Below are 58,073 nucleotides of genomic sequence, written 5' to 3'. Positions count from 1 at the left end.
CTCACTAGGGTCACGGGGGTATGCTGGAACCTATCCCAGCTGACTACGGGCGGCCAGCGAGTTAAGCAGAGAAACTGTATTCATGAGGGGAACAAAACAGCACAGAATGGATACTGTGTTTAATACTTCCACATCCAGACCTCAGCCACCACAACAGCACAAGTTAACGTTAGCATGTGTACTTATGTTTGTCATTTCTACCATTTGCATTCCCAAAAGCTGAAAATCGGTTGTGCTAACTCGGGGACAAAAAAACACCACATGCAAACATCAGGATGAAACCATCTTTAAATCATACACAACTACCGCTGGGATTGAAAAATATAGAGGTTAGAGCAATGTAACAACATAGGTTCCGTTGAAAGAGAAATATTCAAAACATTCTCCCGCTGAGGCGGTCATCTCATATCCTGAAAGGCAGGAGACCAGGGTCAAAGTTCAAATTAGAAATGGAGGAGTGGGGGGTTGAAGGCCCTCCCTGGGGGACGGGATAAACCATTGGAAACCAGACAGGGGTGGAAAAACCAGACAGATTTTCCAAGCTGGTCAGAGATATAATGTGATGGCTCAATGGTCAGTGGGCTAGGGAGGGACAGGTGGACAAAAAAAGACATTTGGCTTTACGTAGAAATAAGGCAGTTTTCTTTTAGTGGAAAAGTCAATTCACTGCATATGAAAAAAAACAAAACATCTACAGCACAGGCGTCACTAGGATTTAAGGACAGCAGAAGCTTAACCTCGAGGAGATGCACAGGATGTGAGCAAACGTGGCGCACAAGCACAAAATTTCACAAACAACTAACTAAGAATGAGAAATTATTATGGGCCTGCCTGCAATGCAGTGAAAAGCACCCGCTCCATTCAGTCTACCACACCACACACATTTGCACAGAAACAGTATGCTTACAACATTAACAACAGGGAAAGCATATTGTTACAGTGCCTTATTTTACAAATAATTCTCACTCCTTAAGGTTGTTTTATGAAAAAGAGCATTGGGATTATCGCAATTAATGTGATATTTTGGCCAGTTAAATCCCCACTGAAGGCCGAGGTACCAAATGCACCACCTGCCACTGGGGGATCTACTGTATATATATACAAAATGTAACAAAATCTGTCACACACCTGTGCTTTCTTAACCAAAATCCATCATGCTGACAGGCAAAACACAGGCAGTTATTTGCGTTGTTATTCTCCACAGAGTGCTTTCCTCTCCATTAATTGAATTTTGCCTCAAGCCATTACAGAAAAACCGTCAACAGGTTATCTAGGCAATAGCTTTATACGGTGTGCTTTAATGAGAAGCATGGCTACATGAGAGGCATGGCTACACAGTAAACACATGACATTCAAGACAGAATACTTCATGTGAGATTCCTCAATTGTTCATGCAATACACACAATGTTCCAGTATTAAGCAGAATGTGGTAAATATGAAAACATTTCAGACAAGCAAACATTTTTTTCAGTTTGCCAATTCCGACTCAAGGTCATTTTGTGGTTATTAAAAACTATGCCTGCAACAACTCCAACATTAGCTCAAATAAAGATATAAAGACGATTTTGCCTGCTCTGGACAATAGTTGATAACAGTGGCACCTGCTTAAATTCATCATAAAACTCAGCAAGTCTTCTTATTATGGCGACCGATTTTGTCAACATAAAATTTGAGAGCCTAAGGGGTTTTCTATGAAAAATGGGTCTGTTTATGCCAGCGTGTGTTGTAGGGTTGTTAGCTTCCTCATTAGCAGCGTGAAACCACAACAGCAACATGACTGTCTTGGAACAAAGCATTAAAACTTGCACGCAGTGACTTCCTGTTCAGCGCAACATAAGCGTCAAAATAAAAACATGGCAGTATTAACTCATTCAATCCCAGCCATTTTTCAAAAGACAACCCCTTCAGTGGCGGCCATTTTAGACGATTTTGACTGATCTTTCAAGGCACACAGAATGTTGTGTTCTATGGCTATGTAAACATGGACCCTACCAAAAGAAAGATTGGACTCCCATCTTTCATCAGAAAAAAAAGTTTGTTTCTGCCTTTTTCCGGTCTTTAGTAATCAGCAGTAGAACATAGGTAAGTTTCAGGAAAATATCAGTTCTTGGCTAAAAAAGTGAGAAAAAAAAGATACACTTTAATTAAGTATAACTTTCACTTTGACATTAATAGTTTTTGCTTTTGTGACAGCTCAAATATCTAAACAACTATAACAACATAAACAATGCAAAAAAGGGGTTGTTTTACATCAAAATAACAATTTATTTAAAATATAACACCATGAACTATTTACAGTTTTCACATTTGGAACTGAACTATGTGTGTGCACGCGTGCACGTGTGGGCGTGCATGCGCACGCGCGTGTGTGTCCCTATAATGCGTAACCTTCTGCATGCTACACTCCTCCACGCTCTCTCACTTCCTCCTTTTTCCGTTCACGTGATCCCTGCCGAGTTCGTATGAAATGCACTTCTGCCACCTTGCGGATGTTTTTATGGCTTAAAATTGCTCTAAACTTAAATGCATTAGTGAGAGTTGCATCATCACCTCTGCATTTTACCACTGCAAGTAAGAAAATGCACCCATTGAATTTATTTTTAGATTGTTAGCCACCGGGTGAAAGATTTGCTCGTGTACGATAGCTTTATTGGCACTGAGTCAACACAGACAACGAAATAACCACAGCAGCTCTGTTAAATAACAATACAAAATATATAAAAGCAGAAGAATCCAAATCAAAATATGCAGAAATGGAGGAAAACCATTTCAACAAACTGCCGTATGGTTCATATATCCTTTACTATCTTTTTATGTCTCTGGCAAAAATGGCAAGTAAACCTGTAAGCAATGGCTAATTTCGGTTTTGGTTATGTCGACAACTGCTTATGTTTAATCAGCATATGACGCAAAACCGCCAAGGTAAAAAAATGTAACGTAAAGACAAGCAGTTTGTCTTCAGGGTCCAGCTTTGGTTGTAAAAAAACAATATATATGTTTTGTTTTGAAGTCATGACGTTATTACCAACAATATTGTGAATATCCTGATTACCACCATGCTGCTTGTGCATGCAAACACGCAAACACGTCTTGCCTTAGACATATTGGTGCTGCCTAGAATTTCACTATAATAAAATATTCTGTGACCGCCAAGCAAGGGTTTAATGCTGCTGCCACCAATGCTTTCTTATGCGATGACTTTGCCTGACCCAGCTGTCTGTCCATCCTACTGCCTAGCACCAGACTAAACGCTGCCGTTTTCACCAGCGTGATTGGCTCCAGCCGACTAATCGGCAGCCAATCAGCACGCAGAGAGGGAGGGATGGACGGCGGGGAGAGAGTCGGACGATGAGCGGTAAGAGGCTGAGCAGAAACAACAGGCAAACGTGAGCGATTCTTTGCAAATAATATATCCTCATCATTTTCTGCTGCTTCTTTAGAGTGAATACATTGAAATGCTTAAGCAATCACTAGCCTAGAGACATGTACGTAATCCTAGCAAAGCAATAACAAACCAACCATGTTTCTGAATGGCACGGAATTGATTAGACTTCAAGCACTGCTCTCAGACTGTACTTTTGACGATGCCAAAGCGATCGATACCTAATGAATTCCAAGCAGCTGAATTACAAAAACATAAAAGTATCCCACACATGAGTGCATAAAGTAACTTCTGCAGATCAATGAAAACGACATTACAAAGCCAGACGAATGTATCTACTTAATTGACCTAAGCATTTCTAATTCATTCAAACAGCTATTAAAATGAGTGACGTCTCATCAGGCTGTCCAATGAAAACCTGAAGAAAGAGTCAAAATAACAGCATGGAATCATTTAGATTTCTTTTTTTTTTGGTTTTGTCTTTTTTATTTCTTTACTCCTGATCTAGCCATACTTTATATGTACAGTATACTCTGTATACTATATGTATGTACTTTATACCTGTATACATGGGGCGTCACAAGATCTTGCAAGATTAAAATGTAACAAGATTTCTCATTCAAAAAAAAAAAGTCTAGTAGGCACCAGGCCGGGATGATAATAAATAAATAAATGAATCAGGCCTTAATACGTTGCCATGTGGACACGCGTCTGTTGTCCTCGTCCCCGGCCTCCAAACAAGCAGGAAGAGAGTTCATGGTGCATTGGTTCAGCATTTTGGCGCATTTGTTCCAAAGAATAACGGCATGAATGGAGTGAGTCCTTCTGTCAGTCATACAGTCTCTTTATCTCGGTGGGTGGAGGCGGTTATTGCCATTCACCATACAGTTTGGTGGTGGTGAGTCTGACCACCTTATCCAGTCTTATTAACTCACTATGATGACACAAAAGGAAAAGACATGGAGGCACTGTTAAATTTGCCACCTCAGAAAAGGCCACATCGTCAAGGCAGCAAACTTCATCAACATCATCTCTTCTGGACCATCTGTCCAAGCCAAGGTTCAACAGCAGAGAAACTCACAAAGACATCAAGTGGCTCTTCTGGATCATCTGTCCTAACATAAGGTTCATCAGCAGTGAAAAGCACAAAGACATCAAGTGGATCTTGTCCTCTGCACCCGCAAAAAAACATGGTTCACCTGTGCAGGAATCCTTGAAGCGGAAGTCTATTGGCCTTCAGAATACATTACCAGCGAAGCATCCTTTTCTGAAAGCTGGGACCCAAGGTACCCAAGGCCCTTCATGAGTCCCATCTGGCTAGAATTCATTGAGTGATGATGTCTCCCCAGACCAAACTACTGCTATGTTCTGAGTTAATTTGATAGCATCAATCTGCTCTTACAGACAGAAGAGCCATTTTTGCATATGCTGCATAAGCAGGTGAATGCAGCCTTAAGGGATATGCTAGGAAATGGAATTTGCCCAGTATCAAGTAGAGCAAATGGTGGGTCGTGACCCAAATTTGGGTCATAGAGTCGTTTTAAAATAAAAGCAATTGACCAGATGTGCCTGTGCATGCACTTCAAGTTCTTGTCTGTACTGTTCACTTGTTACACTGCCACGAGGTGCATGCCATGTTTATGGGTGACTTTGTCAAGCTTGAGTGGGAGGGGAAGGACATCGAGTGGGGACTTATGGTGCCGTCCATCCGACACACAGCTGCAGATATCTGCTGATCATGTTGTGTCCTTTTAAATGTAAGATATTTGAGAATTGTGAGTTGAAAAATCTCAGCTGTTTGGGTCAACAGCTTGTCATTGAGGGGCCAAACCAGTCGAGAACCACTGAAGTAGAGGATTTCGAGGACGATGTACTTGTTCCAAGTGCAAGAATCAACAAGAAGTGGTGTATCACTTTAAACCTCAAGGATGCTATTGGATGCAAAAAGTTCCCTCTTCTGAACAGAGTCATGAAAGCACTTCTTGTCATGCCGCACTAAAAACGTCGCCTGTGAGAGCGTTTTTAGCATTGTGAGAAAGCACAAAACAGACTTCCAAGGCTCAATTGGACTTCAAACTCTACAATCACTGCTACCTTGTCATCAAATGCAGTACTCCAAGGACCTTCTGAGGAAACTGAAGCAGGCTGCAAAGCATTTCCCACAAGCAAAGTGTTCATATAGTAGTAGTGCATCTATTATTTTATTCAGCTAATGCATTGAAACATATTACCGTTTGAAATTCTATCACAAGTTATATCATAAAGAAAAAAAACAAGACGTCCAGGATAGGATGTGAAAACAGGACATGTTCTGGGTAACTAGGACATTTGGTCACCCTATATACAGTAGCTACAGTATATACTGTAGATGATATATGATACATAAATAGTTGCATACATACTGTACATCCATGCATTTCACTGCTAGTATTGTTCTGTTAAAAAGTGACAATAATGATCTCTCATGTCTTCTGTCTAATTCTGCTCTTAAGTGACATTTAGGCTTGATAGTCTTGCTAAGTAAAGCAACGTAGATAGCTGTAAAATAGAAGTCATATAATTAGATGCCTGTGATATTGAGGCGCTTTAAACATATTCTTCACAATTAAAATATGATGAAATGCACTGTAAAATACTTACGCTCATTGTTAATTCATTTTAGCCAAATTAGCATTCACACAACTTTGACATGCTTTCATGTGGTCTGTAATGATACCGGATTGGTTGGCGAACTGTTTGTTTTGATCACTGGTGGTGCAGATCTGCATATTAAAAAATCAAATGCCTTTCACCAACAGTTGGACACCAGAGAGAGAAACGTCTGGGCAACTCTCATGGTGGCTAATAACGCAGGTGACTTGCAGGTAAATCAGCATGGCCTGGCCATTAGTGTCGAAATGGCTTTCTAAGCACCGTCTGAATCTTACACAGAGCATGCTCTGAATAACTAAATCATTCACCGTGCAGCATGCAAATGTCAAACCATTTTTTTCATGCTGGTGGAGTGCTCAAATGCATCCATTTGTTTTTGTTTTTTTCCATAAACAAGCTTCATACATATGCAAACTGAGCGAACACTTAAGCCTCTGTGTTTCTAGTACCTGGTTTAATGGGTTTTTTATTGTATTTGCAGGAACTAAGGCCACGTTCACACGAATGCGGATATTTTCAAAAACGCACATCTGCCCCTCTCCGGTGTCAAAAAAACCCACAACTGTTTTCGTCCACACAAATACACATGCACAGGCTGTCACGCGCATGCCAAAGTAATGGCGGCACTGCACCCACCGACTGTTAAGGAAATTTTAACCAGTCAGAAGCGTCAATGATGTCATTTCCGTAGAAAGCACCATAACAAACATGGCGATTTGCAGGAGAAGACACGTGTGGACTGCTGGCGAAGTAGCGTTACTCTTCAGTAGTTTATGTGTTATGTTTGTCAGCAAAATGTATTGAACATAAAACTGAAAATGGATGAAATGTTCTTCATTCAAATGTAGCAGATGTTGATGATCACTACAGTGCTGTGAAGTGTAGTTCATTTTATCGGTCAAGACAGACTCCATCGGCTGTGACGCTACCATTGCTGAATTCATTGTATGTCTGTCAAATTGTCCTTGTTGAACTGCCTCCGTGACAGCAGTTATGCAGCACAAGACAGGCATATTGAGCAGGGAAGCTTTCAATGTGCGAAGCAGCTCAGTCAAAACGCAATCACAATGTCCTTGCCATGCAAACATTCCCACACCATTCTTCCAAAATAACGACATGCCTGTGAAAGTTGTCCCACCAGCTAGCGGGACCCAAATCCCCATCGCTGGCAGGAGCGTCGTAGCCGTTTTAGAGAGCAAAGCAGCAGCAGTAGCCCATAATGGCGCCTTTGTTCGTCAATGTAAAGCGAAAGTAAGCATGCGATTACTCTTAACTCATTCAATACCAAAGACGTGTTTACTTATTTAAGGTTTTATAAACCCGAACGCCTGATCCCAAAGATGTATTTTTGCATCTTATTTGGTGGGTTTGGGTTTGTGCTTTTTTGCGCAAGAGGCAAAAAGCACCTGCACACTAAAAGATGTCACTCTTAGAGCGGTTTTAAGCCATAAAAACGGCCACAAGGTTGCAAAAGTGCATTTGATAAGAGCTCGGCATGGATCTTTTGCATGTAAAAACACACTCGACAGCAAGGAGGAAGTGGAAGAGCATGGAGGAGTGTAGCGTGCAGAAGGTTACGCATTGTAGGGAAATTTTAACGCATGCACATGGGGTAAGTCACTGTTGATGTAGTACTCTGCTAATGGGGATGTCATACAACTTCATGTCAAACTGAGCGATCCCTTTAATATTTTTGGGTGTCTGGAATGGATAACAGTAATTGGATTATTAAAAATTGCTTCGGTTTACGTCGATCCTTTTGGAACGACGATAAACCGACCTACCACTGTATTTCGAATAAGCAAAATCATAACGACATAGTAATACACTGAATCCGCAACTCACATTTTCATGACATGAACACAATTAAAACTTCTTATTTGCAATCCACGCAGCACACCAGCTAATATGAATAAAGTAGAGTGTCTGCTGTGTGTATTTGATCTCAGATACGATATAAAACACAAGTTGAAATGAAGAAAGTACAACTGCAGATGGGCTATTGTGTTGTTACGTTACAGTAAAGTAATGCAGAATCAGCAGAACTGAGCAACAGAATTGTCTAATCACCATATTTACAGTATATGTTATTACATCTCTACACGCACAGCATACAAAAGATGCATTTTACAGAGTCAGCCAGTCAGCAATGATCGCAGACGGTGCAAACAAGATGGGACAGAGCAGGGATTATATGTTTCCACCGCGGTCTACATGGTCCCAGCACCCTCCCCAGGGATTATATGGCATCCTGGTGGTTCCACCCTGCTGGGCTACATGGTCTTTTTGTCTGTTGTTAAATCTTGAGGAAGAACCCATTCAGGAATGGTCACACACCCCAGGGGGTGCTTTTTGCGTGGAATAATGATCTTAAAGGGCTTACAGAGTATTGTCACACACATTTCACCCCCACCACAATCACACACATACATGAACACCAGCCAACTTCAAAACAACTCATTGGTTTGTCCAAGGCAGGGGTGTCCAAAGTGCGGCCAGCAGCTCATTTTTTTCGACCAGTAGGTACTGTACGTGCAGTACACTGTACGTATATGTGTATGTATTAGGGCTGCTCCGGTCGATCGGCCACCGATCAGTATCGTCCGATTTCCGTGAAAAAAGCACGGTATCTGCATGTGCCGACACTTGCTTTTTCACGGCCATTGCAGCATCCAGCCCATAGCGACCGTGTCCCGCCCACTTTCCCTTCACAAAGCCAAAAGCAGCTTTCATTCAGGTTTTCAGTTAATAATGTGATGGAATAACGTGAGAACACGAGAAGGAAATGCATTCTGAAATGCAAAATACAAGTGGTGGACACCAGCATTTTGTTAACGTTCTGCTAAAACAAGCATATTCGCTTTGTTTGGGTTGAAATAAGCTATGAAAAAAACAAAAATTATTGGTCTTTTTGTGCATTTTCATTTTGCAAAAGTAGCTCTCACAAGAAAAAACGCTGCTGACCCCTGACCTTCTTTCTTCTTTATTCCCATAACATTATAACTTTTTCCACAACGTAATTTTCCAAAAAATCACAACTTCATTTTGTTTTATTTGTTTCTCATAATATTACTTTCAAAAATGAACTGTACTCTAATATTTTAATTGCTTTTAATATTTCAAGTCTCTGCTACTAAAACACCATTGTTTTTCCTCATAATATTGCAAGTTTATTCTCTGGAAAATGCAACTTTTTTCTGGTTACAATATGACTTTTGTGTTAATATTCTGACTTCATTCTTGTAAAATTACAGCTGTTTTTTTTCCCCAATTTTTGCTGTTGTTTTTCCAAACTATTCCACCTTTCTTCTTGGAAATGTTCTTTTTGGAATATTATGACTTTGTTTCCAGAATATTTGGACTTTATTCTCATAACATTTTAACTTTTTCCGCAACAAAATTTTCCAAAAATGACAATTTTATTTGTTGTTTTGTTTGTTTCTCATAATATTACGAAGTTTTCTTGTTAAATTATATTTTTAGAACGTGCCACCGGTCACTAAAAAAACAAACTTTGTTATCAAGTGAAATGCTACTAAAAGTCTGTTCTCGTAAAATTGAGACTATTCTTCCTCATTTGATTACCACTTCTTATTCTTAATATTTTAACTTTATTCTTGTAAAAATGATAACTGTTCTTTGGTAAAGGCTGTTCTCTTATTCCCATTCAATTTTGACTTTATTCTTGTAATATTATAACATTTATTCCCCAACCTGTTTCCAAAAATGACAACTTCATTCTTTGTTTTGTTTCTTTCTCATGTTTTTGCAACTTTAAAAGAAATAGCATACTGTATGTTTCTTTCATTTAAAAGTAATTCAACTCGGTGCTACTAAAGTCACATTATTTTTAGATTTTACAAATATATTTACTTTATTCTCATCATAATATGAACTTTTTCCCTAACCTAATTTTCTGAAAATTACAACTTCATTCTTTGTTTTGTTTGTTTCTCATTTTATGTTTACGTTAGCTTTATGCTACTAAAATGTTTATTTTTCTTTATAATATGACTTTATTCTCGTGAATTTTTTTTAGATTACAACTTTTTTGTCTTTTGACTTTATTCTTGTAAATTACAGCTGATTTCTTTTTTTTTTTTTCGTTTTCATGTTAAATTACATTTATAGAATGTGCCGCAGGCCAATAAAAAAAAGCAGCCGACAGGCCGCAAATGGTCCCCTTGCTGCAGTTTGGACACCTCTGGGCTGGTGGGAGTCATGGCTAAGGATAATGCCAAGGAGGAGCCAGACCCTGAAAACCCTCTTCTGTCGTTAAAGTCTCTTTTGGGAACACTTGGCCTTCCTGGTGAAATATTTAAATGGCCAAAGACACTCAGAGAAAGTCGAATATTTCTGCGTGATTAATGATGTGGGCCTCTCAAACCAAAACATCAATCCAATGGCAAATTAGCACTAAAAATACACCGAGCATAAAATGTCTCTTGGTGTGTGTTTACACGCGCTGCGTGAATGATCGACTTCTGGTCACCCAATTAGTGTCCATCCGCTGTCGGAGATGTGTGGACAAGTTCGACAAAACACACTTGACGTGAGCATCAACACTAGACAGCTGCTAAGCTTAACATGCCCGAGGCCAAAGGTCACATAAGTACCCCCTTTTCATAGCTGTCTTAGGCAATGCCTGTTACGACGGAGTATTAAAATAATCTGAGATTTCAAAAATAAAATCGTACATTTACGTGAATGAACTCGTAACTTTATGTTACAGGCATTGCCTGAGACGGCTATGAAAAGGGGAGACTTATGTGACCTTTGGCATGTGGAGGGGGCGGGGCAAGGAAGGGCTAGCCATGCTAACCTAAATGCTAAATGCTCAACTGCTATGTTTTGCTGCCACGTAATAAATAAAAGCTTTCCTGAAGCAAGAGGAAAGTTTCCTTTCCTCCTGAAGAGCTTTGCTCGACTTTCCCTCTGACACGTATGACACGTAAAATTACCACTTGATTAACGAGAATAAAAGTGGGAAATTTACAAAAAAAACGGTTGTCAGTTTACGAGAAAAAAATTGTAATATTTTTGTCTCCAAAGTGTGGCCCGGGGGCCATTTGTGGCCCGTGGCATTTTTTTTTAAATTGGTCCGCAGCACATTCTACACAAAAAAAATGAAATTACTTTTTTTTTTAAACAAGAAAAATTAACAAAACAAGAGCAAAAATAGGGTCATAGCATTTGGGGAAAAAAAGAAGAAAATAGAAATATTTCAATTTTTTATTTTAAAAAACAACAGCAAAAATGAAAAAAGACATCATTTCATCATTTCACGAGCATAAAGTCATGACAGGAAGAGAGAAAAAAAAACTTTTTTCTCAAATTTTTAAATGAGAATCAAGCAAATCAAAGAATAAAGTTGAAGTTTTTAGAGAATTATTATGACAACTATTATTAAATATGATGGGAATAAAGTCATAGTAATCGGGGAACAAAGACAAAAGTTGAAATATCTGTAAATTTTAAAAAAACACAACAGCAAAAATGGAAAAATGAGAAAGAAATATGCTTTGTCACCTATAACACAAAGCTTTAAATATATATAACTTGTTAGCTATATAAAGTATATATCTTTAAATATATATAACTTGTTAGCTATATACAGTATATATCTTTAAATATATACAACTTGTTAGCTATATAAAGTATATATCTTTAAATATATATAACTTGTTAGCTATATACAGTATATATATCTTTAAATATATATAACTTGTTAGCTATATACAGTATATATATCTTTAAATATATATAACTTGTTAGCTATATACAGTATATATCTTTAAATATATACAACTTGTTAGCTATATAAAGTATATATCTTTAAATATATATAACTTGTTAGCTATATACAGTATATATATCTTTAAATATATATAACTTGTTAGCTATATACAGTATATATCTTTAAATATATATAACTTCTTAGCTATATACAGTATATATATCTTTAAATATATATAACTTCTTAGCTATATACAGTATATATCTTTAAATATATATAGCTTGTTAGCTATATACAGTATATATCTTTAAATATATACAACTTGTTAGCTATATAAAGTATATATCTTTAAATATATATAACTTCTTAGCTATATACAGTATATATCTTTAAATATATACAACTTGTTAGCTATATAAAGTATATATCTTTAAATATATATAACTTGTTAGCTATATACAGTATATATATCTTTAAATATATACAACTTGTTAGCTATATAAAGTATATATCTTTAAATATATATAACTTGTTAGCTATATACAGTATATATCTTTAAATATATATAACTTGTTAGCTATATACAGTATATATCTTTAAATATATATAACTTGTTAGCTATATACAGTATATATATCTTTAAATATATATAACTTGTTAGCTATATACAGTATATATCTTTAAATATATATAACTTCTTAGCTATATACAGTATATATATCTTTAAATATATATAACTTGTTAGCTATATACAGTATATATCTTTAAATATATATAACTTGTTAGCTATATACAGTATATATATCTTTAAATATATATAACTTCTTAGCTATATACAGTATATATCTTTAAATATATATAGCTTGTTAGCTATATACAGTATATATCTTTAAATATATACAACTTGTTAGCTATATAAAGTATATATCTTTAAATATATATAACTTCTTAGCTATATACAGTATATATCTTGAAATATATATAGCTTGTTAGCTATATACAGTATATATCTTTTAATATATATAACTTGTTAGCTATATACAGTATATATCTTTAAATATATACAACTTGTTAGCTATATACAGTATATATCTTTAAATATATACAACTTGTTAGCTATATACAGTATATATCTTTAAATATATATAACTTGTTAGCTATATACAGTATATATATCTTTAAATATATATAACTTGTTAGCTATATACAGTATATATCTTTAAATATATACAACTTGTTAGCTATATAAAGTATATATCTTTAAATATATACAACTTGTTAGCTATATACAGTATATATCTTTAAATATATATAGCTTGTTAGCTATATACAGTATATATATCTTTAAATATATATAACTAAATATATATAACAGTATATACTGTATATATCTTTTTAATTTTCAACATGTGGCCCTCAGTGGAAAAGGTTTGGACACCCCTGGAATAACGAATGCATTTACCTAACATAGTGTTTCAGAAAAAAACATCAGAAATATCTTCTGTGGCATATCCTCCATGGTTTGAAATGGATTCTTATAGGGAAGATTATGGAGGCAGATAGAAAATAAAAAGAAGTAAAGGGTTTTTTGATAATGAAATGAAATCATTTCTTGTGTTTATTTGTAGTAATTGTGGAAAAAAAGAGCAGTGTTCGCCATCGTCCCAGTGAGTTGCAAAATCTCCCTTCTTTTATTGCTTTTTAATCCAATCACATCACCCCCATCCCAGCCCCCAGCAGGTGAAGTCAACCAGAGACTTTCCCACGGTCCAAGACCAGTTCCAGCACCCTGACCCGTCCCGAGGGCCAACCATCTGTCTGTTGTGTTTGCGGCGTTCAGGGCAAAGCGTCAGCTGCACAACCAAATTCAACGTTCCAACGCACGCCTCCTCCATGAAAGGAAGCCTCACATCCATTCAGTGAGCGCGCACACACACACACACACACACACACACACACACACACACACACACACACATGCTTTCAACACATTTGCATTCCACATTCTTGTGCTTGGAATCAGCTTACTGAAATTAAATGTGGAATTTTCTGCAAATGTTTTGGCATTTAAATGTAAAACAGTGAAGGACCGGCATCACACACACACACGCACACACACACACACACACACACACACACACATTTAACACAAAAATTCCTCTTTTTGGAATAATTATTAAACGTTGCATTTTGTAAATAAATAAAATAATTACAATGAAATGATTTTCCAAAAGAAACAAAATGAATCCATAAATAAATATATCATATATACAGTATGAATTAAAAATGAAATGAAAAAAAATCTTTATATAAAATGACAATGTGTAAATGTTTGTCATTTTTCTTATAACATATGCATTTTTGTATTTGCGTTTGTCAACGCAACGTGCAAACAGACAAAACTGCACTGAAACTAAAACCATAAAGCACCAGCCCTAAACACACACACACACACGCAATTCTTACTTTTATGAATTAAATGTAGAATTTTGTACAAATTGTGTTGCATTTTCTGCACTGAAATGCACTAAAAGACTAAACGGTGCACGTTGAAAGGTGAAAGGTCAAGAAGCATCTCCACAAACAACTTTGACCAAAGTCCACAGAACAAAACATTTTTTTTTTTTTGCACTAAAGCAAAACTGTGCCTCGCATGAAAAACAACAAAGTAAGTTGATCATTTCCCCCCCCCTCCGTCTAAATGCCAAAGTTGTTGGTCCTTGCAGAGACAAAGTGTGTTTCTGGTGGCTTTCAAAAGCGTGACATTGCCTGATGGGATCATGAGAACGGACCTTCATGAATGGTCTGGTCCTCATAGTCGGCCGTCGCCATGGAAGCAGATGCTCCCTGCTTACCTCCTTGCCTCCTTGCCTCCTTGCCTCCTGTCATGGCGGCCCGCGTGAAAAGAAAAGATTCTTCTTTCTTTCCGAACTTGTTCCGCCGCTGAAAAGATCCATTGAGGGGGTCATCGGTCTAGACGTGCTCGTCCATGGAGCTCCTTGATGGACCTCCTCCCTCCTTCTCTTTCTCTTTCTCTCTGCGGGGGGGCGGTGGAGGACATTGGAGACCGCGTTTGAAAAAGAAGCAGTTGGGTTTTTTTTTTTTGGGAGGGGGGGTCTTTTCTTTCATCGATCCAATGAATATCCAACCTTCTGTCCGTGAAAGTGATATTCTTGGCTTTACTGCCATTTTCATTCACCATTAAAGCACAATACAGTTTGTGGCTTCTAAAATTAGCACTTTTTGTAAACATTTAAAGGAATTTTAACCTCTTTCTGTTAAATATTTAAATAATTGCATCTAAATTATATTATGTATAGAGCATATATTACCCCCCCCCCCAAACAATTTAAAAGTTGAATAATAATAATAAAAGTTGTATACTTTGTTAGGAGAAAATTAGTAATTTTGTGATTTAATTGTACTAATAAGTTTGATTTCAACTGGTCACAAAAATATTTTGATTAAAAAAAATTGTAATATGTGTAATAATTAATAATCAATAATAAACCAATAATAATATTTATAATGGAGCTATTTTTTGGAAGAAATGAAGACGTCATGCATTTTGTCGTGTTTATATTCGCCCCGCTCGTAAACCCGCACGTAGAAATGAATGGAAATATTCCCACAGAGCGCGGGGAGCATCCTGTGTGCGCCGCGCTGGCAAGCCGCTGTGCGGGAGGCCAATTCAAGGGCGACGCGGGGAACAATGGCGGCAGAAAAAGAGCAAACTGAAAGGCAGAGGAAGGAAAGCAAAAGAAGCAGTGAAGTAAGAAGGAACGCTTTTGTGTTTGAGCGCAAATCAAAGCTGCTTCCACGCGGAGAAACCTGCACGTTTGTCCACAAATCAAACGGCTAAACAACTCCCTCTTGCACTGTTTTTTGAAATATTACAGGGCCAAAACAAAAATTGCTCCTTATCTTTACCTCTTTATGGATTTCTTTTAGGAAAAACCTCAACATGAGCTACAGGAAGTATGTCTTTTTTACTACTAAAAGAGCTGATAATAACCACCAGTACAAATGTGACATGACCTGCAGTACACATGGAGTACTTCTGCGCAGGCTTTAAAGTACAAGTACAAGTACAAGTATGTAACTATCATCACGTTCGCTCCAGGGCTCCCCCTACAGTTATTCAATATAAATTCATTGCGTAAAGGTGAGCATTCAAAAAAGAAATCATACTTCCTAGATGTCATTGCGCTCTTCCGTGGAAAGGGAAGAGCAGAAAAACACGCATTTCGGTGGTGGAGTTCATAACGAGCCGCTGCAAGTGAACGGATCATTTTTGTTCGAGATAAAAGCATCTTCAGCTGTGATGGAATGAATAAAGACGAACGTGTGTTGTTTGAGACATCTGTTACGAACCGGGAGGGGAGCGCAATGTCAGCTGACCTTCGCGATGCACCGGTAGCTCATGATGGACGTGATGGGCACCCCTGCTTTACACAAATACAACCACTGCAACAATGTAATCATTCACGACTAATGTAACGTACACACACACACTCAAACTGTTTCATTACATGAATAATTCATTCATTATCTAAAAAACATTACAATTTAAGAAATATATTTTTAATATGGACAAAATGAGTCAATAAAAAATAGAATATATATATATACAGAGAAATATATGAAAGTGTTTCTACCCCCTTACTTTTTTCTGAAATAATATTCTGTCTGTATTTTTGCCTGCTATATGTCCACACATGCGGGTTGTGTTCTGGTGGGGTCTCAAACCAGCCCGCAGACTACAGATGGGCCGCTCAAATGGGGTCAAGGTCAAAGAGTGACCTTGTTGTGCGATGCAACAAACACAGCAAAGTACGAAGCGGCGATACGCTCACGGAGCAAAAGCTGGTCAAGGGGTGCAGCTGAACATCGCCTGCGGAAATGTTATGTTCACTTTGCGTTGGCGTGCCTGGGTTGTGACTTCGGGCCAACACACACACACACACACACACACACACACACACACACACACACACACACACATTATTACAAAGTGGTGAAAATGCAGATGTGATGAAATAGTAATGATGAATGTCAATACGAGTACAAATGATCCATTCATAAGCATATGAATAAAATAGCAAAGACCATATCTGTATTTGCACAAGTAAACTATCTCACCACAGTGAATAAAATGTGTGTCAAGGCCACCATTCATCACCATTCCACACGCTCAAGGTCAAACATTCCCCCCGAAACGTCAGATCAAACTTTTCCATAATTAAATGCAACGATCCTGTGATTGCATTTGCTTACAGAAAAGGTGTCAAGGATGTTAAGATGAAATGCCATCTGTATTCAGTCGGGAGCGTACCAACGAGGGGGGGGGGGGCGCATACTGACAAGTCAAAGCACGTTTTTTTGTTTTCTTGTTTATTTGTGTTTTTAGAATGTGCCACGGGCCTGTAAAGAGCAAGCCGCAGGCCGCAAACGGACCACGGGCCGCACTTTGGGCGCCCCTGTCCTTCCCCTTGAAGAAGAGCGCAACGTTGATTGAAATAAACCCACCGGAGGACCGTTACCGCTGCAGGTGACGTGCCGCACAAAGCACGCAGGGCGTCGCCATCTAACCCCTCCGAAAAGGCCTCTCGTTGCACAGTCGAGCCTATTTGGAGATTAATGCTAACGCTTTTACATGCCATGACATCACTTCCTCTCCTTGGGATGTTACTGTTGCGCGGGTAGTCGGCGTCAGACAGTTGGCTGAGAGAATTGCATTTTATTCGATGGGTGTGCTGTTAAACAACGTGCTTTTAGGTCCATGTGGAATGAAAGGAATTCAAAATAAAAGCGTACTGTAGCAGAAGCTAGAAGCATGAATTCTAATCCTCCCTACTCATACACTTGTGCTGTTTTTCCACTAAAAAAAACAATGCCCCCCCTCAAAGACGCACACTAATGCACTGACGTGTGTGTGTGTGTGTGTGTGTGTGTGTGTTAACAAGCCTCTCATCCTTGTCTTTTTAATAGGCACTGATGGCGACACAAAGCAGCTTGTGCACACACACACACACACACACACACACACACAACCCTACAACACACTGCTCTTTTTATGGACACACACTTCGCAGCAGCCTCCTTGTGTGGCTGAAAAGTGTGTATCATGTTAGCATAAGAGGAAGGAGCAAAGCATGTAATTAACTTTCAAATGAAGTCCATGAAATTCAAATGAGTAGAAATAGATCTGAAATATTGCTGTAGTGGTATTTCTTCGTCAAAGTGTTTTTAAATTATTATTTACATGTGCTTTTCTATTTTATTTAATGCTTTAAAGCAGCAGCAAACATGACAAATGCACACGTGCACGTCTAAAAGCCGCAGAAAGATGGATGGTGAGTCTAATTGTTTCACGGGTCCCTGCTGATAAATCCGAGCTGCTCTGGGAGGTCCATTGTTGTCTCAAACACTCAGAAGAATCCCATTTGACCACAAACTACACAACAACACTTTCCACACGACGGAGAAGCTAAAGATCTTCATCGGAACAGGAGACTCTACTGTACACCCTCTCAGCAGACAACATTAAATAAGAAGAATCAAAAATAATCAATAAACTAAACTAAACTAATAATGAGACATATTAAAATAAAATATTGAAACAAAATTTAAAAAATATCTAATGAAACAAAAAAAATAATAATAATGAAACTTTGTCAAATAAAATAATGATGAAACATTTTTTTATTTATAATGAAAGACAACAAAATAGTAATAACTATTTAGTAATAACTAGTAATAGTAATAACTATAACAATATAATAAAAATAAAATGAAACAGAATAAAAACAAAAAATAAAATGTAAAATAATAATGGAACATAATAAAATAAAAATAATAATGAAGCAAAATAAAAAAAATGAAACACAACAAAATAAGATAATAATAAAATAAAATAATGTAATAATGAAATGAAAGAAGCTATTAATAAGACAAAATAGTTATGAAACAAAATAAAATAATGAAACATAATAAAATAAAATAATGAAACAAAATAAAAAAATATAATGAAACACAACAAAATAAAATAACAATGAAACATAACAAAAGAAAATAATAAAACAAAATATATATATATATATGACATAAAAAATAACAATAATAATGAATCATAATAAAATGAAATAATAATAAAGCAAAAAAAAATGTAAAAATTAGAATGAAACCAAATGAAAATAATCTCCTCCAGATCAACATTTCCTAATAATGAGTGAATGGGTTTCTGGTTTTATGTTTTATGATTTGTCATTCTTTTTTTTTTTTTGCTATACAAATAATTGAATTGTTAAATGAACGTATTAGTATTTTGCTGCATGAGCTACATAAAAAGTGCATTTAGTTTTTTTCAAATGTGACATTGTTGTTAGTAGTAGTGGCAGTATTTTAGTATTGCAATGAAAATAATGAAAGCCAAAATTAGAGCCTTGGCCCCCATCTTTAAAAAGGTTTATGCTAAGGGTTCATGCAAATAGAACACATAAAGAGCGGCAAGATTGCGGAAGACAAAATCAGACAGAAGTGAAAAGAATCGTTCCTTCTTCAGTGAAAATATGGTGTATATTTGATATACAGGAGATAGATACGGTATATACAGGGGGCCTGCGTGTGTGTGTGTGTGTGTGTGTGTGTGTGTGTGTGTGTGTGTGTGTGTGTGTGTGTGCCACATTGAAAACGTGCTCGATGGTCTGAGGTTCTGTGCTTTTAAGCTCAGGCTGGGTCCAAAACATTGGCAGCTATTCATGGACACATGGACTTGACGTTCTACCCCTCCTTTGGTCCTCATTTCCATATGAATGCTTCATATGCTCAAGAAAAAACAGCAATTTCCATCCTCATCCTCATCCTTATTCACAGCTGCTGCTGCTGCTGCTGCTGCTGCTGAGACCTCCGACAAAGAGCAAAACCACTGACAGCGATCGCACATCTAATAACATATTCTAGGTGATAAACTGCTTGAATAAATATATTTGATAAACATGTTTAATAAATACATTTAAGCATATTTAGTACACATATTTAATTAACATATGTAATCAACACATATATTAACAATACTTTCCAGAACAATAACTATATGTATGATAAATATGTTACACAAAACAATGTCATTAACGGTAAATAAATAGAACTAATACTTGTATATGTGATACATATATTTCATAGCCATAGTAAACATATTTAATAAATATATTTCATATTTAATATACTTGCTTAATAAATATAGGTAACAAATATATTTCATAAACATATTTAGTCAGCATATTTCACTGAGCAGAAGAATAGAAAAGAGAATTTACACAAATTCTTTGGTCCATCCCTCAAGGCCATCCTTTTGATTTCTCATCACACCTGGAACTCACTTCGTGATGAAACCACGTGACAGTTATTATTATGAATTGTTTTGTGCTCACGAGCAACATGCATAACCATTATGGCAACGAGGAGCAAATGAAGTAAGAATGAAGCATTGCATTTAGTGATGCCTGATATCAGATATCTGCCATTGAAGTGTGCAAACGCACATCCCTGCCATTCGGCTTTTATTTTTCCCTAACAAGCAACCATTCAACAAGAGACAATAAAATCAACCTGAAGCAAAAAAACCTGAATGAAGTTCTTCGCCGTGTTCCGTGACACCGGTGAAGACAATGACACGACGACGTCACTACTTTGTATTCTTCCTCTCCGCTGCGACGCAGAGAAAGAATGTTGCATCCTGAGCAAGGAGACCAAAGCTCTCAGTCCCATTAGGGGGACAACAGCTGGCAGACACAGAAAAAAAAACAATTCAAATTCACTGTTTTTTTTCCCCAATGCATTGATGCATGAAATGAGACGCAAGTAAATCCAATTTCTCCCTCAGTAGCGAGGGAGGAGCCATATAATACTAACATGTTATAACTAGGGATGTCTGATAATATCGACCAGGTATTGGCATAAAAATTAAATAGCGGTAAAAATATTGGGATTTTTTTCCCTATAATGAAAGCTGATAATAAACATAATGCTGTGTATAGGCCTGTGGGCTCCCGTATTTTCAGGCACGCAAATGATGACCTCATCAAACTGCCTCTCAATCATGTAAACAACCGTGGGTGGCTAGTAGCAAGCTAGCTCGCTCCTTCCATTCCATTCATCCATTTTTTTTTTGCCCCGGAAGTAAGCGACCGTCAAATCTTGAACATCGCAGGAGGTCAGTATACAGTATATAACACTGACTCACGGTGTCAGCTTACTAAGAACACTTAACTAAGAACACTAAACTCATCACACAGCAACTTAGCATTCAAAAGGTGTACCTAATAAATATACAAACATGTACCACATCCCTCTGGTAAAGTTTTCCTATAATGCCATAACATCTGAGCGATGCATTCATTCGGGCGCTGCAATGATGTCAGCCTCCCTCTGGTGGAGAGAGGCAACATTGCAGCACCCTCCATCCATTTTCTATACTGCTTGTCCTCCAATGAAATGCGTTGCTCAAACAAAATGCATTATGGGAAAACATAAAAATGTTTTTTCATTTTAAACTCGTATTGGTGCATGTTTGTATAGTTCTGAGGTGTAACTTTTGAGTGTTATGTGTGTGATGAGTTTAATATTGTTATATTGTGTAATGACCTCCTGCAATTTCCAAAGGGTTGACAAGCTCGTCTTGAGTTTTCTCATCGCTCACGATTGGCTCCTGTCAAATAAGGAGCTGCCTGGTCCTATCGGACTCATGTGTGCCACAAAATGCTATTTTATACACCAGTGCGGCTTATATACGTATGTACAAATCTGGTTTTTCCTCGAAATGTCGTGGGTGCGGCTTATACACCAGAATTTACGGTAAGTCTGCGTTATTCTCCTCTGGGCCGAAATGCTCAGATTCCGCAGCCTGCTTCCCCGACTATGCCCACCCTGTTGAGATTGGTCAGGAGTTGAGGGTCAGCCCCAGTCCCCCACCCTCAACCCCCCTCAACCGGTTACATGCTCATGGTTATCAGCAAACAGTGGAAGAATTCTATATTGGATATAATTGGATGAATATCGGAGAATCCAGCGTCAAACTGTGCCTTGTTCACGAAACAGCTGTCCGTGAAGTGGCGACAGCAGAGGAGCAGTGACCGCGAGGTCGGTCTTTAGCTCCTCAGAAAACAGAACTCTCGATACACAAATCTTAAAGCCAAAAAAACACCTTCTGGCTGCCATTTTCAAGAAAAAGCGACAAAAAGTAGTGAGCAGCGGTGACGGCTGGGCACCCAGGAAGTTGCCATACATGAGGTGAGAAATCCCAAAAATCTCGTGGAAATCTCGTAAAGCTCTGGTTCCAACCTCATGGTATGGCACTTCCACTTCAAAGATGTCCTTCAGTTCATTTCTACCGCTGCAGTTCTCCGTCCAGGCCGGTAGACATCTGCCAACCATCAAGCAGCTGTGCTGGAACTCTCCTGTGTTTACTCTGCGATAATGACGACAAAGGAACTGGACTAGATCAAGTGTCTTATCTTGAGACTGACCAATGATACATACAACTTTGGAAGAAGACATTCAACGTGAACAAAAACAAAAGCAAAGACTGCTACCACAGGAAGGTAAGGGACTTTAGGCGTAGGCTAGGATGAGTCTAGATTGGATCCATTTTTATTCACATCCGACAGGGTTGGTGTATCTGGACCGAGTAACAGCCTGATGGTCTCCAGGACCAAATGGTGTCTGCCAAGTGATAGACGACATCACTCCCCAACACACTAGCCGCTACACCGGAGGCCCACAGCTCAGCAGGTTCAGATGTTGGCGCTAGAAAGACAGATGCTAATGACTGACGCAAAAGCATCCATTAACTTATTTATTTGTGTCCTTAAGTTTCCATGTGACGCTTTTGATGACTGCAGGAGATGTTTCCTCAAAATAAATGGGGCCGACCTCGGTGCTTCCTGCAGGCCAACCCCAAACAGTTAGCGTCCCACTGGCGGTCGATACGTCTCTGCTCAAAGATTTCATTACATTGTTGCATAAACGCGGGGAAGTTAGCCATCGCCACGGTTTGGCACCTACCTCGGCGTTAAGGTCACGATTGTCTTCATTTTGCCGACAGCGAGGGAACAAAATTCAAAACATGAAATTGCTTAGCTTTTGTGTAAACAGCTTGAATGGTTTTTCGAATGAAACATAAAAAATGCTGGTAGGTAATTCTCCTATGAATAAAAACATCAAATAAAAGTAATTATGATGAAATGAATGTTGGTGATTGGCTGATTAAGCCCGTCCCCCATCTCTCTTGCTTTCAGCTGATCCACTAGTCTTTGTCTTTGTCCGTTTCCGTATGTAAGGCCAAGTGTTCCTAAATAGGAGACTTTCACGATGGAAGAGGGTTTTTGACTCCCACAAGCAAAAGGCCGAGCTGCAGTTTGGGTTCTGTACCCAAAAATCTGCTTATGAATACATGGACCGTTACACACCAACTAGAAATCATTTATGATTTGGGGGTTAGGGTTAACAAACCTAAACGCGTTGGTCTTTATCATATCATAAAAAGAACCATCTATATGTAGCTTAAAGTCACTAGCTTCTGATATGCAAATCTAACCCCAACCCCAACCCTAACCCTGACCCTGACCCTAACTCCTGACCCTAACGCTAACCCAACAAAGAAAAATGATCCTGTTCGAGGAGAAGAAGGGGGGTAAAACATCAGTAGCTCATCTGGCAGCCCACAATATTCATTGCTGCTGTTTAATTTCTTTCAGCTGCATAATTCGTTGAGTTTCAACAGCAAACGTATCAGTCCCCAAGGTCTCAAGACCAGACCGGTCAATACAAAAGCAGACACATAATTACTGAGCACACTCTCCTGCAACCCCTCCTGGCCTCCTCGAGCAGCTGTGAGCTTCATATCCACAAGAGCAGCAGTTAGGACGTATTAGGTTTCCTCTTCCCAGGTCTCGCTTAAAAGCCTGTCCCATAATGGCCCTTCAGTCACACAAACACACTGGGACTCTCTCAGGAAAAAAATGCACTCTAAAGACGTTCATTGAGCCTTTTGGAGGGCTTGTTTTTTATCTTGTATAGGCATCTGAGGTAACGAGACTGTAGTTCTATCAAAACAAAAAAGAAGCTATGTCGTCTTGCCAGAACAACACAGTTACGATGCAAAAGAACATTGCTAATGTCTGGTATTTACGGGGATGCAATTACCGTGTAATGAATGTCTTGTTGTCAGCTAATAAATTAGACCCCCAAGTTGATAATAAAAATAAAGCTGACCTTCATCCCAGCAGGACGTATATTTCATCAATACCCAATAGTAAAACGATGATGGCCTGTTAATTAAAGCGGTCATTAATATAGCACAATTAACATGTAAGGAAATGCTGCGTCGTTATGCAACAGTGAAAAATATTTAGCCAAAGGAGCACACAACAATAAAAGCATAGACGACTGCATTTGGGATGCGTTACATGTCGAAACTTTGTAGCACATCGGGGACATTTCACAGTTGCACTATAAAATGTTCGTAAAAAAACCAACATAAACATGAAGGAAATAAAAATGGAGTGAAAGAAAGATGAACAATAAGATTAGGAAAATAATAAATCCTAACACTTTAAGAACACGTGAGGAAATGACCCTACAGACAGATTGTAATTATAATACAATATAATCATGTGACTGCAATGCAGATGCTGCAAGTAAACACGTAATAGATGCCAATGACATGCAGGTGATGATGCCAGTGACCTCAGCCATGGCGCATGACCACCTTTGGTGTTTCCATGAGCCTGCTTCTATGATGTCTCCTACTTCAGGCAGCTTGTTCTGTCAGCGTGGCTGTTGCTGCAAATATGACCTTATTCTCGTCCGGATGAGGAAATGCTTTTTAAACAACCAAAATGGACCCCAAGCCCATCATTGCGAGGCAGCGGGAACGGACACAATTAACAATCGAAACAAAAAAAGACCATTTTTAAAATGAAATGGTAGAAACGTATCGTTCGTAGAAGTCCAAGGTTAAGATGTGGACTTTGCAAGTATTGCGTCCTATAAAGGGTTAAGATCACTTCCCTCAGACAATTGGAAGAGTTGGCCCCCCGGTGACCCGAGAGGAGCCTTCCTTTGTCTCCCTGCTAATGTTTGCTGTTGTCCATTGTGTCTACATTACCCGTCCACCCGTCCTCACCCCGCAGTTCGAACAGCGGCGCACTGAGCCCCCCGCCCACCCCCGCCTCCCCCCACACAAACACGCGCTCTTCACCCAGCACACAAGACTATCCCAGACTTCAAAAGGTTCCAGTGTGAAGGAACTAGCGTACGACAACGCAATGCAATCAAGTGTGGAATTTGATCTTCTGTCAGTCAGTTAATGACGCGGTATCTTATTCTAACACCCGCGATATTGGCTGAGAAATAGGAAAGCAAATATCCCGATAAACACTCTTATTGTGTTAGTTTGGTCTGGATTTATGTGAGCGAGGACAGATGGATAAGATGACTCGTAAATTGATACTGCATCACAGATATGACATCACCCGCCCATTGGGGATCTGTCGTGCCGCAGTTCAGTAGAGTAAGTCGATGTTTCCAGCTTCCAGCATTGATATTTTCAACTGAAATATCGTCACAATAAAAACGGACAATCTGTGCTTTTCTTTCCGCTTCCTGCGAGAGCAGCAGTCTCAGTAGGGAAGCCCAGGTCTCCAGCCACCTCCTCCAGTTGCACAGGCGGGACGCCGAGGCATTCCCAGGCCAGCTGTGAGACATAATCCCTCATATATGTCCTCGGTCTACCCCAGGGCCTCCTCTCGACTGGACATGCCCGGATCACTTCGCTAAGGAGGCGTCTGGGATCGGAACGAGGTGACCAAGCCACCTCGACTGGCGGCTCCACTCCGAACTCCTCAAGTTCCTCACCCACTCTCTTAGGGTGACCCAGTCACCCTTTCAGTCGCTACCCAAAGCTTGTGTTACACGTTCTCAAGTGTTCCCAAACAGGATACTTTAATGACTCCTGCTCGCCAAAGGCTGGGCGGCACAGTATTTGCTTACCGAGCAGACGCATGACGTGATAAACGCTTCCTGTCCCTCACGTAATGTAATCCCGCAATGTAATCCCGTGGGAATTCAGTTTGCGTCCAGCGCGACTCTTAAGGTGCCAGGGAGTGAGTTTTACCAACGTACGTTCGCACATGTCCCATTACAAGCAAGGAATAAAGACTTTGTGCATTTACAAGTTAGCCATGGAGTCCCACAGGGATCCGTGCTTGGACCAGTACTGTTCAATGGTTCTCTTAGACGGTATTATTAGAAAGTACTGTACTGTTAACTGTTATGCGGAGGACACGCATGTTTTCTTATCAGCGAAACCCAGTAAAACTAACCAGTTACCCAAACTCCAGACGTGTCTTAAAGACATCAAGAACTTGTAACGTCTTACTACTAAACTCAGATAAAACTGAAATTATAGTCCTTAGCTCCCAGCACCTCAGAGGCAAAGTCTGTCATCAGGAAGATCTATCCCGTAAGTTCCACATACTGTCGAAAACAATATTTTTCCAGTTGCGAAATATCCAAAAAATGTTAACTTTCCTGCTGTTTGCGGATGCTGAAAAACTAGTCCATGCTTTTGTGACCTCCCGGATGGATTATTGCAACTCTTTGCTATCAGGTCTTTCCAGGCAAGTCTGTAAAGACCCTCCAGCTGGTCCAAAACACTGCTGCACGAGTTCTAATCAGAACCAGGAGATGAGATCATAATTCTCCTGTGCGAGTGTCACTGCACTGACTTCCTATAACATTTTAACTTGAATTGAAAATCCTGTGGATTCATTCTTACAGGTCATTGCGCTGACAGGGTATCGGATCGATCGCAACTGGACTGTTCAGGTACGTTTCACCCCTCATCTGAACGGGACAAACACTTTTTGTGACAGTATTCCCTGTTATGTCTGCCTCCTGTGTGGCCCGAGTGCATTACCTTTCTTCTGGTTAGAGGGAGCTGGGGGGCGCACCTGTCTTTGGTTTGTAATTAGCTTACTATTTAATCCAGCTAAAGCTACCGCTCCTGGCTGGTTCATTAGTTTTCCTTGGACTTCCTGTGTGTTTGATGCATTCCGTTGCTTCTCCGTTAGCCGTTTTCCTATTTCTGCTATTGCTCTCCTTTTCTTACGTGGTCCTATTTTCCACCTCCCATGGTGAGTTTTATGTCTCCCAGCCTTTGTCGTTATTTTGGTACTTTGACTTTTTGTGTGTGGTGCCACTCCGTGGGAGCTTATCTTTTGTTAAGGACCAAGTCCTTGCATCCTGGGCAGGATACACAATTAGCAATTGTGGCCACGTAGAGAACTCGGGGTCTTGTTCATCCCTACCCTCACTTGTGGTCATGAGCTTTGGGGAGTGACCAAAAGAACAAGATCGTGGGTACAAGTGGCCGAAATGAGTTTTTCTCCTTAGAGTGGCTGGGCTCTCCCTGAGAGATAAGGTGGGAAGCACTGTCAAACGGGAGGAAACACTTCCAGATGAGGTGGCTCAGGCATTTGGCCAGGATGCCTCTCTGGGGAGGTGTTCGAGGCACGTCCGACCAGTAGGAGGCCTCAGGGAAGACCCAGGACACGTTGGAGAGACTATGACTCTCAACTGCCCTGGGAAGAACTCCACCGGGTGGAGCCGGACGAAGTAGCTGGGGAGGGGGACGTCTCTGCTTCCCTGCTTAGGCTGCTGCCCCCTGCGACCCGACCTCGGATAAGCGTAAGGAGATGGATGGTCGGACGAAAGGTGAGAGTGAGCGAGCACACGTTCCAGCTGATGACTGAAATGAGCACAGTGGTGCGCCTCTTGTACAGAAACAGGCCAGTTCCTAACAGGTAATTGGAACAGCTGATGGGGAAAGCCTTTAACACGGAAAAGCTACAAAGAGACACCGTGGAGACCTTCGAAGACTAAAACACCCATATAGCATCTCTAAAATGACTAACTCAAAAGTGAGTACACCCCCCACACTACTAGAGAACGATATATCCAGGTTTACTTTCTTTAGCGTTCCTGAAAAGATACCAATGATACTGTTAGCTAGTCGATATGACTGATGGCTTTATAGAGTGGATCCCACATATTCGCGGTCAAGCATTTGCAACCCCGCAAATGTGCATTTTTTTATGAAATGAAGTTTTATTTGTGGGAAAACCCAGCATTTTGTGCTTATAGTCCCCATAGTCAGGCCGTCTATCAGTATCGGCTTGATATTTACAACCTTAATCACACATGACAAACGGTGCAACCAAAAATAGCAAATGTCACGTGTGGAACACACAATGTAACTGCACCACGCGGGCGTGGAAATGGATGCTTACGCGCTGGTATCCATGCAAGACAATACTAGTTTATACTCCTGAATGACCCACAATGCATGCTGGGAAGCCCGAGGCGTTGCCCAGCCTTGATTAGAGTGCCAAAAATAGACATTTTTGCCAGAAAACCCCAGAGAACTGCAGCGCCACTGTACTGAACGCTACACACAGAAACCCATCTTGGACTTCCGGATGGACAAGTTGAGTTTGTCACACCCGTCGGGCGTTCAACCACATTTACTGTTTTGGGAGCAGCTGCTTTTCATTGTGAATGACACCTCAGCCGACCAATAAATCACAGCGGCTAAGTGAGCTTTCCTTGCAGACAACAAGCGGGCTAATTTATAACCGAGCGCCACACCAGCGACAGGCTATAATTGGCTGCGGAGGTCAGGCAGGTTAGAGAATGAAATGCAACAGCACCACAACGTCCACGCGCACGCCAACACGACCGCCATCGACAGCAAACTCGAGAGCCCTGTAACTTTTTGGACAGCGTACTTCATGAGACCTCGTTAACAAAACCTTAATGAACGTCCCACTTGCTGAAAATAGACACCCGCTCCCCTGTGAGTGCAGTCATACTGGAGCCGTGGTAGCGGACTAGTACTCGTGGTCATCACTGCTCAGATCACAAAGTCAAAGTCATCCCGCATGAGAGCATTCAAGTCAGTGGGGACATTGTGGACATGTGCAAGCACCATCAATCCCGTCCCTTGATGAGAATCTAAAAGTGCGCTCCGAGTCAAACAGGCGTTGCAGTTGAGCAATGAAATCAGTGAAGTACGAGCGAAACGTGGAAAGTCTCACCATCAAGGTCCCAGCATCCCAAAAGAAGAATGAAAGAGTCCTCTTTTGTCCAACTTCCATGTCCAACTGGCACGCTGCACCCCCACCCTTGGCAGAGGCATGAAGAAGCGACGGGGGCACGAGTCCGCTGCTGCAGCTGCGCACCCCCGTCAGTTTCTGCTCAGACGCGGTCCTCCCGTCCACGCGGGACGGTGGGGGAAAAAAAAAAGGCGACGGAAACAAAGTGATCCTCTCACTCGGCCCGCGGAAAGTAGGCGAGACAAACATGGGAAGGGAGCAGCAGAGGGAGCAAGGAAGGAAAGGACGCGGGCGAGTTAAAGGCCAAAGCAGCAGAAGAGCAGCTTCCAGTTGACTTGTCGCTCTGTCGGCTGAGTGGGAGGAAACAAGCTTGCGAGAAGGAAAGAGTGGAAAATACGACCCCCAACGCTCGCTCTCTCGCTTTCTGTCAGCCTCAATCCCTCCTTTTCTCTCCGGGAACACGCTGGGCCTGCAACAACCCCTCCTCCTGCTGCTGGAATGCAAGGCAACACTTTCAAGAGGCCCTCTTCCACAACCCGCACACTCAATGCACCTTGACCTCCTGGTCAGACACGCTGTGTGTGCGTGTGTGCACGCACACGCACACATGGAAGGGGAAGGGTATTGTCAGTCAGCGGTACGTTTACATGCACACATCAGTCACATGACTGCCGGAGTTTGCTCTTCGTGTTTCTCACACTTCTTTGTGACGTTCCAGTTTACATGCGTTATCTCGTTCATCATACGTCATCTCGAATTCCATCGGTGGACAAACGCCGGGTGCCTCCCTGACACCAGGGGCCGATTTTGGTCATTTTAGCTGTGTGCCGAAGATATTCGACATGCTACTAGCTAACATCGGTAGAGGCGTCAGGTCAAATGGTTGACAAAGATCATCTAATTCAATATGCTTTGTCTCATATCATTTATTTATTAGCAAACAATGTTTCCCTCAACTTTCACACTCTACTTATTTATTCTTTTATTACTGTACAACTTATCCATAAACTTTACTATTGCACCTTTTTAAAAATGTTCTTTCACTATTAGACAATTGGTAAGCTAGTACATGTGAACACATTCCATCCTGGCCATTTTTCCAAAGACAAGCCCTTCAGTTGCGGCCTTTTTACACCATTTGGACGGATCTTTCAAGGCACACAGAGTGTTGTGTTCTATGGTTGTAGAAACATGGAACCTACCAAAAGAAAGATTAGACTCCCGTCTTTCATCAGGAAAAAAAGTTTGTTTCTACCTTTTTCCCTTCTTTAGTCATCAGCAGGTAAGTTTCAGGAAAATATCAGTTCCTGACTAAAAAAAACAAAACAGCTTTTTGTGAAAAATACATTTCAAGCATAACTTTCACTTTGACACAAATATTTTGTGCTTTTGTGGCAGCTCAAATATCTAAACAACACAAAAACGGGGTTGCTTTACATCAAAATAACAATTTATTTACAAATATGACTCCATGAACTATTTACACTTTTCACATTTGGAACGGAACTATGTGTGTGCACGCGTGTGAGCGTGTGCGTGCACGCGTGCGAACGTGTGTGTGCGTGTGCGTGTGTAGACGAATACGTAGAAGCATTCAAAGAAAAAGAATACGGAGGATATCAAGAAGGCTAAAGGTGAAGAAGATGATGAAGACAAAAGGAAGACAAAAAACAGTACGAACGTGAGGAATAAGAGTACAAAAAGGATGAGGAATACAAACACGAATACGAAGGAGACGAGGAAGAATACTTGAAGAATCCCAAGAAAAAGAATATGAAGAAGAATAGGAAGAACAAAAAGAATACAAAAATGTTGAGTGATTTAGACTTGATGCGTCAATATCTCCTACCTCAGTAGTTTTTAAGAAAACATTTTCCGTGGGTTTTAAACTGTCCCTCAGTTCCCATTTTTGGCCGTGACAGGACGTACAGCCTTTTTATTAGTAGAAAAACCGATTAAGTCAATGGCGCCAATGTACAGAATTGATTGGTGATGAACGGCGTCACGGAGTAGCTGACATTTAGCGCATTACTTGGCTGCAACCAGCAGGGGCGCTGCTGAGTCAATGTCGTAGTTTGTGGTTTCAAGAAATACCACCACATTCCATCTTGGGATGAATCGTTAATAGCCTTGTCAAACACTCCGGAAAAATGTTTTATGGAAACTTCTACAAGCTACAGTGATGAATACATGCCGGCTTGGCAACCACCGCAGCAAACATCAGTCACAGAGACAACTGCTTCAATACGACGTGCGCTTACTAACTTGATAGAAAGAAAGGTTATTTCAGGACAAGATGATAAACATCTGCTGCCTGACAGCAGGAGGCTTTCAAATAAGCCAAACGGGCTGGAAAAGACACAACACTCTTGGTCAAATTGAGCCAAAAGTGAAATGAAAAGGCTGAGCTCTAGCCTCTTCATTTCAGGAGCTGTTGGTATGCTATGCTATGCTATGGTATGCTATGGTATGATATGCTATACTATGGTATGCTATACTATGGTATGCTATGGTATGGTATGCTATGGTATGGTATGGTATGGCATGCTATGGTATGGTATGCTATGGTATGGTATGGTATGCTATGGTATGGTATGCTATGGTATGGTATGGCATGCTATGGTATGCTATGCTATGGTATGCTATGGCATGGTATGGTATGCTATGGTATGGTATGGCATGGTATGGTATGCTATGGTATGCTATGCTAGGCTATGGTATGCTATGCTAGGCTATGGTATGCTATGCTATGGTTTATTTGTTACAGACATGCTTCACAAGTTACATTAACTCATTCAACCCCAGCAATTAAAACTGTTCTTTCAACTGTTCAACTAAAATTACAACTGTTCTTTTGTAAATTTTCTTCTTGTAATTATGACTTCATTGCCATAATACTTTGACTTAACTGCTGTAATATTAGAACTTTTTCCCCAAAGTAATTTTTTTTAAAATTACAACTTAATTCTTTGTTTTGTTTTGTTGCATATTACAAGTTTTTTAATGTCTTTTTTTCTTTAATATTTCAAGTCTGTGGTAGTAAAATGACATCCATCCATCCGTCCATCCATCCGTCCGTCCATCCAATGCCACATGTGGATTGCACTGCACTGCTTACGCAGCACAATATGCCTCTACGACAGTAAAAAAAAAAAAAAAAAAAAAGAAAAACCATGAGAAACTGCGCCACTGATGTCTTATGTGACCACGCTTCCACAATGTGTGGAAACTGAGCGTGCCAACAGCCCCTTTGTGACATTTTACTTGTCATGCGCTGTGCTAGTAAAGAACTAACTTCATGTTTGCAGACACGTTCGATGCAAAAAGACAAGACAAGGACTTATTTGGCCTAAAAGGGCCATAAATAAAATTTTATTCTATGGATTTCTCAACAAGCCACAGAAAGTGCACGGCTGTCCACCACAGCACTTGAAACTTCTCGTTGTGGAGCAGCCCACGCAGACATTTGACATTTGAGACCCATTTGAGATACTCTGATAAACCTGAAGATTTTCTTCCTGCCTTAGAAAAATAAAAGCCGACCGGAAGTGACCAGACGTGGAACGGGCAGAGACTGGTGGGGGCGGGGGGCTTGTTTGAGCTGAAATCAAAACAGCGACGACACGGGTAAACTATGAAACTATGTTTCACAAAGCCGGAGATGAATGTGCTTTTAGCTGCAGGATTGCCTTTTGTGCTCCACTAACTTAAACGTCCACCTCGTCCTCGTCCTCGTCCTCGTCCTCTGTTGAACGCTGGCGTCCAATGAGTGAAATCGCATCCGCCGTGATGAAAGCAGCAAAACGCTAACAGAGGAATAAGCTAGAAAGCGAGTGAGCCCTGGGTTTCGAAAAGGAAGGCATGGGTTAAGAGAGGTCCATGGATGTAAAGCCCCCGGGGGGGCCTGGGAGAAAGGGTGCTTCATCTGCCGTGGGCGGCCGCCTTGCCGAGGCTGCTCATGATGCGGCTGAATCGCTCACACAGCTCCAGCGTGGAGGAGGCGGGCACCTTTGGGGGGTCGTGGAAGCTTTTCATCTCCGCCGAGCAGTCCAGCAACTTGGGCAGGAAGTCGGTCAGCTTTTCCTGGAGGTTGGCTGAGAACACAAAGCGGGGCAGACGGCGATAAGAACACGAGGGATCGGACGGGCCCAAAACACAGACGGCAAATATTTGGACTAGGATATCGTGCGTGGCAGCACGTCCCCAAACACGCTAAAAGTCAAGCGGGTGCGTGACAAAAACGTTGGGTAGAACCAACGCTTGCTGGGCTCATGTGGACCACGGGACGGGGTACATCTACAGACACCAAACATAACATACCCCATCTCTCAGCGGGACCACATGTATCCAGAAGGGACTCTTTAAACTGCAGCCTGGGGACCGTTTACGCCCTGCCGCTGTTTTTTTTATAGGCCCGCAGCACATTCAAAAAAAGGGAAAAGGGGAAAAAAATCTGCAGTAATTTTAGAAGAATAAAGATGAAAAATATTAAGAGAAAAAAGTTGGAATCTAACGAGTCAGAAATTGTACAACTTCTCAGGCAGGGTGTCCAAAGTGCGGCCCCGGGCCATTTGCGGCCTGCGGCTGTTTCTTTTTTGGCTCGCGGCACATTCTAAAAATATAATAAAAAAAAAAAAGCTGAATTTTTACGAGAATAAAAGTCAAAATGTTCAGAGGAAAAAAAGTCGTTCTAACGAGGGAAAAAAGCTGCAATGTTACAAGAATAAACTGGTAATATTGTGAGGGAAAAGAGCAGAAATGTGGATGAAAAACCTGATGAGAAAAAAACAAAACAATGCATGAAGGTGAACGTTTTGGAAACTTTGGTTGGGGAAAAAGTGATAACATTATGAGAATAAAGTCCAAATATTACGGGAATAAAGCCCGAGAAGAATATGTGCAAAAGAACAGTTGTAACTTTATGAGAAAGAAGTCCAAACATGAACAGAAAAAGTTGTAGGGTCACAATTTTACGAGAATGGACTCGTAATATTATGTAAAAAAAATAACCAAATTTTAGGAGCATTTGTTTGACGGGGAGACGGAGGACCCCCGGGCTGCACTTTGGACACCCCCTCATTTCCGACTGACTGTGAGGCAGTGAATGTGTACTGGCTGGTGGCTGGGATCCGTCTGTATGCACAGAAGAAAGTTGCGGATGTTGCGGATGTTACTCCTGTAATCCATCGCCAATACAATACAATACAGCCGCCCCTACTACCGAGAACCGATGTAGGAATCTGCCGTCAAGAACTCACGTTCCATCTCTTGTCCCAAGTAGGAGCACCAGCGGTTCCTCATGTCTTCCACCGCTAGCAGGTCCTTGTCAGCGTCGTCAACCAGCAGCAGGGGGATGCAGGGCACCACCAGCTCATTCATGATGCCCAAGCCGGTGGTCACTTCGGGTTCTTCTCCCGTCTCAAACATGGCTGCCGCTTGCTCGTTTAATTTCTACGGAACGGGAAGCACACCAGGCATCACTGCAGTCAACATGGAAGAACTTCAAGAAGCGATCAAGGAAGCTGTGGCATGGTTTCATGAGTGGGTGCGTTCCGTGTGCCTTCCAACACCCACACGAGACACAACATGTTGGGAATTTGTGCAGACATCCGTGTTTGTGAGGACGTCGCTTTAAGACAGAGGTGTCCAAACTTCTCCACAAGGGGGCCGCAGACTGAAAAATGAAACGATGCAAGGGCCACTTTCCCCCATTTTTACTGTTGTTTTTTTCCCAAATATTTCACCTCCCTTCTTGAATAATCTTTGCAAATGTACTTTTGTCAATACTACTTGTATGACTTTACTCCATCATATTAGAACTTCTCCCCTGCCTTCATTTTATTACCTTTTATGTTAACTCTTCTTTATCATATTACAACTTAAAAAAAAATCAATTTTTTCTTTGTTTCAACTCTACGCTATTAAAATGCTGTTATTTTACATAAAAATATTATTATTATGATTTTTTTTGTCATAAAAAAATGCCTTTTTTCTCTATTTTGATTTTATTCTCATAAAATTACAGCTGTTTTTTGGCCATTTTAGCTGTTTTTTTTTCCTTCTTCTTGTAAATTTTCTTCTGGTAACAAAAAATAATATTTTGACGTTATTTTTGTAACATCATCACTTAGAATAATTTTCCAAAAATTGCAGCTTCATTTGTTGATTTTTGCTTTTCATTAAAAAAAAAAAAAAATTCTGATGTTTTTTTTTGTTTTACTTAATTCCTTGTTTCTCATATTACGTCTTTAAAAAAAATAACTTTAATAACTTTTTTCTTTAATAATTTATCTTTATGCTACTAAAATTATTAGATTTTTCTTCATATTTCGTTATTTCTGTAAAATTATAACTTTTTTCTCATAGTTTTAGACTTTTTTATTGTAAAATTACTGCTCATTTTTCTTTTTTTTTTTTTTAAATGTGCCCCGAGCCAAAAAAGAAACAGCCGCAGGCCACAAATGACCGCCAGGCTTCACTTTGGACACCCCTGCCTTAGAAGTTGTATAATTTCCGACTGACTGTGAGGCCGTGAATGTGTACAGGCTGATCTTCCAGATCTCCTGACTGTGTGGCCAACATGCTAACCACTTGGCCAGCGTGCGGCCTAGACTGCAATACTCCGTCATGTTTTTAAAAATACCGTATTTTGTTCATTGCACTATTCTTAAAAGTAATCTTAAAACCTCATCTTGTCTCGTTCTTGACGGCCCAATCTCGTGTATCATCTCATCTCGTGGCACCCGTATTTCAAGGCCTTAAAGGCCTTAAATGCAGGACCCTGCCTGACCCGGTGTAGGCCATGGGCTACAGCACAGCCAGTGGCGTTCTTGGACAAAACATCTCACTCCACTAAACTCCATGACCTTCTACTCTGGGGGCGGGGGATGACGCTTTCCCGAAAATATAGAGCCTGGATACAAGTGCATCAGCTATGTCAATGTTAGCCGTGTTTTCAATTAAAACAAGAGCATGAGGTAAACAGCAGAGCCAGAGGTTTTGGACAAAGATCTGAGAGCAGCAGTGAGGCTGTGCAGAGCCAAGTTTTGAGGTTAGCTGAGGACACACTCGTCTCATGCTAATGTGTTTACACTCACTCGCCCTCCAGCATCCTATTCCCACTCCAGTGATTACATTAGAAGCACAATGCTAGTGTAAGGTTACTGAGTCCAGTGCGAGGCAGACCACACTAAATACCAGCAGCTCCAGGAAAGCACACTGACTGCTCTGAAGCTCTGTCAGAATGAAATGAAAAAGGCTTCGTATCGCAGTCCAGAGGGGGTTTTCATTGTTGGCTTGTGATGAAAACCCTTTAAATTGAATCAGAACGATATCTGATATTATAATACAATGGTACCATTTTGAGGAGGGGTTCTGGTCATGTCAGTTCTGCCGGATGTCTCAGAAGAAGTCTGATAAAGATGGAAGGGAGTTACAAAGACACGAGCGGGATCAAAAGGTATCCCTGCGCCAGCGCACGTCCCGCACAGAACATTCAAGAACAGTCAACTCGACTGCCAGCGTCATCTCACCAGCAAACAGTCCCGACGGTAGTGACCTAGCAAGTCTTCATCGTGCCCTCTATACAGCCCCTTAGTCAGAAGCTCCTTGTTGTACTGGTGTGAGTAGATCAGATACATCAGCGCCTCCACGTAACTGAAAAGGAAGACACAAACAACATCAAGCAAAAGAGCACATTCATCTAAAGCAGTGGTTCTCCATTATTTGTCATGCTCCCCCTAGGGGACAGAAAACCTGTTTACTATTTTCTAAATCCGTTTTTTAACATTATTAGAGCCCTCTAGACATGAAATAACACCCCTACAGTCACCTTTGCATGTGTATTACCCAATATGGTAGGCATAATCAGAGAAAATGTGCCATATTAGACATAAAAAAGATAACAGCAGCTTCTTGTTCTCACTTACTGTATGTCATGTGCTCATTTGCCGTGGATGTGTTACCGTGGGCCCCCTAGTGTGTATGCTAGTGTGCTGGCTAGCACTTGCACCAAATAAAGAGGATATTCTATATGAGGGTGTAACATAGCCTCACTTGCTATCGTGGTTGCGGTAATCTCAGCTGGAGGCTTGTGTGTCGTTCAAGCATGAATAAATACACTACAACAGGAAATCCCCCTGCCTCTCATCCTGCCCACCCCACCCCCCACAGTGCACACAGGCTACAACTTGCTGCCCTCTGCAGGTGGCATTTTAAAGGATGATCTGAATTTACAGGAAATAGACGTGTTCATACTTTGTCTTGTGGAAGAGCTCCAAGCCTGTTATCATGAAACTGGTTGTCTCGCGGAAGTTCCTGTAGTCCTGATGCCACGTCTGTTCAGGGAAAGGACGGCACGGTCATTAGGATGATACGATTTAATGGGTAAGGCGGGCTTTCAATGATGCGGCATTGTTGACCAGCGCTGACCTCATACTCATCCATGTTGACCTCTTCGGGCTTAATCAGGTCCAGTTTGGCGCGTGCCACATTCATAATGCTTTTGCATCTGTCGGGGAGGAAGGAGAACAGTAAGAAGCGCCGGCGTCAAATGATGGTGAGTCACTGTCAGCAGATGAAACGCTCCAACCCGCCCCTGGGCCACAGCATGGCCTAATGATGATTCATTAGGCCATGCTGAGGAAAAGTAAAACACTCCTCTGGTGGCTCATATCGAGGCCACAAGCACACATAAATCTAATTATCTTGCTCAAAATAGAGACGTGACAAATCAACTTTTCACTCAAGAATTTGGGTTGAGGCCAATCAGCATCAGAAAAGGAGGAAATGACGGGAAGTAACCTTGCGATTGGTGGACACTACGGTGGCGCAGTGGGCATCATTTAGGAAAAGGGATGGCAATGCTGTTACCAGCCAGTAATGTATCTTTTTTAGATTTATGCTTCAACTCAAGGTGGAAGGACAACAGTGAAGCACTGTCCTGCTGCACTTAGCAGCAGACATGCTGACTCACATACTGGAAGTCTCTGCTACCCTCTGCTGGCCATTTCGTACAGGTCACATGGCAATGCTTTCATTTTACTGCAGAGGGTTTTTTTGAACCAGGATGGTCTGTTAAGTAGTTAGTAGTGAAGCTGCCCACCCTTGTTACCATGTTACTCCGTTACGGCACACCAAAGGTCAGCAATCGCGCAAACGTCAGCTCAGTGGCGTCTAAAGCAGTACAGAGATCCAACTTTTATTTATTTAGATTTTTATCATTATTTAAGGAGGTGACATTTTTGTCTCCCATCCCCCACCACAGTGTTTCCCATTCATTCAGTGGGCATAGTAATTGCTGAACGACACACTGTGTTAAATTCACTGTTCATGAATCACCTCTTGATGGGAGTCGACTACTTGGTGGCAAACAGCAGAGGCGCCACTGACTCCCGTTTGCGTAAAGAACGACCACATGACATTGAATATGTTAGCATACTGTATGTCAACCGTGTGGACATAAAGGGAAAGTAGAGTTATAGAATCCTGCAAAGCGCATCCATCTTTTCTTCACAAATGCTGGAAATCATCATGAAGAGGCTATTTGTTAATGTTCCAGTTGAATAAAATGTCTGGAAAATATGCATTTTGCCTGTGTCCACACCCTTTATAGCCATGCCGGCCCACAGGGCACCATGAGCCCGTCAATATACCGCACATATCAGTAATACATGTATATATGCCTAATAATACTGCTCACTTTTTCCATACAAAGGGTGGTGATTTTATTTATTTTTCTTTTATTTAGTTTGATTACAAAGCAGTTCACTTTTTCACACAGGATGTTAAATTTTTTATTATTTTTATTTTATTTCTATTTTATGTCTGTATTGTCTGTGATGGTGGTGGATGCTTCTAATTTAATTATTTTTAAATTTATTTTAAAAACATTTTGTGTACAGTTAATAAATGATTTTATGATTATATTGCATTATTATTTTATTTTAAAATGTATTATGGACCAGTGCCCCTGAACACATTATTTTCAATTTAAAGGTCCCGTTGTACTTTCTTCCCGGTTGTTAATTTCAGGAAGACCAATCGCACACTGTGGGACATTCTGGACTAACACTGAACTGAACTTCTTGGTGGAAACGGGGAGCAGGAGGAATCAAAAGAACAGGAAGCGGTGTCGAGCGCCACTATACCTCTCATCAAATGCCAGATTACGGTCCGCGAACTGAGTGAGCAAAGTCCTCTCCAGGATCTTCTTGGGTGCTTGGTTCTGGATGAAGTAGACAATGACATGCTGGAGCCGGTAGTCTTTCTCAGGTGGCGTGTCCTCTTGAGCAAACCTCAGAAGTCGAGCATATTCTAGCTTGAGAGCCTGAACAGATACAACGGTCATTAAAAACACATCTTAGACCTCTTTGATATCTATTTATCTATCAATCTATATTATAGTATGTACTGTAGTATTTCTGCCTGATAGCTACTAATGAATAGTCTCTTAGATGCTCATCTAAAATGATAAAAATGATGGTCCGGCTAAATAAATGTGATGAAGTTTGTGTTTGACTGCTGGAATGTAAAACAGAATAAGACAAACACGCTGATTTGCATGAAAAGAAGGTGAAAGTGGGTGGAGAGGGAATGCAAAAGATAAAGGAGAGACAGTGTGTACCTTAAAAAAGGCTGCCTCAGGCCCATTCTTTTCAAATACTCTGCTGGATTTGCCAATAGCCATAATTACACCCTGCATGTTCGGGGTCATCATCGCCTGCCCGGGAAGCAGCAACCGCATTAAACAAAATAATAGTCTCTTGTGATGGAACAAGTGCGGGCAATCACTGGGTTAGTCGCTCTGAAATGCTAAAATACAAGCATGCCAGACAGACAGAAATCTGCACTTCATGCATTCATTAGAGCAGAGGCCCCCCCCCCCCGACAATACACACATTACCGGGAAATCAGGGGGGTTACAGTCTGCACAGCAAATGCTCAGGTTGGGTTCATTTTAACATCACCGAGGAGCTGGGATACTGATTTTAATAATACTCATGCATACAGTAGCAAAACGCGGTATCGTCATGGCACCAGTGCCCACATAAACCGTAGTAACCAAACCGAAAACTAAGTAGATATTGGTGCTAAATGAACTCAGCCACCTGCTACAAGTGCCTTGAGGTGATATTGTGCATGTACCATCTCCATCGCTCTCCACATCAACACACAACACAACCTCAACCTGAGAGAACAAATGCTCGGATCTTCCACCATCCTCCCAGATTAGAGCTGTCCTATCTGGTTCTTGAGCATGAACTGATGAAGCCTGCGTGGATTAGAGGCCAAACGTCTTCTAAGACAACCTGAGCACAGCGGAATCCACCAATCACGGTAGCGGCGAGCGAGGTGCATTCACGAACATCAACTTTCCACTACAACACGAGCAGGTCGTTACACTCAATTAGAACATGACTCTTGCACGTAGGATTAACACGGTTGTAACGCTAGTCTAACATCGCCAGAGTTGTGCTTCAGTTTTCAATTTCTGTTCCAAGTGTGCGGAATGTATGCACCTGAAAGTACTGTAAAATCTTGTGGGTTTTTTTTGCCCCATTTTGTTCTGGATTGCTGCTGGTTTTGATGTGATTACATTTGTTGTAAATTTCACTTCATATTGGAGAATTACTTACAAAGTTATCATTTTATTTATAGTATTATTGAAGTGTTTCCTGTCGTCTGATCGCTAGCAAACATCTTGAGACTCGACACGCTGTATGTTTGCACGTTTTCTCGACAAAACACACAATGTCGACGAAACGTTGTACACCCAAAAGGCAGAGGAAGATGCTAACCACTGCACAAAAGGTTGGACTTGTGGACATGCTGAAGGAAGCTAGATGCCACGCGGCTGTAGGGTGCCATCACGGAATGCTGCAAGTGAATCTTTGGTTGGGGAGGAGGACGAGGATACAGCAACAAGGATACAAAAACGCTTCAGCAGGGTGGCATGGTCAGACGAGTGAAATAGGCGTGAATCACTTCATCATTTCTTGTGTCCAACCTCACAGGTTGAGCATTAAATTCAAACAAAGGTTTGAACTTAAGCGTTTAAACAGGAGAGAAATGTGAGAAAATGTTAATGCATGTCTGAGAAAAGTGTATAAAGTGTATAGTGAGGGGTTTCACAGCCTTAAAACATTTATAATAATTGTAAAAAAATAAATAATGTCGGCTACTCCACGGATTTCACTTATTTGGGAACCTATCCCCCGCGATAAGTGAGGGAACACTGTATTTAAATGACTATTCTGTCACAAAATTCAGTAAAAAAGGTATTGTTTTGGGGCAAAATTTGTATGCTTTTCATCTTTACGTATCGGTTGGGGCACTGTTTCAAACCTATCAATTTGGCACAGGTATCGCATATGTAAACGATACCTGACCCTACACAGTCGTGGGTGGGTGAGTGGGGTTTGGGCACTGGGTCAATGAGCAATTGTCCTCCGTTGTCCTTTCGTGTTGACTGGATGAATTCGGCCATGATTTCACCAACTTAAGAGCCTTTCCCCTTCACTGCATCCGCACCAAGTGGATCACCAGCCTAGACAGTCGGGTTTTAGCACTCAGGTGGTGAGTACAGTGTCAGCACTTCAATTGAAAGGGCTTTTGTTTCTTATTGTGTAAGAAAGCAGCACTCGGCTTACTGCAAATAGTTAAGCTGGTTTAAAGAAGACATTTGGCAATGGCCATGCAAGACGAGCGTGGTATTGTTTCACTCCAAAGCCACTCCTAACACTGGCATCCATTGTCTATTTATCACACAAAGGCCGGATTTTGCGAGTAAAGCTCTACCTCATCATCATATCCTCCCTCTTCTGACTCAATGACAAAGGTCCCCACATTGGGAATGGCCACCTCTACTGTGTGGTGGCCTGGGGACTCATCCTCCATGACAAGGTCAGGAGGCGGAGTCGAGGATGGGCTCAACTGGGCTTCAGTCTGAGGGGAGTGGGAGGACAGTGAAGAGACAATCGCACAGATGGAATGTACAGTCAAGTCAAATATTGGCTGTTGAACATCCACGATTAGGACAACGATGACATGTATTACATATCATCATGACTGTACCTGTTACTGCATGGTCACAGCATGCATATACAACCATACAACCTTGTTGGAGGTTTTTTAGAGAGCTTATAGTCTAATAGTTAGATCCCTCATGCTAACTGATTCTCTCTCTTTAGAAAGCACAGGAAAGGGAAAGACGTGTTCATGTTTCACATAAGGATTGTGGATAATGGGCAAAATAATTTTTAAAAAGTGCAGTTTTCCTGTACAGCCAACCACGGGGAGCCAACTAGACATGTGTGCATCTTCCTGTGTTTTACATACGGCATTTAACAACGCTTCTGGGCTCCTCTCCTCCTGTTCAGCAGCCACTCTGGAGATGGCTCTCTCTGTGTCCTCCTGCAGGTGCTTGGAGTCACTGGTGGGTGACGGCTGCTCCATGTACTCAGGATCCTGCTGGGAGGCTGTAGAAGCATCCACCACCATCACAGGCAATACAGACATATAGAAGTGTTTGCTTTAAAAAGAAGTGGGCGTGCAGAGGAGGCTTATTGGGTAGATTTGGCATTAACTTAGCTCAGTTTTACCCGGCCACACATTCAGAGTTTTTGCACCGTGGCCAATTATGCAAATTAGACAACGACACAACCCAAGACCACGGATGGCTTTCAATCCTGTGGGAAACACTGTCAAATCCAACATTTGTAAATACACAGTATCAACGCTGGTCTAAGTACAACCCAAGAACGAAAGCCTCTTGCATACTAGTACATATCCATAATAATATTTATACACTGAGCCCTCGTTCTTAAATGATACAGCATCCAATCACGTATGAAAGGAAAGCCAACGTTCCACTTCCCCACGTTATTAACAAACTCCATGAAACGTGCTATATCTTCAAGATAAATATTGATTATGACTTAAGTATTCCAGCTTTATGCCTGAAAGTGTGACCCCTGACCTGCATTGTCTGGCGGGCTGCACTCAATACTCATAGGCTGCGGTGAAGAGGAGGAAGTGGAGGTGCTGGATGGCGCTGACGCTGCCGCAGCAGCTGCCGTGGAGAGAGGCAGCCTATCCTGCTGAGCCTTGCGGGCCTGAAAAGCATCCCACTCCTCAATCTCCTTGTCAAGAAGCTCGTTGTCCTCCTTCACGTACTGCTTCAGGTCTGGCGGAAGTTTGTCCATGCCGCTCAGTATCTGGCCCGTTTCTTTATCAAACTCCTCTGTGTAGACACACACACACACTCTGTTAGATAAATCACCACTTACCATTCATATGCTTCGTATTGATAGGACGGGGTGTTAATTTCAATGAATTATAGTAAAAAAATAAGCCATTTTATCACTACTACTGCAGTCCAGGCGCCACAGAAGTCAGTTCCCTAATTCCTGGCAGCAATAACACTGAAGCCATGAGTGACGAATGGAAGTGTAACGTGTAATAAATTGCACTTAGTAAGTAATTCAACTAATTCAGTTTAAACTTACCTTCGATGAGAAATGGCTTCTTGTCATTGATATACATGAGACAGTAGGCACTGGCGTTGCGGTAACCTCCAAACGAGTCCCGCACCAGCTCCTCCCAGGAAGACTTTGTAACAGAGATATCGTTGTACTTCATCCAGCAACGCTGATGCGGGTCGTAGATGTAGGCCCAGTAGTGGCCTGCATTGGCCTGGCCTTCGTGGACCAACACCGCATGAAGCCGGTAAGGAACCTTCCGTAACACAAACCACGTTTGCAGTGCAGATGAGTACATGAATGAAATCGGCTATTAAATAAGAGTCTTGCTGAAGTTAATATCACCTGCATCATTGCTTTGTCAGAGTACATCATCTCAATGGTTCTGTGGATTCGTGAAATACTGCCCTGTAGATCTGACGGGAGGAATATCACACAGTTAAGTAGGTACCCTTGGTACGTTGAAAACTGCACTTTTTTTTTTTTTTTACTTTTGCCCATCATCCACAATCGTTACATTGAGACATGAACACACGTCTTTCTCTTTTCTGTGTTCTCAAGCTATAAAAAAACAGGTAAACAGAGGCAGCTAATTAATGCACTTAACGGGACACGCCTATTCCGATGTAGTAAAAGGTACGTTCATGATAACATGTAATATTGCCAGACTTTTGTCATTTAAGCATTACTGGAACTTCCTTGCTGGGTGCATTGACTTCACATAGCAACATAGAACGGAATGCTACACCTAGCGTTAACTTGCGCACACTCAATAACAAAAACACAGCAGCAGTGGCAGCAGCTCCAATATGTAGCGTTACTCTTTCAGTAGCGGCCTTTAAGTGTGTGGTGAAGCCATTCGCTAGCCGGCAAGTAGCTAGGGGGTGCGGTGTGGTGTTGTGAGGTGTCATTACGCCAGTAACATAGTTCTTCGGCGTAATAATGTTAACAATAATATTAACAATGTCACTGTAGCTTGGTTAAATATGCATGCTGGCAGATTTTGGAGTTTTTTTCAGAAGGCTTTATTTGTGGAATTGTTGCATCCCATTACGTTCATTCTAAGCTGCCTCCTTTTAGCCGTTCTTATATCTTTAGAACGCACAGAAAAGAGAAAGACGTGTGTTCATGTCTCAAGTGCAGTTTTCCTTTAAGATTTAACTGTCAAACACCATCAGTGACATTACAAAACATGTGGTGAACACAGGCCAAGTAGCCTCACCTCGGGTGTCATATTCAACTTCACTCCTCCATCGGTGCAGGCATGCCTCAAGGACCCTTAATTCCTCTTCGGTGATGTGGCGTGGAGCTGGGTGCATGGGGAGGTCAGGAGGTAGTCTGGACTGGGTGAAAGGCTTATGAATGGGTGCCCTCTGCTGCTGGGCTGCGGTGACTGTTGAAGCGGGGCCTGGGGCAGAGCCTGGGCTCTCCGAGGGAGCCAAAGAATCCTGCTCGGCCATGCTGCGAGACGTAAGGCGTGAAATCAAAACTAAGAATAAGCAGATTTCATTGATTTTATTGAAATCTGAGTGGGTTGTTTGGAAGGAGGATTACAGAATGATATATGAATAAATATGGTCCTCCTTTGTGCAGTTTGTTATGAAACATGCCTTGGAGGCGGCAGCTGCTGTCCCGTTGCACCACCAGGGGGTGCTGAAGAGTCAATGTCTTCCACGGGGGAGGTACACACAGGTTTACTGGAAGCGAACTCCATAGCATACTGGAGGACATCTGCCAGAGGAAACCTCTTGGGGCCGGAGCCATAGCTCAGATACCTTCAATTCAACGGTGGCATCAAAACAAAACAAGAAAACAGCGTGAGACTTTACTTTCGTTAACAGTTTTAAAAGGTTTTCATCAATGTTGGCTTGATTAAGAAAAGCCATTTGGATGTAAATTGTACCTTTCCAATCTCTGCTGGAGCAGCGTCAAATGTTCTTTCAACCTCCTGATCTCCTCTCTCTTGATGCGAGTTATTTCTCTGTTTCTGTCCATGTATCTAAAACATTCAACAAGATCAAAAGGTTCAGTCTCACTGTGGCAGAAACTTGCATTGATGGGCAACAACAGGGCGGTTTGACTAAATTTAACTGCCGTCAGTGCCAACAGTACAGTGGATGCCCCCACTTACTAGCGATTCAGCATTTGCTGATTTTTGGTCACAATTTTTTACTGGAGAAATCAGATTCAGAAATCAGTAATTTAGTGGATGGAAACACACTGAATGTTATTGCAAATATTAACCAGAACTCTGTGGATAACATCAGCAGGAGGGTTTGGAGAGGGGGGGAGTGAGCCGTGTGTCAAAAATAGACATTTTTCGCAGGTGCACTTGCAACAAAGAATCTACTGTACTGTCGTCATTCATCAGAGACATCTGCAACAAGTGGGTCATGAGAGTGGGGACAAAAATACACTTGCTTCACTTGTGCATGTTGTTGCCTCAAGGAACTGAAATGCACAACATGAACACATCCCACACCAACCGTGAGACATGGACCCGAGTACTACAGTGACTAAGAACAAGAAATATTATTTATTCTCTTTATCACATGAATTGATGTGCTTCATTCAAATGCAGTATTTTGCATTTGTGAACATTTCAGACCAATGTGCATTTGCGATGCCAGGCTAAGAACGAAGGCAAGGCATGGTTTCCAAGGTGAAGAAAATACCTACTTGCCAATGTTCGACACTAAAGTAAATAAGTGCATCACCTGTCCATGTACAGCATAAAGGGGAACTCGAGCTTGTTGTGGATCTTCTCAGGCCGCCCGAGTGCTTGATTAAACTCAAATCTTGACAGCTCAAAGGTCAGCACAGGAGGGAGTTCCGTGAACCAGTGCTGGAGGGAAAAAGAATGGGAAATGTTTTGGGAGGACATCGACACTGCTTGTTGTGTGGTGCGGTTTCATTTCCACGAGTCCATGTCAAACCCAAAATAACTCTGCAGGGACCTTGGAGCTTTGGGATGGACTGTAATTAACACCAGTCAAAGCAGAGCAAGTTGCTACCTGGTCTTATCCTTGCATGACGGGAGTATCACTCTCATACTCCCTCGCACCTTTTGACATGGTGACTGCAGCTTTTAACGTGCAACAGAAGGCAGACCCATCAATTAGTAGAACACTTCAACATTAAAAAAAGATTTTTGCTAATATTATGAATTGATTTTAACTCAATCAATACCAAAGACGTATTTATACGTGTTTTTAAACACAAACACTCGCTCCAAAGATGTATTTATACGTCTTTCCCTTTTGCAGACTAAATGAAGTCAACTGTCACTGCAGTTTTAAGCCATAAAAACGGCCACAAGGTGGCAGACGTGCATTTGATAAGAGCTCGGCATGGATCTTTTACATGTACAGTATACACACGCAACAGCAAGGAGGACGTGGAACAGCATCGAGGAGAGCGGCGTGCAGAAGGTTACGCATTGTAGGGGAACTAACGCATGCACACAGTTTAGTTCCATCCATCCTTTTTCTATGCCGCTTATCCTCATGAGGGTCGTGGGGATATGCTGGAGCCTATGCAAGCTGACTTCGGGCCAGAGGCGGGGTAGTTTAGTTCCAAATGTGAAAAAGTGTAAATCGTTCATGGTGTTATATTTGTAAATAAATGTGTTATTTTGATGTAAAAACAACCCCTTTTTTGGATTGTTTATGTTGCTATAGTTGTTTAGATATTCAAGCTGTCACAAAAGCAAAAAATATTTGTGTCAAAGTTATGCTTGAAATGTATCTTTTCATAAAAAACTGATTTTCCTCCCTTTTCTAGTCGAGAACTGATATTTTCCTGAAACGTACCTATGTTCTACTGCTGATGACTAAAGAACGGAAAAGGGTAGAAACAAACTTTTTTTCTGATAAAAGATGAGAGTCCAGTCTTTCTTTTGGTAGGTTCCATGTTTATACAGCCATAGAACACAATATTCTGTGTGCCTTGAAAGATCAGATCAAAATGGCCGCTACTGAAGGGGTTGAATTTTTAAAAATGTCTGGGATTGAACGGGTTAATAAATGATTTTTCGGTCATGGAAATTTGGTGAAATAGCCTACTTAAAAATAAGAAGACGACCATCCATTATGAAGTATAACATACACTAAGAAGAGCGGTATATGGGACAACTTTCACTTTATCAATACCAACATGTGTAAAAAACAGAAATGGGAGTTTTGCAACTTTCACAGACAAATTCAGGGGAACTAAGACTAGCCCAAACCCTGTTTGATTCATTCATTCATTCATTGATGAGTCGTAATTTACATATCAATGGGCATGCAATAGATTGCAGCTTCTCCTGCATCTGCAGTCTTGCTTGAACGACACTGACCTCTTGTCCAGACCTGGCAGAGTTCTCAGCAGAGTGCAAGGATTCAATCTCCCCCTCGATCATTGCTGCCTCGAGACACTCGTGGAGATCCTTGAAGCCATTCACCTGCAGCGGGTACTGACCAAACAGCTCTGTGTTCTCAAATTTTTTACCTGATGGATAGCACGCACATGTACACACACACACACACACACACACACACACACGAAAGCTGTCATGTTTTTACAGTTGTGCATAAATGAAACAGCATTACAACAACAACCGTGTGTTATCAGGAAGTGCATCCGAGGCAGAACGTGAGAAGGCATTAACGGAAGTTATGTCACGTTCGGTGTCTCCTAAGCTGGTTTCTGCTTATTCAGCAGTCATCATTGTTACTTAAACTACAACCGATGAGAGGTAAAAACAAAACAAAACAAAACAAGCAGAAGCAGAGTCGCTAGCAGACATGCAGTTGTGCCATTGAGTTCGCTTTATGAACGAGTCCAGTGGCCCAGCTTTTGGTGGCTGTGGGCCAGTATTGTCATGCATAATAACCACAATGTCAATCTGCTGTCAAGGTCTTCCACAATCAATGTATCTGCATTCCTCCTCTACATGGAGCGTATCTCATTAAGAGAAGGTCATCTTTCATTACCAAAGGCAAAGAATCGTTGTTTTATGCAATCAAACCATGGAAACTCTTTCTGCTGCTACTTCACACGATTCCAAATCAGACACCTCATCTCACCTTCCAGGACGCCAACAGCAAGGAAGCGTCCATAGAAAAGCTCCACCATTGGGTTTTTTGGCTTGTCTTCTTCCCTGGAAACAAGAAAATAAACATCCTTCCTCAATTCTTAACATTCAACAGATCATTTATTGTTTGTTTGGAACCAAGTAGCTTGAGGTCACCTGTCTTCTTCAGCCTTCATTTGAAAGGCATCCTCCAGCCAGTCCAAGAGCTTGTGGGTGAACTCGCTCACATCCTGCTGCAGTGTAAAGAACATGACATACAGTTCGCAGAGCACATACGGATCAACACCGTGGCAGTCTACATGACATCAGAGGCACGTATAGGCCGAGAGATTCAAGTCGCAGATGAGCGAACTAACTGCTGAATGCCAAAACAACCTGCGCAACCCATGGCCGAGCATAGACTGAAGGTTGCAAGCTGCTTTGGGTCAATGTATCCCCAAACTGATGAGTGGAGAGGAGCCTCCACAAGATGCTGGCTTAGCGCTGCTTATGTAAGGATTAATTGTTACAGATAAGAGAGGTTAAGTGTCCCGTAGTCAGTGGAGCTGAGTCAGTAAAAGGACAATTACACGGAGCAGGAAAAGCTGAAGCTGGAAGGAGAGGCACGGCAGGGGTCTTAACTATTGCACCATAGTGCACGGTATTTGTATTATGCTACTCGCGTCTGCTGTTTTGCTGAGAAAGTTATGGTTTACCTGTTGCGACTCGCTGGACTTGAAGGCATCTTTGAGGATTTCCACAGCTCGTGACGGGTCCACATACTTCCTCTTAGAACCCACCATGAGGGAGAAGAGGTTCCTCAGCTCCTGCATGAAGGGAAGGTTCCTGTGCTCCTGGGAAGGGCAACACAAACCAATCATTTGGAACTCTAAACCAATCAGTGCTACTGGTTCCTGTTGGCGTAGAGATGGGGCCACTAATAACTGACCGACCCAATCTTGACTCATCATGGCTCACCCGCTTTAAAACACTACCTGACCTTGCTAAACAAAGTTTTGCTTGTTTGACGTTGACGTTCTCCTGCAATGTTCCACTTAAAACACCGCAAACCTACAAAAACTATGACACATTTACACTCGGAACTAAGCAGAGTAAACAAGGGCTCTGCATTTACCTCGCAGCATGCAGTAAGGACACAACTTTAAAGCAAGAGGAGAAAATGACCCACCGGTGCAAATTGTAGACTAGAGCATCCGTAGCTGAGGCACAACAACAGAGTGGCTTTAACGAATGTGTTGCATTTTGTCATTTTGAGCCATGTACCTTAAAAAGGTACACTACAATGTTGCGTCATCGACAAATCTGCACTACCAACAAGCCAACAGAGAGCCCCACATTTTACGGGGGTTACCTCCCCGGACCAAGGCAAGCAAAAGCCGAAAATCTGCGAATAATTGAGACGCCTGTAAAAATGTCAATTTTTCCCCCTCCAAAGCCTCCTGCTAGCTTGACGTTGGCGTTCTCCCCCAATTTTTGATCAACATTTACAATAAGAGAGACTGTTGTAATTTTTAGATTTAGCACCAGAACCCTCCCCTTCTCTCTTCAATGTGCCTCACACACTTACAGTACTAACAAGGATGTCCTGATCCCATATTGATATCAGGCCAATACCTGCATCTCAAACCTCCGATATTGGCACTCTGATACTGGCAGTCGATTCCAGACTCCGCCCCACCACGCGTATCCAGCAGCGGCCGGATAGAGCCCATGTGATCACAACCACAGTGTCCTGCGAGCGTGCTCACAAAGTAGCGAAGTGAGGAATGACGTCAGCCTTGTGGCGGTAAAGAGACGTTGCAGCCGAGTGCAAAACCCGTCATGCACAAGTTTCCCCATGGTGGCACAGAACTGGGAAGTTTAACACGACCAACCTCATCGTAAACATGAAGCGGCGTCACATGGGAGTTTCCCGTGAGACGGCAAAAAGTCACCAGTTTGAACAGAAAAAGTGGGCGCCCTGCCGGCGGTGAGTCATGTAGAGTTTGAACGTTTCATTGCTATATTACGCCGAGCTGCCACTGCATTGTGGGAAAAAGTATACTCCTCATGCATAAAGAAGTAAATGGGTGGGTTTTCCTCATACCTACAGTTGCTGCCTATTTGTTCTCTGAGTGATATCACTTCATCAAGCCTTCTCTAACATTACACACTACAAAATAAGCCATAAACGTAGGTATGACTCATGCAACATTCCACAGTGCAAAATAAATCATGAAGGTACGTATGGTTCGTGTTGATATCGGATCAACATCGGTATTGATCTACTTGTTAAACACATTTTCAGTGATAAAATGTGCAGGTGTGGACCACTGATGAATGATTATGTAACAGGACAGGTGAAAAGATGGCATCTGAGTCACAGTGTAGAAGTTCTACGCAAGTTTCACTTTTGCGTCTCACAGCAACTGTGGTGCTTTCAAGGACCGCCGAACAAAGTGCAAAATCTCAACGCTTGATGAAAAAACATCAACGAAGCATAAAGACAAAAACATGATAAACATGTAAAAATCAGGGGCTCTTTTTTTAACAGTGGCACATGTGTGCTGTACGTTGTATGTGTATTATCACCTATTTATTAGAAAGTACTACCCACTTAGGGTGAATGAGATGTGTTTTCTGCAGAAAAAATATACTTTTTTGGGGCTTTTTACCCAAAATCTGCAAATTTGCGGGGCGGTGAAAGTTGAATCGCGCCTGAGCTGTGCTGAGCAGCGCAGTGAGTTGGCTTCTTACCTTCTGGTTGCGAGGCAGCTCATGGATTTGGGTCGGTGGTGAGTAGTTGAGCACCAGCCTCTGGAACTCTAGCAGGTTAAACAGAGACTGAGGGATTGAAGCAGTACAAAAATGTGCAAAATAAGTATCGTGTAGAAAACTCAGCAACAGTTATGACACAGTACACATTGAAATAAAACCCACTATCATATGATTGTCACCGAAATATTTTTTTTTAAGATTCATTTTTAAGCTGGGTAATGCATTAGCTAATTAAAAGAGGAAGGTGTATTGGCTGAGTTTATTTTCTGATAAGACGTACTGCTTATTAAAATCTGTCATTCAAAAAGGTTGTAGGAGGAAAAAAGTATCCAAGTATAACAAAGGCAATGCACCTTTGTGGGCTCGAGCAGTTATCTAACTAACGTACAGCAAATGTAAAACAACCATGGCAGTTTTTTAAGGTGGAAGCACTTGCTTGCTTTAAATGATGATGATGTTTACCCCAAAAGCTCACAAGCATTTCCAGGATTTACAGATCGTATGAGGAGGGAGAGAATGTTGTTTACTTCACTTCTTGCTCACAGAGCAGCAAGCTTGAGTTCACGCAGTACTGCCTTCTAAAAAGGCACGGAGTCGCGTTACAGAGGAGCGAGGCGACATGTGATGGATCATCTAGCGTATTTTGGCTCCAGACACATTGTACCATTAGCGCCATTAGAATATGTGCTCGCTGTGATGGCTGGGAAAACATCCTCCAGCACCGATAATGTGCATCTTAAATGCCCAGTCCGAGCCATCATCTCGGCCGCAACAAAAGACTGAATTACTTTATAAATACATCCAACATTTGAACTAAATATTTATATTCAATTTGAAAATAGTCCAAACCAGGCTGAATACTTAAAATATTGTCTGAATATTTCTAGAGTTTTGCTTTTGAAAAAGAAAAAAATAATAACTGCGACATTGCTGAAAAATGGGCTAAAACAAATACGAATTTCACTCGATGCCAAGTATGCATGTGTGCGTTTGGCTGTGCCCACCTGGATGACGGCACTGAACCAGCAGGTATTGCCCACATTTTTCAAGCCCACAGGGCAGTTATCTATCCTCTTCCTGTCGTGCGGGTTGGGTGAATCGCTCCATACTTCTGTGTGGGTACGCTTCAGACTCGCCTTGTTCTCTGCTATGCTGGCCTCCAAAACTCTAAGGACACGCAAGTGGGAACAATACAGCGTAACATGAAAGACAACACTTTAAGGGTCACTGACATGGTTGATCAGCTTTGCTTCAATATCTTCTATATCGTTTGGCAAAATGTCTTTTATAGTACGTGGCGGTGCAGAAAAGGGGCGTTTCCCAAATGACGTCAGTGAAGTCGCAGTCGCTTCTTGTGAAGGTGTCCCTGCACAGCATTTGTCCCTTGTCTGTGTACTTGCTTTGTTCATTGCAGTCTTAAACCTTCGTCTTTTGGAAAAGAAAACAAACTTACAGCATCACTCGGACACGTTTTGGCATGACTGCTATTCTGATGAAAAATATACTGAACAAAGTCGACGAGCTACCTCTGGAAGTGTAGCTGCGACTTCGCAGACGTCACTTGGGAAATGCCCCTTTCTGCGGCGTTCAGTCCGTCGTGGCTCCCGCCACGTACTAGAAATCTAATTTGTACAAATTTACCGTTCGCTGATAACCAACCTGATGTATGTTGTTTTGGGAAGAAAAGGAATCAAATGGAATCTTTATCTTTATTTAATTCACTCCTCGGTCGTGGACAGTGACACTTGATTGGCCCTGCCACCAGTAAGTACACTCTGATTGGCTGCAGGCTACTTTTATGCCAGTCTTGAAGGGCTGGGTGACATGCAGGGCAGTTACACCGTGGCTCCCACCTGCTGATGGTCTGCTCTTCATCGGTGATTCCCGTCTCCCTGAATGCTCGGTTGGACTCTGCCAGGCTGAGGGCAATCGCTCTCTGCAGGTCATCTTTGTCGTCTCCCGTCAGGTCAATGACATCTAATCCAAAGCAACAACAAAACAAAGACACCCTTAGATATGTGGCCTGCGTGGACATCGTATTTATTTGTCAGCTCACTGACATGCAGCACACAGCATTGCTCTCAGTGTTTTGTGTATTTCATGTTTCATTACAAACTACACGTTGTCGAGCCCCAAGGCGCTTACTCGAGTCTGCTTGACTGCCCACGCTGATGTATCTGTCGCCGGACACCTGAGAAGTCTGGTAGTAGGTGGTCTCATCTTGCTGCCGAACCTTGGCATTCTTCTCTGTCAGAAAGGTCACGGCCTCAGCCAGGTCTCCATTGCTTGCCTGCAAAGAGGAGCGTACACGTGAGGTCCACACAAGCCCAATGGGAACATTCTGAACCCGTTCATTAAATCGTTAAAGAGGAGCGTACACGTGAGGTCCATACAAGCCCAATGGGAACATTCTGAATCCATTCATCAAATCGTTTGTGCTTTTCAAAAATATCTCATCATATTTTTGATATTTATTGGTCATAGTGTCCGTGTGAATGTACCTCACTATTTTGGCACTTTTCCTGACCACAGATCGATGACAGGCTTGCCTGCTGACACCCTCCACTTGAGGCTAACCAACAACAAAGCTCTTTTTTTTTTTTTTCATTTTTATAGTGAAAATCCAAGCCCCACATGAACTCGGACTTCCTTTAACTTGACTCGCCTCACTTTGCTGTGCGTTACACGAGATAAGATAAGACAGCTGGCGATATTAGTGACAATATTACTTGTAGGGGATTAGCTCTCATTGAAAAGCTTTTCATGTTCATGCTACCTGGCGATCAATCATGATGAAAATTGGAAAGATTGATCTGCAGTGCAAGATTACCTTGTTTTTTTTCCGTTCTTTTCTAAAAAGGTCAGCAACCGATGCAGTTTTTCCCCACAGGAAATAATGTAACTCCAATTCACCCACAATTATTAACCAAAAATACATTTTATGGATAAGAACTACAGTTTTACATGCAGGAAGCAATGCAAAATAATTGTAAATGACAACTGGATGGAACTTATTGAGGCAAACATCCCGTACATTCTGGTGAGATCAAATTCAAATGTCTTTCTGACCTTCTTCATCAAATTGCTGGCGCTCGCGTCTTTCTTTGGCCCCATGGTGGGTTATTTAGGAGTCGCACGCAATAAAATATGCTGTGTTTGGGCACTCTATTTAGCAGAATGATAACAGCACAGAGCAAACAAACCACTTTGTTACGTTTAATATTCTACGACAACCAAGACAGCGTACAAAACCCAAGGCAACATTTCAGACAAAAAACGAATTATAGCAACTGAGGCTTACCAAAATGGAGGTTTGACAGCATTTAACTCTCTTTGGCTCCAAAATTGCAAAAAAAAAAAATGTACATTCGACCCGAATAAAATGATGAAACGTGAAAGTGTCAAGAGAATGCCAATCCGTGATTTACCTGCAAGGCCTGCTGCAGGAGCTGAACGTCTGTGGTGCCTGTGACCTCTCGCAACTGGTTTAGTAGCGTCTGCTGGTGCTGTTCAAGGAAAAAGAGTGACGGTCAGGAAAGGATGCAAACGTTCTACGGCCAGGCGAGAAAGATGGAGTTAAGGTAAGAATTACCCCAATAATAATCAGAGTAACGCCATACTGGACATGTAAATCATCCAACTTAGCTTAAAACGCCACAACCTCCACATACTGCACACTAATATGCACCCTAGCATGCGGACAAGTCTCCTCTTTTCAACTGGGCTGGCTGACTGCACTGATGCCAGCAAAAAAGCATTTTGTCTCATGGCTGCGCTGCTTCCAGTACGTGTATGTGCATGTTTTTTTGTTTTGTTTTGTTTTCTTTTTAAAAGTGCTGTCCAGCACTGCTGTTACTATATCCCGCCCTCTTTCTGCTCAGGCATGACTGCTAATTGTCCATAGCTTCTCTGAGACTGGTCCCGTGTGTGTGTGTGTGTGTGTGTGTGTGTGTGTGTGTGCGCGCGCGCACTGCAAGCATGTGCCTGTGGACATGATGCGAGTGAGTGGCAGCCATTAATGACACGCCCCTTTTTCGAGCCGAACGCCAAATCTCATTTAGTTAAACTCGTAATGATGACGAATACATTTGTTTTTGTTCCCTGACACCACTGGTGGTGTTCTTATGTTTTTTGGATGAGAAAAAGTGTAATTTGGAGCCAAACAGGGACGGCACCTTAAAGTCCCCACAAAATACATCGCCCGCCTGTAGTTTTAACTGCAGTTGGTGTAGTTTTAACTGGAGTTGCTGGCGTTTAAACTGTAGTTTGAACTGCGTCTGCAAACTTCTGGGCTTGCTCTTCCACGACAAGCGACAACGGCGGGCTGCTAAATCCAGACTGGGCTGCGCATGCGCGCCCTCCCTGCCATGTAAACAAAGCCATCAGATACTTTGCAGATGAGTAATATCGACAGCATTAGCGCAACACTAACAACAGCATTTTTCAAACAAACACTATGGTTGCTGTCACCTATGAGTTTTGTACATCCGCTCGGCAATACCATTTGTAAGTTAGTGAAACTGGCGTAACGTGAGACTCGCCGTTCATTACTTCTGTTGACGCCACAGTCGGCTAATGTTACTAGCAACTATCGTCTGCATTAGTCAGTAAACGCAGTCAAAGTTTGCACACAATTTTGCTAAACACTAAACTAACCGTGCTAACCAATGCTAACACTTGCTAACAACCAGCAAAACAACAGCAAGCGTCTCAGGCTACGATGATGCTAGGCCCCATGTAAACAATTGAATGTGACTTAATTATGACAATATGAGAAACAACCCCGATAAAGCTCCGTTGCATATTGAAAGATATGCTGTACATACAGTCTCCAATGTATGTATATCTATCCTATAAACAGGCTGGACATGAAAAGTAAATGTCATTGCACTTGTGCTAACATTAGCTAGCCACGGAGTTAGCTTGAAGCTTACCTTTTGAGAATGCTGGAGGACATTTTGCTCCACCGTCATGGCCGCTTTAACGTCAAATGTGATCAGTTCAAATCGGGATCAAAACGCAGCGATGAATGCCTGCTCAGTGACGATAAACACTGCGCGAATTCTTCTGCGACATTCCGGACGCCATGGCAGAGTGACTTGCCCAGATTGTCAGCAGGCATGAACACATCGACGATCTGCTATCGATTACTCGCGTCTGTGCAGTGTGTGGACGAGAAGACGTCACCGACCATTTAATCGTCAATCGTATAACAGCTACATTGTTGGAAATAGTTACTTTTTTTTTTTACATCCATTGCATTTTCGGCGTGGGAGTTACATACTTTCATAACGATGTAACCAACAGTCAAATACACGTGTGCACTTTTACGAATAACAGCATCAACATACTTCAGGTTTAGTCATTTTCAGGTAGATGATGCTTCATTTTTGTCATTCATCACATTTCTGAAATGATTATTACATTCTCCAAATACAGGCCGACTGGAAACAGTGAATGGGGTGTTTTCTGCGGGGGAAACCGCCTATTGTCAGAGAAAACCATTTAAAAAAATGAAACATTTATTATTTTTTTTTTTCCATAAAGTTAAATTACAGATATGCGGGGATACACTATTCAGGTGTTGAGTTAAAAAAAAAAACATGCAACAATAAGGAAGGCTGACACTCTGAAATAGAATGCTTCTAATGGATTAAGTCAGCAGTGCCCACATATCTTAGAAAGTTTTCCACATTTAAAGAAAAAACGTGTATTATTACTAACACGTGTTATTTGTGGGAGGTGTTTTTCATCTATTGCCGTTTTTTTTATTTAATTGTATTTTATTTTTTATTTTTTTTATTGGAATTGTATTTTTCGGCAATTTCCAAAATGCATTGAACCCGACCCCTTTGGACTTTCATCAAGGCATGGATGGATGTGTTGTGAAAGGGACTACTGAGCCCATAAAGACACTGCCAGCCCACCCACAAATATTTACTGTTCGTATTTATTATTATTTCCTTTCATTTTTACATTTGCTCCGACACTTCTGCCCATACAGCGTGGACAGCACATATGCTTATATACTTTTAACCAGCAGGTGGCGACACCCTCCTTTGGAGCTTCAGCTAAACACACACACGCGCGCACACACACGAGGATTTATTATTGGATAAATGAAGTTGCATTATAAATCACAAGGTGTGTTTTCACTGTTGCAAGTTAATGAGTATTTTGCATATCTGGCAGGGGTGTCACGAGACACCTAATTTATGAGATGGGTTGATGCACGAGATCGGGTCCACGCGACGAGATTTTAACATACATTTTAAGAAAAGAACATGACTCGACAAACAACCCGAGTGAAAAAAACAATTCAGGTGCGTTTTGAAACGTTTATTGTCCCTCAGATTGACGCTCAAAGATATTGTCAACATTTTTTGAGCCCAAATATGATCACGTGTATGCGTCCCGGACGCCTCCGGGAAGACCTAGGACACGTTCTCTCTCAACTATCCGCCGGCAGGAGCTGGACGAAGCAGCTGGGGAGAAGGAAGTCTGGGGTTCCCTGCTTAGGCCGCTGCCCCCACGACCCGACCTCAGATAAGCGGAAGAAGATGGATGGATGATAATAATAATAATAATAATAATAATAATACAGATTACTGTTTTTCCCTTGTCTACTTGTCTTTGTCTGTTTACTTCAGGGCTGTCCAGCTGTAAAAAAAACATTATACATATATTTAAAGACAAATATTGTGTTTTTATTAGTTATTAGTATCAACATTTTAGCTGTTTCTAGTTACATTACGCCTTTTTGCTCTCTTTTCCAATTTCGCTGGGTTTTTGTTTATTTCTGCAATGAGT

The 58,073-nt window shown here is 41.5% G+C and overlaps 1 protein-coding gene across 4 annotated transcripts; it reads right to left on the bottom strand.

Moving 5' to 3' along the window:
* Window positions 1-32,168: 32,168 nt before the first annotated feature.
* usp25 (ubiquitin specific peptidase 25) lies at window positions 32,169-56,650 on the bottom strand. Of its 4 annotated transcripts, XM_054756146.1 has the most exons (26): window positions 56,198-56,650; window positions 54,692-54,769; window positions 53,409-53,553; window positions 53,117-53,240; window positions 52,268-52,430; window positions 51,243-51,329; window positions 49,202-49,339; window positions 48,663-48,739; window positions 48,499-48,572; window positions 47,769-47,920; window positions 46,147-46,274; window positions 45,333-45,428; window positions 45,040-45,204; window positions 44,652-44,890; window positions 43,775-43,845; window positions 43,457-43,685; window positions 42,928-43,191; window positions 42,288-42,427; window positions 41,748-41,894; window positions 39,574-39,711; window positions 39,098-39,276; window positions 37,380-37,458; window positions 37,206-37,285; window positions 36,482-36,605; window positions 34,208-34,400; window positions 32,169-33,043 (listed from the first exon to the last, which is right to left on the bottom strand). In XM_054756146.1, exons 1-26 carry the CDS (start codon window positions 56,234-56,236, stop codon window positions 32,871-32,873), a joined length of 3,522 nt encoding a protein of 1,173 aa, XP_054612121.1. In that variant the 5' UTR covers window positions 56,237-56,650; the 3' UTR covers window positions 32,169-32,870. The 4 variants fall into 4 exon arrangements, with proteins under 4 accessions (XP_054612121.1, XP_054612120.1, XP_054612118.1 ...); XM_054756143.1 differs by lacking the exons at window positions 39,574-39,711; window positions 41,748-41,894 and having other exon boundaries at window positions 32,249-33,043; window positions 56,198-56,632; XM_054756144.1 differs by lacking the exons at window positions 34,208-34,400; window positions 39,574-39,711; window positions 41,748-41,894 and having other exon boundaries at window positions 32,871-33,043; window positions 56,198-56,639.
* Between the last annotated feature and the right edge of the window lie 1,423 nt (window positions 56,651-58,073).

The sequence above is a fragment of the Dunckerocampus dactyliophorus genome, chromosome 16 (assembly GCF_027744805.1).
Source record: "Dunckerocampus dactyliophorus isolate RoL2022-P2 chromosome 16, RoL_Ddac_1.1, whole genome shotgun sequence".
Classification (NCBI taxonomy): Eukaryota; Metazoa; Chordata; class Actinopteri; order Syngnathiformes; family Syngnathidae; genus Dunckerocampus; species Dunckerocampus dactyliophorus.
This window is presented reverse-complemented; position numbering and strand designations above follow the sequence as displayed.

What these genes read in the sequence shown, in the direction of transcription:
- usp25 (XM_054756146.1), bottom strand. Translation starts at nt 56,236, where the DNA reads ATGACGGTGGAGCAAAATGTCCTCCAGCATTCTCAAAAG. An exon ending in ATGAAGGCTGAAGAAGACAG is followed by an intron (nt 48,573 to 48,662) that starts GTGACCTCAAGC and finishes TCTTGTTTCCAG; the next exon opens with GGAAGAAGACAAGCCAAAAA. An exon ending in AATCTGGCATTTGATGAGAG is followed by an intron (nt 37,459 to 39,097) that starts GTATAGTGGCGC and finishes CCTCCCCGACAG; the next exon opens with ATGCAAAAGCATTATGAATG.